At 45.0% G+C, this 72,089-nt stretch overlaps 2 long non-coding RNA genes across 2 annotated transcripts; both read right to left on the minus strand.

Moving 5' to 3' along the window:
• Nucleotides 1-8,404: 8,404 nt before the first annotated feature.
• On the minus strand, nucleotides 8,405-26,464 carry LOC308580253. The gene is made up of 4 exons (XR_014004753.1): nucleotides 26,319-26,464; nucleotides 25,621-25,730; nucleotides 23,175-23,535; nucleotides 8,405-8,681 (listed from the first exon to the last, which is right to left on the minus strand). It is a non-coding gene; the product is annotated as an uncharacterized lncRNA (long non-coding RNA).
• An 8,373-nt stretch (nucleotides 26,465-34,837) lies between these two features.
• Nucleotides 34,838-52,683, minus strand: LOC308580257. The gene is made up of 3 exons (XR_014004757.1): nucleotides 52,284-52,683; nucleotides 38,194-38,352; nucleotides 34,838-36,685 (listed from the first exon to the last, which is right to left on the minus strand). It is a non-coding gene; the product is annotated as an uncharacterized lncRNA (long non-coding RNA).
• Nucleotides 52,684-72,089: the final 19,406 nt, after the last annotated feature.

A 72,089-nucleotide genomic window follows, 5' to 3' on the forward strand; every position in this document is an offset into this window, starting at 1 on the left:
AGCGAACAGTATACTCCAGCAATACCTACGCTGCTACGTCAGCGAGAGGCAGAACGATTGGGTAGAGAAACTAGCGCTGGCTGAATTTGCGTACAATAACGCAGAACATGTGTCCACGGGGATGAGTCCGTTCATGGCCAATTATGGGTGTCACCCCAGGGCCTTCCTGGGGAGTGGGGAGGAAGGGTGGAGCGTACCTGCGGCAGAGCAGTTCGTGGAAGAAATGGAGGCCCTGCACCAGCAACTTAAGATGAACTTAGAACGGGCCAAGGAAATTTACAAGAGACAGGCAGACAGGCACCGTAGGGAAGGGGAGACCATACGGGTGGGGGACCGGGTGTGGTTGTCAACCCAAGGGTTACCCTTTAAGGGGGGGGGTGCAAGAAGTTGCAGCCAAGGCTGCTGGGGCCGTTTGAGATAACACAGCAGATGAACCCCGTGGCGTTCAAGCTCAAGTTGCCTGACAGCATGAAGATACACCCGGTGTTCCATAGGTCCCTACTCTCACCGTACAGGGAAGGGCGGGAATTCCCGGGGCGAGAGGGCGAAGTCACCACGCACCCGCAGATAGAGGAGAGGGAACACCACAACCGGGCCACGGAAATACTCGATTCAAGGTGGCGAGGGTGCCAGGTGGAGTTCTTGGTAGCTTCGGAGGGAGAACCCGGGTCGGAAAACACGTGGGTTCCCGCAGAGGCCATCAATGACGGGTATCTTGTGGAGGAATTCCACAGCCTGTTCCCGGACAAACCCAAACCACTAGCGAGATTCTGGGAGGAGCAATTTGGAACCACAGACGAGGAAGAGGATTTTGTGGGTTTTTCTGCCTCCGAAGAGGAGGGAGGAGAGGCTTCGGAGGAAGAAGAATCAGAATGGGAAGACCACCCAGCGGGGAGAGATCGGAGCGGGTGGGAAGCGGGTTTTGAATCCACAGAGGATGGCGACAGCTCCTTCCGGGGATTCCCCGCATCGTCGGCCGAGGAAAGGGACGAAGTTGGATTGAAAGGTCGGGCCAGGGGTGGAGGGGGTCCTGGGGGGGGGGAGGTGGATGTCAGGGAACTGACATCGGAGCCAGAGGCGGAGGCAAGGCTCTCAAGCGATGCTGGAGAAGGGCCCAGCAGGGAGAGAGGCAGCTCATCAGCTGGAGAAGGAAATCAGCGTAACACCAGGGATAAAGGGGGGCAGATGGGGGAATCGGCGAGGGGGCTCCAAGACTCCTCGCCGGAGACCAGCGGGGAGAGCACGGGTCCTCCACTACCCACACCCTCCCTGCGCAGAAGACTTCCGCGCAGGGAGAGTAGGAGGAGACTTGGGGTCAAACAGCTTTTATGCTTGAAAAGGTTTAAGAAACGCCCACTGACGGATGCTGCTAGCGACTGAGGCAGCCACGAAGTGAAGGGCTGTCCAGACAGAAAAGGTTTAACAAGGCAACATAGCCAGGAGTGGCGGCAACTTACACACGAGCAACCCCTATATTCATTACAGTACATAAAACCATACCATAAACCCTATAAAATTTAAATGAAATCTTTTGTATTTAGAGTCACATAACTTTAGAGTTTGGTCCAGGGACTGCCGGCTCATAAACCCCACCTTGAAAGACACGCATGCCTCCCAGAAGCACTAAAATGATGAGTCCGCAATACAGCACAGCTGAAAGGTTAGCATCTCTTTGGACAGTGGCTGATGAGCCAGATACTATGTCAGGGACATCAGTCATTCATAAGCACACTCACTCAAGGAGTCTGTGTCTGACACCACTGGAACCCTGCACCACAATTGCCTTTATTATCCTTCATGGTGATAATTTGGACAATCAGTCCATGCAGTAAAAAGGTAAAAGGTAAAGGACCCCTGGACGGTTAAGTCCAGTCAAAGGCGACTATGGGGTTGTGGCGCTCATCTCGCTTTCAGGCCGAGGGCTTGCTGATCGGAAGGTTGGTGGTTTGAATCTCTGCGACGGGGTGAGCTTCTGTTACTCGGTCACTGCTCCTGCCAACAGAGCAGTTTGAAAGCACACCGGTGCAAGTAGATAAATAGGTACTGCTGTGGCAGGAATGAAAACAGCATTTCTGTGTGCTCTGGCTTCTGTCACAGTGTTCTGTTGCACCAGAAGCGGTTTAGTCCTGCTGGCCACATGACCCAGAAAGCTGTCTGTGGGCAAACGCTGGCTCCCTCGGCCTGAAAGCAAGATGAGCGCCACAACCCCGTAGTCGCCGTATAGGGGTCCTTTACCTTTACCTTTTTTTTAATGGCAGGTGGTGGCAGCTGCGGAAGCTCAGACTTGATGACCTGGATCTGCACTGCAACAGCCAAAATGCGGTACTCTTGTTGCAGCAACCAATGCTGTAACATTGGGGAAGCATCACAGAACAACTGATTAAGTGGAATGAAGTGTGGACGGTCCAGCATAAACCCACCACTAATGCACTTTTATTGTGTCCATGATGTGGTGCGGAATGCATCTGCGAAAGGATGCTAGCCAATCAGGAGGGGTCCTGGCTCTGCACTTTTGAATTGGCTACGTTCCAGCAAGAGGATGCCCGGTTCTGTCGATTTCCTCAAGCAAATCCAAGCTTTCGCCTAAGAAAGCTTGGATTTTAAGCAGAAAAGACTTTTTATTTATGTGACGACAGTCGCACGGATGTTGCTAGCCCAGAGATGGAAAAAAGGCAAGGTCCCTACCAGAGAAGAATGGCAAACTAAACTGTTGGATTATGCCGAAATAATAATAATAATAATAATAATAATAATAATAATAATAATAATAATAATATAATTTCTTATTTATACCCCGCCCATCTGGCTGGGCTTCCCCAGCCACTCTGGGCGGCTTCCAAAAAAATATTAAAATACTGTAGTACATGGCAAAACATGAAATGGCAAAACTGACCGGAAAGCAGGAACCAAGAGGACCAAAACTTTAACAAAGAATGGGGATTTTTTTTAATTTATCTTGGAAACCAGATGAAAACATTAGCAGGATTGTAGCAAATATTATGGACAAAATGGAGTGATATAAAATATGGACTGTTGAATAATATGCAGTTGAAAAGGTTAACAATAGGACCCATGGAAGGGAATTTCGAAAGTCCAGAGATTCGGAGGAATCTACAAATGTGGATGTGTACGGTTGTATTGCTATAATTTTATACTTGTAAAATCAAATAAAAAATATTTTTAAAAAGAAAGAAAAGAAAGCTTGAATTTTATATTGTCCCCCCTGTCCCCCCCCGAATTCCTCTGCTCCCCCTCCACCCCCTGCTTTTGTAGGCTTTGCTATTTTCTGCTACCTGGAGAGCCTCCCAGAAAAACATGGCATGGAGCCAAGACTCTGAAAAACTGGTATTTTCCAAGTATTTCCAGAATCTGGATAACTCATGCTTCAGAGTTCTCTCAGTTTACATAGAGGGAAGAGAAAGGAAAAAAGAACCGAGCTGAGGTAATGCTTGACACTGGGTGGCTGGCAACCGGGCAGGCTGGGAAACTGAAGGAAAGCTGTGTTATTTCTTAGAGAGGAGGCTTAGTCTCCTCATGTCATTATATAGCAGAGTGTATTGCTCACCATGAGCATTCATAGTTTATGCACCGCTTATTAACCGGCAGGTATTGCAGGTTTCTAGACCTCATGCTTGCAAAAGCAAGTCTGCCTCCAGCCACTCTGGATGGTGTCCAACATATATAAAAACATAAAGGTAAAGGGACCCCTGACCATTAGGTCCAGTCGTGGACGACTCTGGGGTTGCGGCGCTCATCTTGCTTTATGAGCTTCCGGGTCATGTGGCCAGCATGACTAAGCCGCTTCTGGCGAACCAGAGCAGCGCACGGAAACGCCGTTCACCTTCCCGCAGGAGCGGTACCTATTTATCTACTTGCACTTTGACGTGCTTTTGAACTGCTAGGTTGGCAGGAGCAGGGACCGAGCAATGGGAGCTCACCCCGTCTGGTCAGTGTAATATGTTGGTTGTTGGGTTTTTCCCCACTGTCGGCAAAATCACGGGGATTCGAACCGCCGACCTTCTGATCGGCAAGTCCTAGGCTCTGTGGTTTAACCCACAGCGCCACCGGCATCCACTCCGGATGGCGTCCAACATATATAAAAACATAATAAAACAGTAAACATTAAAAGAAAAATTCCCTATACAGGGCTGCCTTCAGATGTCTTCTAAAGGTTGTATAGTTACTTATCTCCTTGGCTCGGCGGTTGCATACCCTCTCCATACCCTCTAATATTTCTCTGATGAAAATAGGGATGTCCTATTCCATACCTTCCAATAGGCTAAGGAAAAGAAGAGATTATTTATGTATGCAACAACGGCAGTGTGGATACTTCTGGCCCAGAGATGGAAAGAAGATAAAGTCCCAACCAGAGAAGAGTGGCTGATAAAGATGATGGACTATGCTGAAATGGCGAAAATGACTGGTAAGATTAGAAAACAGGAACATAGAAATTTTAATGAGGAATAGGGGAAATTTATAAGTTACCTCGGAGAACACCGTAAACAACTAAAAACTTTGGCATAACACTTGTAATGTCACAAGTACTATGGTTAAAAAGGGAATTTTAAGAAAAGATGGAGAATGTTGTAAGATGCAATTGAAAAGGAACTTGGCAATGGAACCCATTGAGGGGTGGAGGGAAATGCAAGGATTCAGGGGATCATATGTGTATGATTATGGCTATTATTTGAATATAAATGTAAATTGTAAAACTGGATTATGTCCTGCTGGATTATGTCCATTTGGATCCCTCCCAATCAGGATTCAGGCCTCATCATAGGACTGAAACTGCCTTGGTCGCACTGGTCGATGATCTCCGGCGGGCTAGGGACAAAGGTGAGAGCTGTTTCCTAGTTCTGCTGGCTCTCAGCGGCTTTTGACACCATCGACCATAACATCCTTCTGGGCCGTCTAGAGGGGCTGGGAGCTGGGGGCACTATTATACAGTGGTTCCGCTCCTTCCTCCTGGGCCGTGTTCCGAAAGTGGTGGTGGGGGATGAGTGTTCAGACCCCTGGGCTCTGTCCACTGCCCCATGCTTTTCAACATCTTCATGCAGCCTCTGGGAGAGATAATCAGGGGGTTTGGGCTGGGTGTTCATCAGTATGCGGATGATAAATCAGAACCAGTGAAGGCGGTGAAGATCCTGTGTCAGTGTCTGGAGGCAGTTGGAGGATGGATGGCGGTTAACAGATTGACGCTGAATCCTGACAAGACAGAAGTACTGTTTTTGGCAGACAGGACACCTGTCCAGGTGTGGAGGACTCCCTGGTCCTGAATGGGGTAACTGTGCCCCTGAAGGACCAGGTGCGCAGCCTGAGAGTCATTTTGGACTCACAGCTGTCCATGGAGGCGCAGGTGTCAATTCTGTGTCCAGGGCAGCTGTCTACCAGCTCCATCTGGTATGCAGGCTGAGACCCTACCAGCCCACGGACTGTCTCGCCAGAGTGGTGCATGCTCTAGTTATCTCTCGCTTGGACTACTGCAATGCACTCTACGTGGGGCTACCTTTGAAGGTGACCCGGAAACTACAACTAATCCAGAATGCGGCCGCTAGACTAGTGTCTGGGAGCAGCAACTGAGACTATATAACACCGGTCCTGAAAGACCTATATTAGCTCCCAGTACGTTTCTGAGCAGAATTCAAGTGTTGGTGCTGACTTTCAAAGCCCTAAACAGCCTCGGTCCAGTATACCTGATGGAGCGTCTCCGCCCCCATCGTTCTGCCCAGACACTGAGGTCCAGCACCGAGGGCCTTCTGGCAGTTCCCTCGGAACCAGGCAGAGGGCCTTCTCAATAGTAGCACCCGCCCTGTGGAATGCCCTCCCACCAGATGTCCAAGAGAAAAACAACTACCAGACTTTTAGAAGACATCTGAAGGCAGCCCTGCTTAGGAAAGCTTTTAATGTTTAATAGACTATTGTATTTTAATATTCTGTTGAAAGTCACCCAGAGTGGCTGAGGAAACCCAGCCAGATGGGCGGGGTATAAATACTTCTTCTTCTTCTTCTTCTTCTTCTTCTTCTTCTTCTCCTCCTCCTCCTCCTCCTCCTCCTCCTCCTCCTCCTCCTCCTCCTCCTCCTCCTTCACAATCCCTGGGTTTATAGTCAGGTTGACGTGGAACTACTATGGGCAGTGGTGCAAGCTGAAAGTGCAGAGCAGCGGCAACAACAAGATCATAATGGAAGATGCCTAGCAGGACTTATGCAGTTCTTCAGAAAGATGCGTTTCCTGGAGGATTTCATATCCAAATTGTTCAGCTGGTGGGTATGGCAATGAGTTATTTAAAGGGTCAAAGCACAGCCATCCCATAAGCATGTGAACCAGAGACAGTCCTTCTGCAGTCCTTTCAGAAAGCAAAGAGTGCGGCAATCAACACCTGCGCAGGTGTAAAGATGGTAGAATCATAGAATCAAGAGTTGGAAGGGATCCCAAGGGTCATTTAGTCCAACCCCCTGCAATGCAGAAAATCTGCCCTCAGCCATCTCTGGGTATACGTTGGATGTTCAGTTATGCTGTGTGTGCTACAACAGAAGCCTGTATATTGGAGCTTTTAAAAGTTAAATGAGCATACCTTTGGCTAGATTGTGCCCATAATAATTTGTATTACATGGTTGTCACTTTCATCCGTTTTGCATGAGCCATCCAGTGTGTCTGGATTGGTGTACAGAAATCATGGGAACAACATCATCAAACGCCTTGGCTCACCATTATCTAAGTGCCTCTGCCTTTTATCTGAAGCTCTGTTTTAAGTAGAAAATAACAGCCATTTAGAAAATATAAATCTTGTGAGCTAGTCTTGTGAAGTTCTCCAGTGCATACAAAGTTCTCTCTGTGCGTGTTTGTGTGGTTGGTTTTTCCCTCTTTCTTTTCAATTAACAACAAAGGAAACCCGCTGACACAGTGAATTTTGATCTGGAAAATGAAACTTGACATAACAGGTAGTTAGCTACATTTTTCTTAATCTCTGGTAGTTGCCCAGAGGCTACTTTTAATAAATCTCCCTCCGTCTGCACCTCCAAAGAAACAATCTGACCGCATTCACATTAATAAAAGAGCATCTATAATAACCCTCCCAAGTCTTATAATGTTGCCAATCCACATTCTGTGGTTTTGAAAAAACAAACCAAAAAACAAAGGCTCAGATATTGAATGAAAACTATATATGTTTTGCCATTGGCTTCGGTGGGATCAGGAGCAGTCTATTTTTGTGCAGCGTTTTCAAACTAGAATCGTGTGACTTCCGGCACTTGGTAGCTGAAAGTAGATCCATTCTTGTTACATCCAGAGCAAAGAGGGCTGCAAGTTTTTAAAGTATCCCCCCACTCTTCTGATAGTCAGTGGGTGTGACCAGGCAGGTAGAGAAGGGCAGCTCTTGGGAGGGTACGTGTTCACTCTGGAGCAGAAACAAGATAGAATTTGGTGGGACCTGGCAAAGAGGGACACTATGAAATTTGGTAGAGCCTAGGGACGCGGGTGGCCCTGTGGGTTAAACCACAGAGCCTAGGACTTGCCGATCAGAAGGTCGGTGGTTCGAATCCCCGCAACGGGGTGAGCGCTCATTGCTCAGTCCCTGCTCCTGCCAACCTAGCAGTTTGAAAGCACATCAAAGTGCAAGTAGATAAATAGGTACCGCTCCGGCGGAAAGGTAAACAGCGTTTCCGTGTGCTGCTCTGGTTCGCCAGAAGAGGCTTAGTCATGCTGGCCACATGACCCGGAAGCTGTACGCCGGCTCCCTCAGCCAATAAAGCGAGATGAGCGCCGCAACCCCAGAGTTGGTCACGACTGGACCTAATTGTCAGGGGTCCCTTTACCTTTACCTTTACCTTTACCTTTACCTTTACCTTTACCTTTACCTTTACCTTTACCTTTACCTAGGGAGACAATAAAACATCATTTCCTACTCTGCACTGCATTGGTTTTTGTGCAGTGCTGTTTCCATTCCATTGCAGTTCATCTTCTGCATTATTGGTCTCCCTGCCCACTGTGGTGAATTCATGCAACTTATGTACTTTACGTAATTAATTATCTAAATCGTGTAACCGCATTGTCATTGTGATGAACCCAGCATCCTGTTCTCACAGTAGCTAACTTATGGGAAGCCCGAAAGTAGGACTTGAGCACATCAGCCCTCTTTCCTCCTATGGCTTCTGGCAACTGTAATTCAGAAGCATACGGCCTCCAACAGTGGAGACAAAACATAGATGCCATGGCTAGGAGTGATTGAGACCTTTATTGTCCACAAATTTGCCCAGTCTTCTTTTAAAACCATCTAGTTGGGTGGCAATCAGCACCTCTTGTGGCAGTGAGTTCCATAATCCAGCAATTTATTATTTGTACCCCGCCCATCTGGCAGCCACTCTGGGTGGCTTCCAACAAAGATTAAAAATACATTAAAAAGTCACACATTAAAAACTTCCCTAAACAGGGCGGGCACCACTACTGAGAAGGCCTTCTGCCTGGTTCCCTTTAGCTTTGCTTCTTGCAGTGAGGGAACTGCCAGAAGGCCCTCGGCGCTGGACCTCAGTGTCCGGGCAGAACGATGGGGGTGGAGATGCTCCTTCAGGTCTACTGGACCGAGGCCATCTTTTTGTCTAAATCTTCCAACATTCAGGTTGATTAGATGCAGATGCTTCTCTCTGGGTACCTAATGTTGGGTTTGTTCTCTCGCACAACCGCTTACCTGAATAAAGCAAATATTGCAAAAACTCAACAACAACAACAATAGCAGCAGCAGCAGCAGTAGCATCCCACCGTGGGTCTCCTTCAGAGGAAACCAGAACCTATAGCATGGTCCCTCGAGGAAGTGGTGAGCACACAGTGCTGCAGCAAAATGAAATACAGTGGTACCTCAGGTTAAGAACTTAATTCATTCTGGAGGTCCGTTCTTAACCTGAAACTGTTCTTAACCTGAATTACCACTTTAGCTAATGAGGCCTCCTGCTGCCGCCGCGCCGCCTGAGCCTGATTTCTGTTCTCATCCTGAAGCAAAGTTCCTAATCTGGGATATTATTTCTGGGTTAGCGGAGTCTGTAACCTGAAGTGTGTGTAACCTGAAGCATCTGTAACCCGAGGTACCACGTTCTGCTCTGGCTCCCACATTCCATTTCTTGAGCAGAAGATAACCATCTTGTGTGAGCGAAGAAAAGGTCGAAGCAAATGGATGAACTCAATCCTTAGAGCTGGACTTTCCACCACAAAAAGGCAAAGCTGAAACAGACACACACACACCCCACCCCCAAGAAGGGGAGTGAGTACAACTTGCTGGAGGCCATGGAAGAGCTAGGGTTGGAACGCAAGTGCTTCCACTGGAAGGTCATATGCAGGAAGAGATAACTAGGCCATTCCTGTCCGTCCATCCACACCCTCGATGGGCGTTTTATAGAGTCACAAACAGATAGGAATTCCTGAGACTCTGCATCTCTAGGTATTTATGATGCTAATCGCTCTAGCATATGACTGCCTCAGGGCAATGATATGCCTGCTTTGAGCAGCATTAAGAGACACAGTGCAAGAGTCTTGCAGCACCTTAAAAAGACTGAGAAATTGGATTGGACAGAAGTTTTCATAGACTAGAATCCATTTTGTGTTTGTTGGGCGTGAGGGAGGAATTGTAAGAGATGGCGCTGCAAGGATAGGCCAATGCAGTGGTACCTCGGGTTACAAACACCTCGGGTTACAAACACTTCGGGTTACAGACTCCGCTAACCCAGAAATACTAACTCGGGTTAAGAACTTTACCTCAGGATGAGAACAGAAATCGTGCGCTGGTGGTGCGGTGGCAGCGGGAGGCCCCATAAGCTAAAGTTGTACCTCAGGTTAAGAACAGTTTCAGATTAAGAACAGACCTCCAGAACAAATTAAGTTCATAACCAGAGGTACCACTGTAATGCCATTCATGACAGTTCAATTGAAGCCTAAGATTGACGTGGATGTTTTATGTTATTAAGGGGAAAGCAACTGGGATTCCTCATATTCACTTTCATATAAGTGTGTGTATCTCTCCATGTGTTTAATGAATAACTGCCTTCAATGTACAAATATATATTCCTAGGGCAGCTTATATAACAAACCCTTGAAGTGTCCCTATTTTCCAGGGACGGTCCTAGATTTACAGAAGCCGTCCCGATTTCTGATTTGATTCCGGAATGTCCCGCTTTTCCTTAGGATGTCCCTATTTTCACCGGAGAAATGTTGGAGGGTGTGGAATTATGCGACCCCTGAGCTGAAGAGATAAGTAACTATACAACCTTTAGAAGACATCTGAAGGCAGCCCTGTATAGGGAAGTTTTTTAATGTTTTATTTATTATGATTTTTTTATATGTTGGAAGCTGCCCAGAGCAACCCAGTAAGGCGGGTGTTATATAAAACAACAACAACAATGGAATAGGATGTTTCCGTTTTCATCAGAGAAATGTTGGAGGGTATGATCTAAATCAAGTTACGACAGGAGAATTCCAGTACACAACCTTTGAAAAAATGCCCAGATTTGGTGAATGCTTGTCATCCCTTGGACTGCTTATTGTTGCTTTTAAAAGGTAAGCGGAAAGGTAAACGGCGTTTCCGTGCGCTGCTCTGGTTTCGGTGTTCCGTTGTTCCAGAAGCGGCTTAGTCATGCTGGCCACATGACCCGGACAAACTGTCTGCGGACAAACGGCGGCTCCCTCGGCCTATAAAGCAAGATGAGCGCCGCAACCCCAGGGTCGTCTGCGACTGGGCTTAACAGTCAGGGGTCATTTACTTTTTTTTTTTAAGGGATCCCTGGACGGTTATGTCTAGTTATGTCTATGGGGTTTCAACGCTCATCTTGCCTTCAGGCCAAGGGATCTGGTGTTCGTCTGCAGACAGCTTTCCGGGTCATGTGGCCAGCATGACTAAACCACTTCTGGTGCAATGGAAACCAGAGCGCACGGAAATGCTGTTTACCTTCCCACTGCAGCAGGACCTATTTATCTGCTTGCACTGGTGTGCTTTTGATCTGCTAGGTTGGCAGGAGCTGGGACCGAGCAACAGGAGCTCACTCCGTTGCGGGGATTCGAACCTCCGGCCTTCTGATCAGCAAGCCCAAGTGGCTCAGAGGTTTAGGCCACAGGCACCTGATGACAGATAAGTGGCAGGGGAGAGATAATGCTTGGGATCGGACCCTTTGGGTCCCTTGGATCGCTACAATTCTCTGATTCTGTGTCATTGGCATGCAATCCTTCCTGCCTGTAGACCTTATTCCTTTCAGTTCCTTCTCTGCCGTAAATCAATACTGTACGACAGGTTTTCTCTACCCCCGCCTTCCCATTCCAGCCATAAGTAATATGCCGTGTCTGTTTTGGAAGAGCCTCCTTTAGAAAGCAGCCATGTATTTTGAAATCTACTGGTGCCATCTTGTCTGTTTGACAGCTTTTGCTTTCCTGGAATTTTTCCTGCGCTCGCCGCCAATTCTGAGACGCAAGTTGAGTCATAATGATGGAATGGCCAGCCAACTCTCCTCCTGCTCCCCACACAGTCCAATTCAAGGTGAATCCTGATAGCTGGTGCATGGGGAGACTGGCCACATGCTGGAAATTCCTTGCTAAATTAAGTTGCTAGTTCATCAAAAACATCCTCCCAAGCATGCACAGGATGTATTAAGTTATGGTGGGGTAAGGGATCAGCTTGTCACACTGACATTTCGGCTCCTTGGCAGAAAGAGCCGAATCTGGTTATCTCTTTCAAGAAACTGGATCTGCAAAGGGTCACGCTGCAATAAATTGGTGTAACTAGAAACCTCTCTCCAGGCCTATGGATGTCTGATGACAACTTTGCTGTATGCTCCCTGCCCAGAAACAGCGACATATAAAATACGGTGGTACCTCCGGTTACAGACGCTTCAGGTTACAGACTCCGCTAACCCAGAAATAATACCTCGGGTTAAGAACTTTGCTTCAGGATGAGAACAGAAATCGTGCGGCGGCGACAGCAGGAGGCCCCATTAGCTAAAGTGGTGCTTCAGGTTAAGAACAGTTTCAGGTTAAGAACGGACCTCCAGAACGAATTAAGTTCTTAACCTGAGGTACCACTGTACGCATTATGTGCTGGCAAGCAGCAACAAGTCTCAGCTTAATTAAATCAATCAGGGGAGGGGGAAAGTGTTGGGTGCTTGTTGGTTTCAGGGAAAGTATCTAAGATGCTGTGTTCTTGGCAGCGACTGGTCATTCACTGTGCACTTTTAAGCGTGTATAATTCACTGGCTCAAGCTGTGGCGTAATTTTAAGCTTGCGTGTGTGTTTGTTGACACTGGCTCTGCCTCCCGCCCCATTAAAACCCCACCCACAGAAGAGGAAGACGCCATCCCTTGAGCGAAATGTACACTATCAAACAGGAAAGCACTTCATCCATTAGAAGCCTTCCTCCTGTGTGGAATTCCTGTGAGAAAGCATACAAATGAGTAGCTATGCAGAAAATGTGTTTGCTTGATGGTTTAAAAAAGGCGTTTTTAGGCTGCCTTTAAGGGTAAAAACCCTTTCAAGGCAGCTTACAAATAAAATAGAATAAAATGCAGCTGCAAAACTTTTTTATGGTCATAGAATCGTAGAGTTGGAAGGGACCGAGAAGATCATTTAGTCCAACCCCTGCAATGCGGGAATCTTTTGCCCAATGTGGGTGTTGCGATCACACAGGGTCCCCGGACGTTTGACGGTCTATTGATCCCTGTGCCACCACTGTGATTGCCTCTTCGCTGCCACCAACCCGTTTCTCTCGGGTACACACGGAGTCCAGACAGTTGTTAACATTAACAAATGAGCAAGTTTATTTTTATAAGCATAATAATAATAATAATAATAATAATAATAATTTATTTATACCCCACCCATCTGGCTGGGTTTCCCCAGCCACTCTGGGCGGCTTCCAAAAGAATATCAAAATACTGTGATACATCAAACATTAAAAGCTTCCCTAAACAGGGCTGCCTTCAGATGTCTTCTAAAAGTCTGGTAGTTGTTGTTCTCTTTGACATCTGGTGGGAGGGCGTTCCACAGGGAGGGCGCCACTACCGAGAAGGCCCTCTGCCTGGTTCCCTGTAACTTGGCTTCTCGCAGTGAGGGAACCGCCAGAAGGCCCTCGGAGCTGGACGTCAATGTCCGGGTAGAACGATGGAGGTGGAGACGCTCCTTCAGGTATACTGGACCGAGGCCATTTAGGGCTTTAAAGGTCAGCACCAACACTTTGAATTGTGCTCGGAAACGTACTGGCATGAACAAGTTTAAGGTTTCAGTTAATTTTTCTTGTCAGTTTCTTAATCTTAGTTCCTTTACTGTCCTATACGTTCCTAACAACTTCAAACTGATTATCCCAACTATCTATCTGACTCCACCTAACAGTTCCTCTCACTCTCTCACCACACAACTCGACCAACCCACAGACGTATCCTCCCTCTTCCTTCTCCAACTCCCCACTGACTTCCAAACAACTCCAACTCTAACTCTAACTCCTCCCCTTGGGTTCCCACTGGCCAATCACTTCACACTCATTTAACCCGTTCCTTATAACCCACCTAGGAGGCAAACGCCACAGTGGGGTTCAAACCCAAGACCCTGAAAATGAGAGTGGAAGGCACGTGGTGGGAATGTAAAAAAGTAAAAAGTTTCTGGGAAATGATATATAATGAGATGAAAAAGATGTTGAAATATACATTTATTAAGAAACCAGAAGCATTCTTACTTGGCATTGTTGGAGATGATATTAATAGACAGGAATGTAAGTTGTTTTTATATGCAGTGACGGCGGCAAGAATATTACTGGTACAAAAATGGAAGCAAGAAGAATTACCGACGAAAGAAGAATGGCGGATGAAATTAATGGAATATGCAGAATTAGATAGATTAACAGGAAGGATTCGAAACCTGCAGGACCAGAGATTCTTAGAAGATTGGAGTAAATATAGGAACTATTTGAAAAGCAATTGTAATTAACAGATTACGCTTATAGGACTGCAAGAATGAGGACTATTTGAAATACTGCAAGAAAGACTATGAAGAGAATTATTAGTTAATGATAATTAAGAGTAATAGAGAAATTAAGAAATGCAGAATAAGTGATAAAGAACGGAAAATCATCAGAGGTTGTTGACGGAAGTCAAAAATATTGTATAAGATAAGAAGTTATGTTAAAGAATTGTTAAAAATGATATGTAAAAAAACCAATAAAAATGTATATATAAAAAAAGAAAAGAAAATGAGAGTGGAAGGCACAATGTTTCACATGGGGTGGAACTGTAAAAATAATAATAAAGGAATTCTGGGAGGTAATTTATAATGAGCTCAAAAAGATGTTTAAGATCTCCTTTGCAAACAACAACAACCACCCTGAAGCCTTTCTTTTGGGCATAATGGGCTCGGATATTCCTAAACAGGTGAGGAAGATATTTTTATATGCTACTGTAGCAGCAAGAATGTCAATAGACAGAAATTGGAAAGGTGATTCAATTCTGACTAAACTGAAATGACAGTCGAAACTGCTAGAGTATGCAGAACTAGCAATGATGATGGGAAAACTAAGAGACCGCACTGAACAAACATTTATTAAAGAAAGGGGCATGTAAAAAAAATATCTTAGGGAGCACTGTAAAAATCTGAAGTCGTTGGCAGGCCCAGAATGACAGTATGGTGTAGTGGTTAAGAGCGGTAGTCACGTAATCTGGGGAACCGGGTTCGCGTCTCCGCTCCTCCACATGCAGTTGCTGGGTGACCTTGGGCCAGTCACACTTCTCTGAAGTCTCTCAGCCCCACTCACCGCACAGAGTGTTTGTTGTGGGGGAGGAAGGGAAAGGAGAATGTTAGCCGCTTTGAGACTCCTTAAAGGGAGTGAAAGGCGGGATATCAAATCCAAACTCCTCCTCCTCCTCCTCCTCTTCTTCTTCTTCTGTGGAACAGTAGAAAATCTTAGGAAAATAAGACAATTGTGATATGTTATGATTGAAAATGAAAAGTGTGTTATATCAAATATGTTGTGGACCCATGATGGGGTGACCGGAAGTCACTATAGAAATTATGTAATTAATTTTTGATAAGGTGTATTATTCTTTTGATGACTGTTTGTTTGCTTTTTAATCTCAATAAAGCATAAATAAAATAAAATAAAATAAAATAAAATGAGAGTTTCATGTTCTACAGACCGAGCTATCCACCAGCTGTCAATTTTTATTTTTTTTAAAAAGATGGAAGACAGCTAGTCAAAAAAACAGTGGTACCTCGGGTTACATACGCTTCAGGTTACATACGCTTTAGGTTACAGACTCCACTAACCCATAAATAGTACCTCAGGTTAAGAACTTTGCTTCAGGATGAGAACAGAAATCGTGCTCCGGCAGCGTGGCAGCAGCAGGAGGCCCCATTAGCTAAAGTGGTGCTTCAAGTTAAGTACAGTTTCAGGTTAAGAACGGACCTCCGGAACGAATTAAGTACTCAACCTGAGGTACCACTGCACAACAAACATCTGGCACAAAAAAATTACGAAAAATACATTTCATGACTTTGAACAAACCCATCAGAACCAAATCAGGAGAAGCAGATAGCAACAACAACAACAAGGCCTTTGCCAACATGGTGACCCCCCAAGATGCTACCAGGCTCCAATGTCCATCAGCTCAAGCCAGCATGATGAATGATCACAGGTGATGGGAGTTGGAATCAAAGCACCCAGAAGGGGGTTTCTGAAAACCACGGGAGGGCTGGGTGACTTTTGTGCTCAGGTTCTGCTTGAGAGTTTCCCACAGGCATCGAGTTGGCTGCTGTGAGAACAGGATGTTGGACTAGATGAGACACAGGAGTGGTCCAACATGCTCTTCTTACATCCTTATGAGGTCATCAGGTTGGCAAAAGCTGCTTTGGGACTTCCGTAAACAACTGGAATCATAGAATCATAGAATCATAGAGTTGGAAGAGACCACAAGGGCCATCGAGTCCAACCCCCTGCCAAGCAGGAAACACCACCAGAGCACTAGCGATAGGGTCGGCTGGAGCTCAGCTGGCAATACAGTGGTACCTCAGGTTACATATGCTTCAGGTTACAGACTCCGCTAACCCAGAAATAGTGCTTCAGGTTAAGAACTTTGCTTCAGGATGAGAACAGAAATCGTGCTCCGGTGGCACAGCGGCAGCAGGAGGCCCCATTAGCTAAAGTGGTGCTTCAGGTTAAGAGCAGTTTCAGGTTAAGTACAGACCTCCGGAATGAATTAATGTCCCATTAAACTTTAATTAGTTTAATGCTAATCATATGTCCAGTGCGCTTCCGATGCCACAATGTCCCATTACAGCAGAGCATTTCGCACAGCGGCTCAAGAAGGGCTGGAGAGTCAGCATCTTTTCAATAAAGGAATCTTGGAGCAAGCGGTTTGGAACTCAAACAAAAGGTTTATTTACACAAAACAAAAACCCTGGTGAAGAATCACACATTTCAGCAAACACGCCCCAAACGAAAAGGGAAGGGGGAAGGGGGCAAACACATGAGTGAGTTGACTATTTATACAAACTCACATACCTGGAAGCCTAACGACCTCCAGCTGCTCAGTGATTAGAGCGTCTTGATTAGAGCTTCTTAACCCTTTAATACCAACACCCCCTCTCGCTCGTAACACTGAGCTGTACCAACCTTAATTCAAATTTAAACCTGAACAGAAACATTTATGAGATTGCGGACTCAAAGCTTTTGTAAAACCGTCTGCGAGATTTTCTTGGCTTGGACAATACTTTAGTTCAATTAAACCTTGTTTTACACTTTGGCATACATTTTGATAACGGATATCCAAATGTTTTGTGTGTGCCTTGAATTGACCTGATTTAGCTAGTTTAATACAAGGTTGATTGTCTTCCCACACTCTGATAGGTAGGGAACATTCTCCAAACAATTCTTGTACCAGTTGCTTATAAAATTCCAGTTCTCTACATACATCTGATAATGCATTGAACTCAGATTCAGTTGAACTTAAAGCTATAAGTGATTGTTTTCTTGATCTCCAACCAATTAGTGCATTTCCAAATTTTATCGCCATTCCTGACACTGATTTTCTATCTGGTCCAGCATCAAGCCAACTGCTGTCGGCCCAACATTCAAGTTGTGTGCTGCCCTCTGCTGATAGTTTTAAGCGAAACCTTTTGGTAGTTTGGAGATACCTTAAAACTCTTTTTACTCCTTGCCAAGCATGCATTGATGGTTTTTCAGCTTGTCTACACAGCATGTTGACAGCATATGTTATATCGGGCCGAGTCCACTGTGCAATGTGGAGTAGACTGCCTATCGCTGACTGATAAACCCCGGGATTACAGAACTCTGCCTGTTGCTCAGTTTGAGCATCCTTTGTGTAACTTAACTCCATTGGGGTTTTAACACCAGCACAGTTGTCCATTTTAAACCTTTCCAGCAACTGCTGGATCTTAGCTTCTTGGCTGAGCCAATAGTTCCCATCTTCATCTTGCTGAATTTTAACTCCTAGATAAACAGATACATTGCCTAGTGATTTTATCTGAAACCTTTCTCCAAGCTTTGTGGCAAATTGATGTGCAAGTTTATCGTCCTTTCCACTGTATACCAAATCGTCAACAAATATCAAGACTGCTTCTTGTTCACATCCCGAGCCTTTTAGATAAAGACACGCATCTGCTGCGCTCTTTCTGAACCCCATGCTCTCTAGAGCAGTGTTTCCCAACCTTTTTTGGGCAAAGGCACACTTGTTTGATGAAAAAAAATCTCGAGGCACACCACCATTACAGCCCCGTGACGTCAGCGCGCAGCGTCACGCCGGGAGGGACGCACGAAAGTGTAAGTTTCAATTTTTCCCCTCCCCCTTGCCGGGGAACCTCCAAGCTTTGGGGGGGGGAGGCAGCAAAGCGAGGCAGGAAGGAGAGCGCGGCTTGGCTGGGTGAGCTTTGGCAGGGGCAGGGAATGAGAGCCGCGAGGCGGGCGCTGCGGACGGAGGCGCTGCCCGCCGAGCTCGCAGGCAGCCAGGCAGGCAGACGGCGAGAGCCCCGCGCTGGGCGGCCTCTCCTCGCCGCCGCCTCCCCGCCTCTCGCCGCCCGACTCGCCCGCCTCCCTCCAGGCAACATCTCGTGGCACACCAGGCAACATCTCACGGCACACTAGTGTGCCGCGGAACAGTGGTTGGGAAACACTGCTCTAGAGCATCGTTTAAGCAGGAATTCCAATTACGGGCGGACTGTTTCAACCCATAAATGGATTTGTGCAGGCGCCAGACCTGGTTTGGCTTGTCTCCTTCAAAACCTGGCGGTGGTGTCATATAGACTTCCTCCTGTAAGTCTGCATTTAAATAAGCCACATTGACATCAAAATGAAACAGCTTATTTCCCTTCTTAGCTGAAGAGGCTAAAAGCATTCTTAATAACTCTGATCTTGAAGTAGGGGCATAGATTTGAGAATAGTGAACTCCTTTGCGCTGCGAAAACCCTTTTGCAACTAGTCGAGCTTTATATTGCAACTCCTCAGTAGTTGTGGGCTTTAAACGATATACCCATCGACAACCTACAGCTTGTTGGCCTTTTGGAAGCTCTGTACTTGTAAACACACCGAGAGACTTCATTGAAGCCATCTCTTTTTCCATTGCTTCCTGCCACTTTGCGGCTTCTGAGCTTGGAAGCTGTTGTACCTCTACATAGCTATCTGGCTCACACTGTGCCATATTTACGTATACACTTGTCACCTTAAACCGCTCTGGCGGCTTGCCCTTTGTGGCACGTTTTGACCTGCGCAATTGCTCCTCTAGTGCCCCCTCTGACCGTTGGCTGTCAGAATCTGTCTCAGACTTTATGTCTGGATGTGCCTCTAGGGATAAAGACCTCCGTTTAGATACCTCCCTTGGGCTTGGTGTTGCAGGCGACCTGCTTCGCTTTTGCTGTCTGCTAGGCCTACTGACTGGCGATGTTGGAACACTCTTAGATTCTGGCTTTTCTACCTTAGGAGAAGAACCTTGTGCCTGGTCAGAATCTGCATCTGAACCATGTGCACCATCCCCTTCTGGCTCATCACCCTCTGGACTTTCTTTCTCAGCATAAATGCCTAAATCATCTCTCAAAATGTCAGGGTTAGCATGTAAGTGAGTCCATCCGGATTGCTCACAAAATTCAGCGCTCCTACTGAGGACCACTCTTGTAGTATCCCCATCTGGGTTCACAAACCTCCAAGATTTGGCATGAGGTTCGTACCCACAAAAGATGAGTTTCCTAGCCCTTGGACTTCCCTTTTTCCTTAACGCTTTTGGGATAAGTACATAGGCTTGAGATCCAAACACCCGAAAGTAATTAACTTTGGGCTTCTTCCCATATAAAGCAAAATATGGCGTAGTATCAATTACCGAATTATATACTCGGTTCAGAACATGAGTAGCCGTCTGCCAGGCTTCCGCCCAGTAACTTTGAGGAAGTTTAGCATCAAACAACATAGAGTTTGCCAACTCTTGCAGAACCCTGTTTTTGCGTTCGGCCACGCCTCCTTCTTGGGGGGAATAAGGTGTAGACAGACGATGCTTAATTCCCTTTTTCTTAAAGAAATTCTGCAACACAGACCCGGTAAATTCTGACCCTCTGTCTGTTTGAAAAGCAAGTACTCTAGTACCGAATTCAAGTTCTACTGCATGAACCCAATTTTTAACTGTTTCTGCAGTATCTGCTTTTGTTTTGAGAGGAAAAAACCATGTAACCTTTGTTTTGTCATCTGAGAGGAACAGTGCATACCTCGAACCTCCCATGCTAGCAACAGGCATTGGGCCACATAGGTCCATATGCACTAGTTGGAATACTTTGTCAGATTTCCTATTTGAACTGGGATAGCTGCATCTATGAACCTTCGCCCTTTTGCATGCAGTACAATCCAAATACTTAGTACATTTTTTTCAATTTGCACCCTTCTGATAATTCAGGTTGTCTTTTAACATACTGAAAATTAATATGTCCCAAACGGCGATGCCATAAATGAACACAAGAATTATGGGTAGGCGAGTTCACACAACCAGCATGAACCTGTTCAACTTCATCTGGACTTGTCTCAAAATAATATAACCCATCTCTGCATTCCACCTGCAAAAGAGATACGTTATTCTTTGAAATAGTACAAACCCCATTTTCAAACACAGTTTTAAACCCATTTCTATCAAGTTCTGACACAGACAAAATACACCCCTTCATTCCCTTTAGCACGTAGGCATCAATTTCTGTTTGCAAACACTTCAAAAACACTGTGCCTACAGTCTCTAAGGAACGTTTAGTTGAATCTGCCATTGTCACAACTTTAAGGGTTTGCAAATGTCTGCAATTCCGCAAACGGACACTAGATGGCGCCACCAGGCGATGAGATGCACCACTGTCGATCAACCAGCGTAGATTGCTGCCTTGGCCACGCCCTTGCATCAACGCCATTGCTGAAGCCATGTGCTGTGTGCTGTGGGAGTAGCCACGCCCTCCTCCTCTTCTTCGACGTCCCCTGGAACTCCTTGTCTGGTAACTAGGGGTAACGGCCTTGGTGCTGTCTTGACCAGGTTCACGTGGACAATTCCTGATTAAATGGGAAGAGGAACCACAGCGAAAACAGTGTCTAGCTGCGAAAGCATTTACTGTGTTCTCAAACTCAGCATCCCCACTCTTAGGCACAGCATAACTCCCCTTTGAAGACAAACCTCTTTCTCTTTGCCTTTTATCCTGTTCATCAGCAAGTCGAGAAGAAATGTATTCAAGGGTTAATTCAGATGAAGGCATATCTTCCAAAGTTAAAGCTAGAGTCTCATAGCTTTTATCAAGAGAAGACAACAAAATGTATGACTGCTGCTCCATAGAGAAAGGAATGCCCAGCTGTCTTAGTTGATTAAAGGCGGACACCATTTTGGCAATATGTTCTTTCACACACGCTCCCGGTTGGAGACGTAAATCAAACAAACATCTTGTAGCATGGATCTTGGCCCCCACAGTGTTTCTGGAATTTAACCGCTGCAGAACCGTCCAGACCTCATGCGTGTTCTTTAACTCAGAAACATAAGGCATTTGCTCTGGTCCCACTGCCAAAACTAGTAGACCTTGGGCTTTCCTGTCACGTTTCTGTGAAGCTGCCGCTGCTGCTTTGTCTTCTGCAGACGCGTCTGCAGCTGCCTGTAAAGGCGGTGCTTCAGTACAACTCCACAACTCTTTTGCTTGCAACCAAACCCTTACTCTAGCCTTCCAATCTTGCCAATTTTTCCCATTGAGTCGCGTAAAGGGGACAGTAAAACTTTCCTGGGACTCTGCCATCCTCCCTGGGGCTTAGGAACGATACTCACAGACCTGTAGACCGTCTCCCAGCTTCTGAGGTGGCTCCTCGAGGAATAAGGCGTCTTCCAGCGAGTACAAACTGCGCAGTGCCTCTTTAAAACTTTTCCTAGGCACGTTGCAGGACTCAAGCTGCTTTGAAGGCTTTCGTTGTCGGCAACCGCTTCTGTCTTCGCTCCAGTCCTTGCATAAATCACTCTTAACTGCACTCCTTGTCTCCTTCTTGACGTACAAACAACCATAACCTGTCCCATTAAACTTTAATTAGTTTAATGCTAATCATATGTCCAGTGCGCTTCCGATGCCACAATGTCCCATTACAGCAGAGCATTTCGCACAGCGGCTCAAGAAGGGCTGGAGAGTCAGCATCTTTTCAATAAAGGAATCTTGGAGCAAGCGGTTTGGAACTCAAACAAAAGGTTTATTTACACAAAACAAAAACCCTGGTGAAGAATCACACATTTCAGCAAACACGCCCCAAACGAAAAGGGAAGGGGGAAGGGGGCAAACACATGAGTGAGTTGACTATTTATACAAACTCACATGCCTGGAAGCCTAACGACCTCCAGCTGCTCAGTGATTAGAGCGTCTTGATTAGAGCTTCTTAACCCTTTAATACCAACAATTAAGTACTTAACCCGAGGTACCACTGTACCTCCTAGAGAACATAGGGACTATCTTTTTCTCCATGAAATCAGATGTAAGTGACTACTGCTACCATTACCTTTGGTGAATGTGTGGACTCCCTACACAACAGATGGGAAGAATCTACTCATATCTTATCCATTTCTGCAGCTCGACAGAAATGCACCCTACATCACTGGATAGCTCAGCTGGTTAGAGTGTGGTGCTGATGATACCAAGGTCGCAGGTTTGATCCCCATATGGGACAGTGGTATTTTCCTGCATTGCAGGAGGTTGGACTCTATGGTTCTTGGGGTCCCTTCCAACTCTATGATTCTATGATCTCCCCTGTAACAGCAGCCATACTCCATGCTGGCATAAATGCTCATTAACTGGGTCCTTTTCTGTGCGTCATCCTGAAAAGCACTGGCAATAATAATAATAATAATAATAATAATAATAATAATAATAATAATAATAATTTATTTATATCCTGCCCATCTGGCTGGGTTTCCCCAGCCACTCTGGGCAGCTTCCAACCGAATATTAAAAATACAGCATCAGACATTAAAAACTTCCCTAAACAGTTGTTTTTTATAGGTAAAATAGTTGTTTATTGCCTTGCCATCTGCTGGGAGGGCGTTCCACAGGGCAGGCACCACTACCAAGAAGGCCCTCTGCCTGGTTCCCTGTAACCTCACTTCTCGCAGCGAGGGAACCGCCAGAAGGCCCTCGGCGCTGGACCTCAGTGTCTGGGCTGAACGATGGGGGTGGAGATGCTCCTTCAGGTATAGAGGACCGAGGCCATTTAGGGCTTTAAATGCCAGCACCAAGACTCTGAATTGTGTCATACAGCCTTCTGACTCGATGAAAGGTTTATTGTGCACACCTGTGGATTATCCCTGAGTTATTACCAGTTTCAGGGATGCGGGTGGCACTGTGGTCTAAACCACTGAGTCTAGGACTTGCCGATCGGAAGGTTGGCGGTTCAAATCCCCGCGACAGGGTGAGCTCCCGTTGCTCGGCCCCAGCTCCTGCCAACCTAGCAGTTTGAATTCACATCAAAGTGCAAGTAGGTAATTAGGTACCACTCCTGTGGGAAGGTAAACGGCGTTTCCGTGTGCTGCTCTGGTTTTGCCAGAGGCAGCTTAGTCATGCTGGCCACATGACCCAGAAAAACTCTGTGGACAAATGTCGGCTCCCTCGGCCAGTAAAGCGAGATGAGCGCCACAACCCCAGAGTCGTTCATGACTGAATTTAACTGTCAGGGGTCCTTTACCTTTTTTATTACCAGTTTCGATGGCTTGTAGCAATCATGGTTCCTCCCCACGGTCGTTCTGTGCACCACAGCAGTTGATTTACCACCAGAGACCTGCTTTATGTTGACATATTGATGCGGCAGGAAGAGCTGTCAATAACGCCTCCCTCCATTTCCAGCAGCTTTGCTGATGCATCATCCATCATCAGTCACGTGTCCCTGAGCCTCACACGAGAAGGCAGGAAAAGCTTCCTTCAAGAGGCTTAATAAGTACCTTTCGGGGGAACATTGGGAACCATTTGCTGGGTGTTTGTTGCATGCTAATTGTCAGAGTGTCCTCTTCCTTAATGTCAGTGGAGAAAGAAGCATGGCTCCTTCAGTCCTGGAGAAAGGAAGAAATACTCCTCTCAGCTCAGCAACTCTTCTGCACAAATATAGGAAAGTGTTCTTAGCTTAAGGTTACCAGATTTTTTTTCAATGAATCCAGGGACACTTTTCAACTTCCTACTAAATTGATGGGACGCGGGTGGCGCTGTGGTCTAAACCACTGAGCCTAGGGCTTGCTGATCAGAAGGTCGGTGGTTCGAATCCCCACGACGGGGTGAGCTCCCGTTGCTCGGTCCCCGCTCCTGCCAACCTAGCAGTTTGAAAGCACGCCAGTGCAAGTAGATAAATAGGTACCACTGTAGTGGGAAGGTAAATGGCATTTCCGTGCGCTGCTCTGGTTCACCAGAAGTGGCTTAGTCATGCTGGCCACATGACCCGGAAGCTGTACGCCGGCTCCCTCGGCCAATAAAGCAAGATGAGTGCCAACAAATATTGTTTAGTAGAGATTATGAGGAAGGGAGGAACAAATGGCAATATGAAAAAAAATGAAATGTGTACTAAAGGGATAACTACGAACGATTGTCAGTGACGTTGAAGGAAGTCTAAAATGGATATGATTTGTTGTATATATGGATAAAATGTATAATGAGTTGGAAATCAATAAAATTATAAATATTCAAAAAAAAAAAAAAAAGATGAGTGCCGCAGCCCCAGAGTCGTCCGCGACTGGACCTAACGGTCAGGGGTCCCTTTACCTTTACTAAATTGATGGATTTTGTCAGGGGACTGATTTGTAAATCTGGGGACTGTCCCCGGGAAACGGGGACGTCTGGTAACCTTATCTTAGCATGCAGCACTCATGGTATCAACCATCTCTGAAGTGAGAGAGAAAGAAGAAAGGGCCCATCTAAACAAATAGCTTTTTGTAGATCATCAACACACTGAATCAGTGTACGGCACACACTCACAGATTATGGTGCTGCTTATCTCCTGCCTTATCTGTGCTAGTTCAGACAGGATATCATGAGCCCCAGTGGAAGGTACAGTGATTTTTTTTCATAGGGGAACAGTTACTTTACAATTCCACCACATATGATAAAATGTACCTTCTTTCTCTTTACACTTCCAGCACTTATTGGAACTTGTTTAACTAGGCTTGATCTGCATGAGAATCTGCTCAGATGCTTGGTGGTTTGTGGGTTTCAGTCTGGAGTACTAATTCAACATGCTGGACACCTTATGCCTGGCTCTCTGGAGGGATGAAGAAGGACTCCTGTAGAACTCAAGAATCCTATTTAATAATAATAATAATAATAATAATAATAATAATAATAATAATAATAATAATAATAATAATTTATTTATACCATGCCCATCTGGCTGAGTTTCCCCAGTCACTCTGGGCAGCTTCCAATCAAGTGTTAAAAACAATACAGTATTAAATATTTAAAACTCCCCTAAACAGGGCTGCCTTCAGGTGTCTTTTAAAGAGAAGATAGCTGCTTATTTCCTTCACATCTGAAGGGAGGGCGTTCCACAGGGCGGGCGCCACTACCGAGAAGGCCTTCTGTCTGGTTCCCTATAACCTCACTTCTCGCAATGAGGGAACCGCCAGAAGCCCCTCAGCGCTGGATCTCAATGTCCAGGCTGAACGATGGGGGTGGAGAGATATTAAAGGGTGTGGGGTTTTTTTTGGGGGGGGGGGTTTGGAGTTGCCTCTCCCATTGTCAACATTTAGTACAGTACTTCAGTCATTAGTAGAATTTGCACAAGGCTGGTTCAAATGTTACATTACAGCTCTCTGTGAAATGAGAACAGGGCATCCATGGTGAGGATGCATTCATGCAGAATACTGCCTAGTATGCAAAAGCTTTCCAGATACAGTGGTACCTTGGTTTTCGAAAGTAATCTGTTTTGGAAGACCATTCGAGTTCTGAAACGTTTGAAAAACCAAATTGAGAAATACATGCTCAGCGGAAGCTGTTCGACTTACAAGGTGTGTTCGAAAATGGAAGCATTTGCGTTCTAAAACTGAGGTACCACTGTATATAGTTATGGTGTTCCTAGTAGCAATATTTGGTATTACAGCGGCACATCTTTAAAGCTACTACTGCATGTGCATGTCATCCTGCCATTTTACCTGTGGAGAGGATGGTTCACTTCTCTCTGTGAACGTGTTTCTAGGGTCAGTCATGTGACATTCTTCTGTGATGTGTGAACTCAGGATAGGAGAAGGAAGCTAGAGTTGACCTTGAACAAAATTTCCCATAAATTTCTTGTCAACAAGAATAGAGCAGTGCATCATAGATTTCCCCTGCTGTGTGTCAGTTTAAGAAATTAAACACACCAAGGCATTTATTTGCCAGAGCAATCAATTCCCAATTATCCGTTCTCATTAGCAGAAGCGACCCTGGTGATAAATTGTTAGGATAAGCCAAACATTTAGAAAACTTGGGTACATAATTCTAATTTGGAGTGCGCTAGGTTTATTAATAGTGTTTAAAAGCTGGATATTATTTAAATTGAAAGGGTTGGTGTGTTTTTTCTTTTTCTTTTTTTCCTACTCATGCATAATAAAACAGTATAGTGATTACATATTTCACCATTAAATTTAATTCCACTTTTTAAAGTGTTTTGTAAGTTGAGCCAAATGATCCAGTCTATAAATTGCAAGGAGAACTCCTAGCCTGGCTTTTAGTTGGTATAATTCGAGTTAGAGAGTGTGCTGGGACTTTGTCACCCTGATTGGTGATAATCTGGCAAAACGAAACCAGCTTTGAGAGTACTGAAGGAGAGGGGGGGGGCGGGAAAAGAAGGAATATTAAAAGGTCTGGTTACTGAGTTATTCCTGGAGTTGCAGGTGGCTGCTGAACATCTACATGAAACCGCTGGGTGGGGTTATCCAGAGTTTTGGAGTATGTTGTCCGCAGGATGCTGATGACGCTCAGCTCTATTTCTCCTTTGCGTCTGCAGGTGAGGCGGTGGCAGTGGCGTAGCGTGGGGGGTGCAGGGGGGGCCGGCCGCACCGGGCGCAACATCTGGGGGTTAGGGTTAGGGGGCGCAAATCCATGGGTTAGGGGGCGCAAATCCACGGGTTAGGGGGCGCAAATTACTTGCCTTGCCCCGGGTGCTGACAACCCACGCTACGCCACTGGGCGGTGGAAGTGCTGGACCAGTGTCTTGGCTCAGTAATGGACTGGATGAGAGCCAACAAACAAACTCAATCCTGTGGAAATGTTCAGGGATGCAGGAGAGGGTATATTGTTTGACTATATCCTTTCCAACTTGTGTTAACAAGTTCTACAATTTAGCAGAGTAACATTCCCCTTTTTAAACTTGCACAGCGGATGCGTTTGCTCAGGCTCGCTAAAGCCTCTACAATAAGTTTCCTTGGTAATTTCTCCTTTAGTCCCTCATAGAAAGATAGACATGACACAGTCTTCTATAAAAGTATAAAAAGAGTTTACTTACACATTCTGTTCACAAACGGATCCCAGAAGGCAGGCTTGAGTTACAAAAGTAATATACACCTGGAAACTATCCCATAAAGCGTGTTCTCCATAACAGAGAGCACGTGTTGCGGTTGGGAAGAACAGGCCACCCTGTAGTGACTAGGCAAATTTGGTGAGGAACCCAAGCCTTTAAGTGGTTAAATTGGGTTGCTGGGGAGTTTGAATTGTGGCAAATTTGTGGGAGGGGTCAGAGTCTTTAAATACAGGGGCCAGACGTTGGACGCTCTCCTGGCCGTTTTGCATCGGATCACCCGCCCTCCCGCCCTTTTATAGGGTGGTTTTTTGTTTTGCTCGCTTGACCTTGCTATTGCCTGTCATGGGGTCGTCCGCCTTGGTGCAGGGGCCTAGTAGGAATTTTGCCATCTGGCTGATTGGCTGGTGCCATTTGGTTTTTGCCTACTACGTAGCAAATCGTCACAACTTGTAAGGTTGGTGGTTAGGCATTGGTTAAATTGGTGCTTGGAGGGGTAAGTGCCTACCCCTCCAAATGATGCGGAAAGGGAATTCCGTTAAAGGAATCCAGGGTCTTGCCATACAATTTGTCCTTGTCCCCGGAGTCGGACCTGCGGCCGTGCAAGCCCCACCGGAACATGAGGGTGAGAAGTGAGGGACTGTCGCCCAGTTTCAGATTTCTCACCCAATACTTGTTTCCCACGCTGGCTTCCGTTGGTGTCCGGAAGGGCCAGCTCTGTCCTTGAGGGCAAGGACAGATAGTCATAACCAATGCCTAAGCAACCACTCACATTTTTTGTATTTAAATAAAGTTGTGGCCAAAATTATGCCAAAAACCTTAAACAAAAATTTACGTGTGAAGTGTGAAATTTTTGGTGGGTGGCACTGTGGGACTCAACACGCAAGGAGATAGCTCCTTTGAGAGCATCTCAGACTAAGCAGATGTTGCTTCTTCGATGAATGTGGTCAGAGAGAGAGAGATGGTGGCCTCCGCTGAGGTGTTTTATTACCTACATAGGTGAGGTCATGCTCACCTCTGGTCACATGTAGAGGAAGTCTGTCCCAGCCTAGGAGGAAACAGGAAGTTCTGACTGGTTGTTCCAGACATCCCCTTTTTATGTCCACTCTAGGGATGTTGTACTTGACTGCTCTGTGTTTTACATCCCACAAATCCAGATGAGGCACTGCTAGTGGGTGGTTCCCTAGATTGGATGGGTGGGAGATTGCCTGGTCTTGATAGGGTTACACTTCCTTTGAAAGACCAGGGTCGTAGCTTGGGGGCACGCCTGTATCTTTTGCTGTCCCAAAGTAGGTGTTCAACATGCTAAGGCAAGTTGCTCCTTCTTCTGCATAGCTTATTTGGTGGGGTTCAGGCTGAGAAAAGCTCATGTGGAATGCAGAGGATTGCCAAATAGCCCTCCAGGAGATGACCAGGTTGTCCCTGCTGTCTGTCTCCATGACATCCCCATCTGTCTCCATGATGCCACCAATTCCTACTAGCCTCTGTTTGGCCTGTTTTAATGCTCTCTAGCTTTTACCGTTTAATTATCTATTCCAGACCCTCCAAGTGTCCCTATTTTCCAGGAATATCCCCAGATTTACAGATGCCGTCCCAGTTTCTGATTTGATCCTGGAATGTCCCACTTTTTCTTAGGATGCCCCTATTTTCATCAGAGAAATGTTGGAGGGTATGGAGTTATGCGACCCCCAAGCCAAGGAGATAAATAACACCTGAAGGCAATCCTGTTTAGCAGGGGTCAACAAACTTTTTCAGCAGGGGGCCAGTCAACTGTCCCTCAGACCTTGTGGGGGCCGGACTATATTTGGAAGGGGAAAAAATGAACAAATTCCTATACCCCACAAATAACCCAGAGATGCATTTTAAATAAAAGCACACATTCTACTCATGTAAAAACATGCTGATTCCTGGACCATCCATGGGCTGGATTTAGAAGGCAATTGGGCTGGATCCAGCCCCCGGGCCTTAGTTTGCCTTAGTTTGCCTACCCATGCTGTGTAGGGAAGGTTTGTAACGTTTTATTATTATTAGTATTTATATATGTTGGAAGCTGCCCAGAGTGGCTGGGGCAACCCAGGCAGGTGGGTGTGGTAATAATAATAATAATAATAATAATAATAATAATAATAATAATAATAATAATAATAGCATTGAACATCCTTAATTTCATCAGAGAAATGTTGGAGGGTATACTATTCTGACCGATTGTTTTAACATTGCAAACCAGCTTTGGTCCTGAATATAGAGTCTGCACGTGGTAAAGAGGGGCAGCTGGATCTTATGAAGATACCAAGTATAGTGTTGTGTTTTACAGCCTTTCTCTGGCAATAATAGTTTCTGGCCAAATGCCCCATTCTGGCAATATTGGGTGCAGCACCATCATATAGATCCATCAGCACATAGATCTGTGCTGGACTCAATTGCAAGTCGAGAGAGGAAGACAGCCTATGATAAGTTATTGTTACGATTACGGGGCTAGCTTTTGACCTGGAGCCTGTTACGGAATGTTGCAAAGTAATACAATAGTTTCTGGTTAACCATAGCACTGTTTTGGGATGTTCAGCTGCTCACACAACACAGCAGATAACCGGACTGCAGAAACCCCAGGTGGTATCTTTGCTTTATAGGCAATCAGCTATTGGCATCTTTCCACATTCAAATGGAAGGAAGAGGCGGGGGGGGGGCGGCGGTTTAAGAACTGCTATGAGATTTTTCTATTCTTCTAACTCAGCATGAAAAGCCTAGAATAGTCAACACACTTAAATCAGTTGGGGGTGGGGGGGGAGGGAGGGATGGATGGAAGGACCAGAATAATGGTTGCCAGATCGTAATTTTTAGAATGTTAGGCTATTGTGCAGCTGGAGATCTTTTTATTTTTATTTTACTTTAATGGAGCGGTGTTCCTCAAATCATATAAGGGGCTATTTGGCAGGCTTAGGAACCTCCAAAGCCTTCTACTCGCTTGAGCAATGGGAAGGCTTCTAAAGGAACTCAGGGATGTTTAAAAACCAAGCTCCTCAATTTACAGATCTCCATTAAAACTGGGGGCAATGGGGATGGAGCGGTCAGGAGCATCTGAGTTAATTTCCCAAGGTTAGACATGAAACAAGGAAGAAATGCTAACCTTGAGTTTTGAGTCTCCTGGCTGAAGAGGATTCGCAAGGCTCCGGGAAAATTGAGAACAGGCTTGCGTTGCTGGAAAAATGTCTGCTACTTTGCAGAAGATTTAATATCTCCTTCACCTCCAGTGTAAATTAGCTCTGGGCACCTCAGGTGCAGCCAAGGAAATGTTTTCTGGCACTGATTTGTTGTATGTTACATCTCTGTCCTGCTTGGAGGAAGACCAGAGCAGACAGATAAATCCATCATTTAAAAGCTTGTGGGAGAGTGAAAAATATGTTTTGCCTTCTCCTGTTTTATTGAGAAGAGTACAGTATTTTCAGGCTATATCTAGTGCCTTCGCCTGTAAATTCACTTGTGGCTCTAACACAGTGCTGGAGAACTTGTTGTTGTTGTTGTTGCTGCTGCTAGAATGCACCTCACATCAGCCCCAGTCAGGATGGCCAGTGGCCAGGGAGAAGAGTTGGAATCCTGCAACATATGGGATCCTCATAACAGAGGGTCCTGGTTGCACTCGGGACCCAAGACCTCACTTGACAGGGTTAAAATGGGGGGGGTAGGAGCAGGAAGTCCTGGCCATTCCCCTGGGATCACGCCAAGGGGTTTTTAGCCAATAGCCAGTAGGTGGCGTGATCCCAGGGGCTTTAAAAACGGCAGTGTGATGCAAGTGGGGCACTTGCTTCGCATCTGCTGAACACCCGCCCACCCTCCCTAGTTTAGATAGAGTCGCTTGGCCTTGCTTTGGTTTGGGTCACCTGTTTTGGAACAGGGGCTGGGTAGGGATTTTTTCCATTTGGCAGATTGGCATTACGCCATTTGGTATTCGCCTACCCCTTAGCAACTTGTCACAACTTGTGAGGTGGTGGTTAGGCATTGGCTCAGTTGGATTGTGGGGAGGGGAGGTGCGGCCATTACCTGCCCCTCCAGGAATCTGGGGGTCCTGGATCTCGTCCGAAGTCCGCTTGAGGGGCCATGCCAGGACCACAGGAACCCCAGGGTGAGCTTTGATTGGTCCTCTTTGACCTTGCTCCCTCGTTTGGTTTACCCCATTGGATGATCACCCTGAGAGGTGGAGTCAGTTATAGTGGGGAGTCAATGCCTAAGCCAATACCACTCACATGATTCTATTTCAATAAAGTTGTGGCCAAAATTTGCCCCAAAACTTAAACTAATATAAGGGTCCCTGTGTATTTTTGGGGGGTGGGTCTTGGGGCCTCAAGACGCAACTGGAAACTGAACGTATACAATCCCTGCTTCAGCAACAGCATAGACTACAGGTGAAACCATCTGGGAATCCATGCATGGTATTAGCCTCACTGGGTAGTGAGGCCTGTGGTGCTCCTAGTAGATTCTCCTGAGTGTTCAATTTTAATTTGAAACAAGCAAACAAGAACACAGTTTGGTGTTATAAAAATTTTAAGGTCTCAAATTTAGAATAAATATTCATAAATGCGCATGTATCTAAATATATGAACCATGTGTCTGAAATAGTACAGGAGAGCAATCCTGACGCCATTTTGACTCTCCGAATGACCTCAAATATTCCTCTGCAGTAAGGGAGGCAAATGGGGAAAGCCTTCCCATTGTCTTTTCGCTTACAAATCCTGTCTTAGGGGCATAATTGTGTATGAATAGGGTGAGCCTGTGACCTGGACTCAGGAACGAAAGTATTAATCATCACAAAAGAATGGCCAGGCTGCCCAGATAATGCAACCAGTGACCATTATTAGGTATCCTGGCAGGCAGGATTTCTGCTGTAGACTGCCTCCTTCTGTGATGTATATATGATATTTGGGGGGGTCTTGGGCTACAGGACGGGCAATTTCAGAAGTCTATATAAGGGCTTGCACACCATTGTTGTGGGTTTCTCCTGTTGCAACAGTTCTCATTGTTGTGGGGACCCTGTTGCAACAGTTTAATAAAGATCAGGCTTACGGATCGCTTTGCTTCTCAATATTCTCTGGTTGGCCTCTGTTATTTTCTCCTACTGATAGGGAACCCACTTAAGGACTCTATGTGGGCTCTGGGATATCCCATAAGGGAAAGGGAGCAGTTTTTTCTTATAACACTGCTTGGAATAAGAGATGAGTGAATCTGTCGGTTTTGTTTCTTGATTTACCAGTCTCAGGTTCAGTTCTGCACATGTGGATGTTAGGGACTGGCTGGGTAGGAGGAGCAGTAGAAGTCTCCTGACCAAGAGGCCTCCAGGGAAAGCACAGAGGGAGAGAATTTGGATCCTGGCTCCTGGTGGTGGGAAACCGGCCACATCCCAGAGGAGGGGAAGAGCTGGGATTTGCTGGAGGCTGAGAGAGCTTAGAGGAAGATGAAGAGGAGGAAACAGGCAGGTGCCCCAGTCCACAGGACTCAGACTTGGCAATGGCATTTGCAGGCCACCGCCGAACATGGCAACTAGTGCATGTTACCAAGCAGAGAGCCAGGAAAAAACAGAGAGGGGCTCTTTGGGCCCACTGTAGACAGAGGGAAGGGCCTGACAAACAGAGGGCTAGAGAGGGAAAGGTGGGTTACAAGCCAGTCTGGGCAACTGCTTTATCTAGACAAATGGAAGTTTCCCATATATTCTCTGTTCTGCTCCCTTAATAATGAAACTATCTGTAAGTTGGGACGTGGGTGGCGCTGTGGGTTAAACCACAGAGCCTAGGACTTGCTGACCAGAAGGTCGGTGGTTTGAATCCCCGCGACGGGGTGAGCTCCCGTTGCTCAGTCCCTGCTCCTGCCAACCTACCAGTTTGAAAGCACATCAAAGTGCAAGTAGATAAATAGGTACCGCTCCGGCGGGAAGGAAAACGGTGTTTCCATGCGCTGCTCTGGTTCGCCAGAAGTGGCTTAGTCATGCTGGCCACATGACCTGGAACTATATGCAGACAAACGCCAGCTCCCTCGGCCTATAGAGTGAGATGAGCGTGCAACCCCAGAGTCGGTCACGACCGGACCTAATGGTCAGGGGTCCCTTTTATCTGTTAAGTTAGTCGGTATTTCCCCGTCTTTCTCTGATCTGCGAATGACCTGTTCTCCTTGGACTCAGCTATACAGCTGGAAATAAAACATTTTAAATGTGTTTTAAGTGCAATATACAATGTGACACTAGATGAACCTTATGGAAAATTCAATGTATTTTTAAAAACACTTTTTTATATAAATCAATTTCAGAATGGTTTTTATATGTGTGTACAGTGGTACCTCAGGTTACATATGCTTCAGGTTACATATGCTTCAGGTTACAGACTCCGCTAACCCAGAAATATTACCTTGGCTTAAGAACTTTGTTTCAGGATGAGAACAGAAATTGTGCGGGGGCAGCTGGAGGCCCCATTAGCTAAAGTAGTGCTTCAGGTTAAGAACAATTTCAGGTTAAGAACAGACCTCCAGAACAAATTAAGTTCTTAACCTGAGGTACCACTGTCGATTCCACCCGGCTCCCTGACAGTGGATTCATTCCACTGCAATTTTTTTTTTTTTTTTTGCAAAGCATTTTCCCTAATTATAACACACACACACACTTGCCAATACAGGAATGCATACACACGCTTTACTCTAGCAGATGCATTTTTGCACATATTACTTGCCTCGAGTGCTGTGCTGCAAAATTCACAGAAGTGTGCATTTCAAAGGATGGCTCTCATAACGTTTGAAAATGTGAGTAAAGCAAGTTTGCTTTTAAATGTGAACTGAAACAAATTTATCCCCTGTCCTACTCAAACGTGTCTTTGTACTGGGTCAAAAGGAACCCTTGCTTCCCTGAGGATATGACCACATCTGGGGGAAAGGAAGCCTTGAAGCTTGAAGCTGGACATGATAGCTTTTTAGGGAGGGAGTTTGTGGTGTGGAGGCCTGCAGCTATGTTCTAAAATAGTCCACCCCGATGAAATCCGTGCCACTCACTTCTTTCTGGCTGTGTGGCTCGACCGTGGGAAAAGCCAGTGTGTTAGACCCCACCTATATGCTTGTGCAAGTCATACACAGTCTCCAGCTGTGTGGGATCACACCACGGGCAGAGGACTTCCATGTGGCTGTGGCTGCGTTCGAAGAGCACTGACATCAGTAGTCCATTGATACATTGCTAAGGCTTCATCATTGCCCTACAACTGTCAAGGCTGCCCCTGCTATCCTAATCGTGTCTCCAAAATGATTGGCATGCTGTTGCCATGTTTCTTCCTCTGCTACCAGATTTTCTCCCGAACGTTTGCTGGAATCTTAAGTTCTCTCTATAAAATTCAAAAGCAGCTTGACCTTTGCGTTTCCTGTTTTTGGCTTGCTCCAGTGAGGGCCCTGTCCAGAATCCACTGAAATGAGCGAAAAAGAAAAATAATAAAGCTCCCAGTGGGTTTCGTCGGATTCGAGCCAGGCTTTATATAATTTGAGGATGGATGTAAATTAAACCAAAGTGGTGATTGTTTGCATATGTGCGCATGGTACTTATTCTGAGAAGCTGTTTGAATAGAGTTGGGAAACGTCACTGCAACGCTGCCTTAGTGTCAGGGTCGCACGCACGGGTTCCCTGATTTAAGTGCCCTAGGTGTGCTGAGATCTGCCTACAAATCTCTTGCTTTTGTGCAGGGATGTCTGCATGGATCGTGTCATCCTGCAGCTTAGTCACTCCGTAGTATGCGGCGGAGCCATGTTGCTGGTCTGTTCTCGACAATGAAACAATAACAACAATTTATTTATTTATACCCCGCCCATCTGGCTGGGTTTCCCCAGCCACTCTGGGTGGCTTACAACAAAATACAGTAAAAATACAGTTAAACATCAAACGTTAAAAACTTCCCTAAACAGGGCTGTCTTCAAATGTCTGCTAAAAGTCAGATAGTTGTTTATTTCCTTGACATCTGATGGGAGGGCGTTCCACAGGGCGGGCGCCACTACCGAGAAGGCCCTTTGCCTGGTTCCCTGCAACCTCACTTCTCGCAGGGAGGGAACCGCCAGAAGGCCCTCGTAGCTGGACCTCAGAGTCTGGGCTGAACGATGGGGGTGGAGACACTGGGCCGAGGCTGTTCAGGGCTTTAAAAGTCAGCATCAACACTTTTAATTGTGCTTGGAAACGTACTGGGAAACTCTTGCTTCTTGACTGATGTGTCCTTTAAGCCTTCCATGACATTGCCCATTAATTTCAATTGAAGGAGCTGCTCTGTGCACGCAGAGGGATGTTCATGCACTGCGACTTCTCTTCATTGAAACAAATAGGTGGCCAGTCCAAGAAAGGGAGCTTGGGAGCTCCTACGCATACAACAAATCATTGGGAAGTGGTGGTGGTGGATGATGGTGTATGCAACATTTCAGAACAATTGCCCAAGTTTTTAAAAGACATCCCAGTGTATAAAGGCATTGGGCATCCAAATTCCAGAGATTTTCCTACTGCCTCTACCAGAGTTACTTTGTTTCCAGCTTATAATTCATTGCAGTTTGTTGTATACAATACAATCTAGAAATGGGAAAATCTCTCGCTTTCAGTTTCTCTTAGTTCATTTTTCCAGGCAATCTGATTTCGATATCAGTTTGCATTCCTCCCCCCCAAGTTCTCATGGATATTAATATGCATTTTCTTGCACTGTTTCCCCAATATTTGCACGCAATTTTGCCTAACACGTGGATTTTATTTACAATAAATTTGGGGAGCACAGCACTCAAAAAGGTGACGCAGCTTCAAGTATTCCTGGAGCAAGCTAGTCCTCTTTTAATCCCCTGGGAGTGGCCCGCTCCCAAGCCCGGTCGTGATTGGTCAATTGTGTGAGAGGGCTGAATCCACTCGCCGAGCGACAAGCTTAGTCCTAGCACATCCTTTGCTGCCCAGGAAGTGGCCGAAGAGGCGGGGCTTCTGCCACCAAAATTGTGACGGGCGCCCACAACGGCATCCACCACAGAGGGTCAGCAAATATATGAGCACTTTATTTGCATTTTCATACATATTCTTGGCTGGAGAACTGCTTTGCCTTGGTGCTCCTATTGTTCTGGAAAATGCGAATTGGCATACTGTTCACTCTCAGTGTGAACTGAACTGCTTTGAGTTTTTGTTTTAACAAGTTGTGTATGAATTTTATGAAATAAACAAATACAGTTGTACCTCGGCTCCTGAATGCCTTGCAAGTTGAACGTTCCGGCTCCCGAATGATCAAAAACCAGAAGTGAGTGTTCCGGTTTTTGAACGTTCTTTCGGAACCCGGACATCCGGAGGGACTTCCGATTGGCTGCAGGAGCTTTCTGCAGCCAATCACAAGCCACGCTTTGGAAATCAAAACGTTTCGGAAGTCACACTGAAGAGCCAGCGTGGTGTAGTAGTTAAGAGCGGTGGACTCGCAATCTGGTGAACCGGGTTCGATTCCCCGCTCCTCCACATGCAGCTGCTGGGTGACCTTGGGCCAGTCACACTTCTCTGAAGTCTCTCAGCCCCACTCCCCTCACAGAGTGTTTGTTGTGGGGGAGGAAGGGAAAGGAGAATGTTAGCCACTTTGAGACTGCTTAGGGTAGTGATAAAATGGGATATCAAATCCAAACTCTTCTCTTCTTCTTCTTCAAATGGACTTCCAGAATGGATTATGTTCGACTTCCGAGGTACAACTGTACTCAAATTTCTCCCCCATGCCTAGCTATAGGACAAAAAGAGAGAGTTCTGTAAAGTGGCGCTTCTGGCAGAACAAAATATACTCTTTCCTTCCTTTTTTTCTCACACACTTCTCCCCAAACTATCCACACACCTGCACTCCCCAGCCATATCCTCACTATTGCCACACAATTCACTGGGGGGAGAGAAGTGCCCCTCTTATTCAAGTCATTCATCACAATTCGCTCATTCCTAGCATGTTTGGGAAACTTGAACATGGTTTAGATGCTTAACCTGGAGGCACTTGTGCGCTCTTGTAAAGGAAACAAAGCAAAGACATTTCAGACTAAGGTTCGGAGTGCTCTGAAAGTTCTTGGCTATAATGCTATCTTGTCATCTGCCGCTATCTGAGCCCTGCAAGAATACAGAGCCCTTGTGAAGTCAAAGAGAGTGGTAAACCCTTTTGGCACAGGCCAAAGGTTCATGCACTGTGGACTTTGCTTAATGCACCCAGTGTCAGCCTTTAAATGATACCTGTCAACTGAGCACATCTCAAAGGGCAGAGTATGCTCTTCTCTTTGAACTGCTTTTCACCCTCTCGAGCAGCTCATGTGAAATGTGAAGTGCCAAAGGGGCTCCAAAAAGCTTTTTCAAAAATTGCAGGAAAGTTGTTATTTCTTTTTTAAAGGGTCGAGATCCCAAGGGAAGGAATGTAGCGCTGTTGACATCAATGCAAGCATGCCACTGGAGAAGACTCATAATACTTGGCAGTCCTTTGTATGATGCTGGATCAATTATTTTTGTCTATGTGAAAGTTTGCTTGGTCTCCGGTACACACATGTCTCGAAAGGATCTTTCCCCTTTTGACCTTTCAAGGGGAGATTCACACTGGAGCCTTCTGGGTGGGCAAGTGATTGCTGAATCGTCACTCTATTGTGTGCCCTGATTGATCTTCAAGGCATGATGTGCGGAGTGAAGAAATTCACCAGCTTAATGGCGATATGTAACCACCTTTCCCTTTGCATATATATCCCGTTACTCTTCCCTGATCACATCTAGACTTCGTTATCTCTCGCCGCTTCAATTTCTAAAGTTCATTGTCATCTCTTTGTGGCAGAGGCCTGCCTTTTCCTGATGTTACTCTATAAAGCACCAGGAACATGGATGGCACAAGACAACCTACTTCGTCAACATTGTCATTTGCAACTGAGCGGTCAAATGAGTCTCTATAGCCAGGGCTTCTTTTTTCATCCAGAACTCGACTGAACTCAAGTTCTAGCACCTCTCAGTAGGGTGCCATTGTCGAGGGAGGTGTTCATGGTTTCCGGCACCTCTTTTTCTAGAAAAATAGCCTTGGTCATACCCATAAACCGACTTAGAAAACATGTCTAGTTTCCCTGAAGTCAACATCTACCCACTGACTGCTGCAATTTGGCTGTGAACCACCACTTAATCAAAATAAAAACAACAACCCAATAACCCCCCCCCAAAAAAAAACACATTTTAAAAGGGCATGGGATCCTCACAACATTTAAAGTAAGACAATTAGCAAACCTGGACAGAAGCCGCTTGTTGGAAAGACCATGATCTCAGAAATGTCTGTGGCAACCTTTATTGGCATCCAAATTGGCCGGGTGGAATATTACTTAATTATCCTCGAAGTTCTACCTTCACTTTTCGCCAAGACCTGCAACTTGTGAACTGCCTTGAGACCTGTGGGTTTAGGGTGGTATATAAATTAAATAAACTGGTCAGTGAGGTCATTCATAATTCTTTTTTTTTTTAAAAAAAACAACCCAACTCTCCCCCCACCACCACAGATGGAGGTCTGGGCTTGAAGGATAGGAAGACACAGTTAGATCTGTCCACTGAGCTGAAGTCCAGATTGGTGTACATCTAATTTCTGTGAGTGCACCCAGTTTCTGCCATCCAATTCCTGTTCAGATCAGAAGGTGCCTCCCAAAATCTGCAAAGAGCAGATGAAAAAAGCAGTTGGGGGATTTGCCACAAGAACATTTCAAATGTTTAGAGAATCTGCTGCTGGGTCTTACCTGATTATCTCTCCTCACCCAATATTTCACTTTAACCTACTCTCATGCCAAATCCCCCCAGTCGCTTTTTGAACTTGGAGGTGAGTGAAGAGAAATTTGAGGGAATCTTGAGCAGAGCAACTTCCAAAGAGAAAAAACGGGGAGATAAATATATATGTTCACAGAACGTGTGCTTTTATACCCCTTTGGATCCTAGCTTTTGGATATTCTGCAGATCACACTGGTATGTGGGGCTACCTTTGAAGGTGACCCGGAAACTACTACTAATCCAGAATGTGGCAGCTAGACTGGTGACTGGGAGCGGCCACTGAGACCACATAACACTGGTCTTGAAATACCTACATTGGCTCCCAGTACGTTTCCAAGCACAATTCAAAGTGTTGGTGCTGACCTTTAAAGCCCTAAATGGCCTCGGTCCAGTATATATGAAGGAGCGTCTCCACCCCCATCATTCTACCCGGACACTGAGGTCCAGCGCCAAGGGCCTTCTAGCGGTTCCTTCACTGCAAGAAGCCAAGTTACAGGCAACCAGGCAGAGGGCCTTCTCGGTAGTGGCACTCGCCCTGTGGAACGCCCTCCCACCAGATGTCAAAGAGAACAACTACCAGACTTTTAGAAGACATCTGAAGGCAGCCCTGTTTAGGGAAGCTTTTAATGTTTGATGCATTACTGTATTTTAATATTTTGTCGGAAGGCGCCCAGAGTGGCTGGGGATGCCCAGCCAGATGGGCGGGGCATAAATAATAAATTATTGTTATTATTGTTATTAGTAATATGTTGGTAAATAAATGTTGATATGTTTATAAAGTATGCTTTCGTACCAGGCCAAGCAAAGCTCTAGTCTAGCTTGGGTGAGGGCCATTTAATGAATGAATAGCACATCATTTCCTGTAGTAATAAGAATAGGAATGTAATTAAAATTGTGTGTTCTAAATATTTGCTTGTGGTTGGTGAAAAATATGTAATTTTACTGCCTGGGAAACTGTTGGAATAGCTGTTTCACTCCGGATAATGTTCAGTCCCCAAGGGGGAAAAAATAACTAGGCACAGACCTGAAAAGTTTACATATGCACCTTTGATTAGACCTATTGGTTTTACAGGGATCACAATGCATGCAATTTTGGTTCATTCTGGCGCAACACGCCAAGGAGAACTTCCTAGCAGATTTGTCCTCTCAGCATGCACAAAGCAAGACACTTTGTTCTTTGCCAGATCAGGGACGAAACTGGCGTGCTATGGAAAGGATTGATTATCACTTTAAAGCAATTAGATGTCACAAGAGAACAGAAAAGTATGAAACATTTATATGCAGGAATCTGCCCTGGAACGGAGATGAAACGCTCCCTTCAAACACAGCCTTTGCCCAATGTGTCAAATGTGCAAGACTGCGGCTTGGTTTTCATCATCGCAGAGAGTGACTCTTTAACAACCTTCTTAATGAGAGAGTGGAATAGATTGTGGCTGGCATGGTTTAGGAAAGACTTGAGGGGTGGTGTACTGTACTTAGATCCAGCCTTCTGAATATCAAGAGAGAGATGGGGAGGGGGTACTTTTTGTCTGAGCATGAGCAAAGATGTAGCCCAGAAGGGAGGGAGGAGCAGATTGTAGAAGTGTACTGGGCATTTAGGGGCATCCCTGTGCCCCATTCTCACAGCAATTTCTGAGCTGGTGAAATATCGCTGCTGAGACATGAAGCTACGATTTACTGAAATCCAAATTCGGATGACAATTTTCTGTTTCACATGACTCAGTTGGCAGAACATGAGATGGGGTATGAGCCCTGTGTTGGCCAAAAGTGTCCTGCATTGCAGTTGTTTCCACTAGATGAACCTTGTGGTCCCTTCCAACTTTACAATTCTATGGTTCCCTTCCTTCAATCCCTCTACTGTGTGAGTGTCTGGAGGCGGTTGGAGGATGGATGGCAACTAACAGATTTAGGCTGAATTCTGACAAGACAGAAGTACTGTTTTTTGGGGACAGGGGTGGGTGGGGGTGGAGGTCTCCCTGGTCCTGGATTGGGTAACCGTGCCCCTGAAGGACCAGGTGCGCAGCCTGGGAGTCATTTTGGACCAGCAGCTGTCCATGGAGGTGCAGGTCAATTCTGTGTCCAGGGCAGCTGTTTACCAGCTCCATCTGGTACGCAGGCTGAGACCCTACCTGCCCGCAGACTGTCTCGCCAGAGTGGTGCACGCTCTAGTTATCTCTCGCTTGGACTACTGCAATGTGTTCTAGGTGGGGCTACCTTTGAAGGTGACCCAGAAACTGCAACTAATCCAAAACACAGCAGCTATACTGGTGACTGGGAGAGGCCGCCAAGACCATATAACACCGGTCCTGAAAGATCTACATTGGCTCCCAGTACGTTTCCGAGCACAGTTCAAAGTGTTGGTGCTGACCTTTAAAGCCCTAAACAGCCTCAGCCCAGTATACCTGAAGGAGCGTCTCTACCCCCATCGTTCAGCCCAGACACATAGATCCAGCTCCGAGGGCCTTCTGGTGGTTCCCTCCTGCGAGAAGTGAGGTTACAGGGAACCAGGCAGAGGGCCTTCTCAGTAGTGGCACCCGCCCTGCGACATCCCATCAGATGTCAAGGAAATACAACAACTATCTGATTTTTAGAACACAATCCTGTTTAGGGAATTTTAAAAAATGTTTAATGTTTTATAGTGTTTTTAATATTCTGTTGGGAGCCACCCAGAGTGGCTGGGGAATCCCAGCCAGATGAGTGGGCTATAAATAAATTACTACTACTACTACTACTACTACACTACCTTCAAGTGAAACCATAAGTCCAGCTAGCTCAGTATCATTTACAGAGGTCTTCCAGTATTTCACTCAAGTGTCACTCAGCAATTGAACTGAACACACCATTTGTGCTTATATTCATAATACTGACGATATCTTGCCATCAGTCTTTTAAGTTTGCCTACTCTGCTTTCATTTAGGATGGCCGACTTTCCGATGAGCCCCAGCTCCTGAGATGTTGATACCGGCTGGATTTCGAGAAGACAGTATAAGATTGCACTGTTAGATAAATAATGAAAGATTGCACTGTTGAAATCATGAAATTAAGGGATGTGCCTGTTACATACTTTCAAGTTAAAGATCTGGAAGTAGGGGTGAGGGAGGAATTTGATTCAGCTTGTATTTAAATCTGAATCTTTCAAATTTGCTCATTCCAAATAGATGAACCAAAGCATATCTTTCTGTTGAAATTCACACTCAACCGAATTTTGTAATGCAATTCGCCAACCAACCAATGTTTACAGAAGTGAATGTATTACGTAAAAGTGTACATAACTATAAAGATATCCATGGAAAGAAGATACCAAAATGCATATGACAGAAATTGCTTGTAAACATGTGTACGTTAGTCAAAAATGTGTTTATTAGCATAAATTTGCACTAAAATGCTGCTGATTTTTTTTAAAAAAATCACAAATTGCTGCAGAAAATGGATCACTGAAATTTAGATTGGCAAAATGGGCAGATCTTTCCATCTCCTTCTGGAAGTGATCAAAAATTACTCTCTGTGTTCGTAGCTACAGTATTTGGGCGCATTAATTTATCTGCAAAGCAACCGAGATCATGACACTTTCGTGAAAATAAAATTAAAAGACAGAGGAAACTGCTAGGATTATGACAGAACTGCTTGAATGGTTCAGGAACAGAAAGCATAAGATGGCCTTTACTGTAGGGTTAACCAGAGCGCCTAACGCTTTTGTTTGTGTGCGTATACTGAGAGGGAGTGGTGAGTTATATTAAAAGGTTTTTATGTTTAATCAAAGCAGACAGTTGGGTAATTAAAGCTATTAAAATTGATAGGGCACTAGGCCTAGATAAATTACATCCTAGCGTTCAGGCAGTTAGGAGGGCCTCTGGCAATTATTTGGGTGGGAAGAGGAAAGTGTAGAACAGAATTCGAAGCGCAGATAAGCGCCAAAGTACATGTTCAGATATATCACACAAAGCACTTAATTTATAGTTGCTGTTTTTTTAAAAAAAAGTAGCGGTGGAGGACGATGGTATATCCCCCAAAGGAAGGAGCATAAAAAACTGAAAGCCTTTCCCCACCCCACAGTTTATTATCGAAATTACATAGCACCCTCAGCGGAGATGATGCTTGAAACTAGCATAAGGGTGGGGAAGACATATTGCTGCCCTGAGGTCTTACAATCCCAAGGTTTTTTTTTAAAAAAGAAATCAAAAGAAGAAGAGAAGGAAGGAGAGATGATAGGGACAAAGGAGGAAGATAAACAGGTTTAGGCTTTGGGCCAAACCATGTAGCGTATTTTTCGTCCCATAGGACGCTCCGTCCCATAGGACGCACCTAGTTTTTTGGGGGGGAAATAAAGGAAAAAAATTTCCCCTTTATTTACCCCCCGAAAGCAGGTCGGGGAAACCGAACCAGGTCAAGGAACAGCGGGATGGCGGCGCTGCGTCTCCCTGCTGTCCCCCGAGCTTGTGGGGCTGGCCGATGTTTGCCCGGCGCGAGGGGCGCTCTGCTTCAGGGCGTCCCGCCCGCCGGGCAGCAGGCTGCTATCCGCAGCCTAGACATCCCTGCGGGACCTCCTACAGGGCTGCCTAGGCTGCGGATGTCTTCCTGAAGCCTGGAGAGCGAGAGGGGTCGGTGCGCACCGACACCTCTCGCTCTCCAAGCTTCAGCGAAAGCCTGCATTCGCCCCATAGGACACACCCAGATTTCCCCTTCATTTTTGGAGGGGAAAAGTGCGTCCTATAGGGCGAAAAATAGGGTACATGTTTGGTTATAAAGTGGGTCATGTTTTTCTTCTTTCTTTCTTTCTTTCTTTCTTTCTTTCTTTCTTTCTTTCTTTCTTTCTTTTATTGGAGCAGGTTGGGAATAGTTGCGAAACCCTCCACAGACTTACAGTAGTACCTCGGGTTACATACGCTTCAGGTTACATACGCTTCAGGTTACAGACTCTGCTAACCCAGAAATAGTGCTTCAGATTAAGAACTTTGCTTCAGGATGAGAACAGAAATCGTGCTCCCGCGGCGCGGCGGCAGCAGGAGGCCCCATTAGCTAAAGTGGTGCTTCAGGTTAAGAACAGTTTCAAATTAAGTACGGACCTCCGGAACAAATTAAGTACTTGACCCGAGGTACCACTGTACTTCACTGTGCTCAACTGCTTTTATGTGTGTTTTCCCCAGCCCAGTTCACTGAGCTGGGCTGCCTCTCTGTGTGGGTGAATGTCTTTCAGCAATCAAGTTTGGACAGGCAGGGCAGGAAAGGGCTTCACTCTCATGCCTTCTGCGCTTCTTCTAGTATGAAAAATTCACCCCACCCCTGCTGAATAGCTGAAAAAGCTGTGTAATAAACACATTCACCTGTCTGGCTTGGGCCTCGGTGAGAGCTATGGGGACAGCAATTTTGTAAGGTACGTTCTGGTTACAATCCCCGTACTGCAAGTAACTGGAATGGGAATCAAAATGGAAGTTCCGCATGAGCATAGGAGCAAACTCCTTGGCCCCAGGGGTCTTTGGCCCCCCAATAAAATATCTGAAGGGGCCAGACCCGCCTCCCAAATTGATGGGCATTGCCATTCAAATGGTGTGCATGCGCCGTATCATGTGATTGATTATGTGGGGCGAGGCTTACCTGAACCCCCCCATATTTTATTCATGTTGGCACCCCTACGCACAAGAAGTATACTGCTATATTATCCAGCAGTGACTCACAGATAAGTCACACTAAGCAGAGGCCCGCAACAATGTTAATTAAAGGTTTCCCACTTGAAAAGATAGCTTGTTCTGCTGCTTTCTGATGAATGTGGATGTGAAATTAATGAAGACTAGTTTATTAGTTGCCTCTTTAATAGCCTTGGGACAACGGGTGGCGCTGTCATCTAAACCGCAGAGCCTAGGGCTTGCCAATCAGAAGGTCAGCGGTTTGAATCCCCGCAGTGGGGTGAGCTTCCGTTGCTTGGTCCCTGCTCCTGCCAACCTAGCAGTTCGAAAGCATGTCAAGTGCAATTAGATAAATAGATACCACTCCAGCGGGAAGGTAAACGGTATTTCCGTGCGCTGCTCTGGTTTGCCAGAAGCAGCTTAGTCATGATGGCCACATGACCCGGAAGCTGTCTGCGGTAAAGAGAGATGAGCGCCGCAACCCCAGAGTCATCTGCGACTGGACTTAACAGTCAGGTCCCTTTAACAGCCTATATTATCCTGTGAACTGCCCTGAGATGATGATGATGATATTGTAATTGCCTTTGGGTCAGTCTTTTTTCTGGGCGGAGGTGCTAATTATTGATTTCCTCTCACCCACCACTGCTTTTAACTAGGGACATGGTGGCTGCAGTGAAGTAGCAACCATTTTTTTAAAAAGTCTGTGTGCCTCCTTCGATGCAACTGGTCCTGAGAAATAGAAGATGCTAAAACATGCTTTAGCATTAGCCAGGCCATATTCATTGCTGCTCTCAATTAATCCAGTCATAAAAGGTAAAGGTACCCCTGCCCGTATGGGCCAGTCGTGTCTGACTCTAGGGTTGTGCGCTCATCTCACTTAAGAGGCCGGGAGCCAGCGCTGTCCGAAGACACTTCTGGGTCACGTGGCCAGAGTGACGAAGCTGCTCTGACGAGCCAGCACCAGCGCAGCACACGGAAACACCGTTTACCTTCCCGCTATAAAGCGGTACCTATTTATCTACTTGCACTTAAGGGTGCTTTCGAACTGCTAGGTGGGCAGGAGCTGGGACTGAAAGACGTGAGCTCACCCCGCCACGGGGATTCGAACCGCCGACCATGCGATCGGCAAGTCCTAGGCACTGAGGTTTTACCCACAGCGCTACCCGCGTCCCTAATCCAGTCATATTAAAAAGCAAATTGGCACCCAAAGTAACTCAACACAAACAGCCAAATGGCAAGGACTCTTTCCCCCAAGCTTCTGTTCTCCGGTAAACACTGAGATCTACGTAGAAACCAGGAATGGCTCCCTGGACTTCAGGCTGTGGCCAGAAGGTATTTTTAGATACAATTATTCAGAAGTGGTGGCTCAAGTTCATGTTGAGGCAAGTCACGGAGGAACCACGCGGAGGCTGACAAGCCCAGTTGACTTGGCGTGGGATGCAAACTCCGTCAGGTGCTAAATGCTAGCAACCTTTTATGAACCACCATGAGCTGTGAGAGTGTAAACAGACTGCTGACAGACACAGATGTAATTTTTGAGATTATTCCTGTTTTAAATTTCCTAAAGCAGTGTTCATGCCACAGTAGGACTTTTAGGTCTTATGAGAGAAAGATCTCCCTGAGATACGGTTACATTCTGCAACATTCCTTTTAAACTTAATGGATTCCCCACCCCCAGAAAGTGCAATTCTGGATTAAATGGGAGGGGTGTGGGTTGGCATGGCAATGACATCATGTAGATGCTGAAAGAAAACATGAATGCATAAGGAAGAATGGCTGAATCTGTCGATTTCAGTTTCCCAGTGTCAGGGAACTGCCATCAGAGGGAAGAGGAGAGGAAAGTTGATCCAGTGATGCAGGGGAGGGAACTAGCAAGGAGAGAGAGAGGGTTCCCACAGGGGAAAGAAATCCAGGGGACACCAGGGAGAAAGGGGAAGCCGGGAGCAAGGCGGAGGGAAGGCTCAGAGACTCTTCCAGTGAAATCAGCGGAGAGAGCACAGGACCTCCGCTTGGCATGCCCACGCTGCGCAGAAGGCTTCCACGCAGGGAATCTAGGCGGAGACTTGGAGTCAAACAACTCCTATGTTGGCGCAAATTTAGGTCCCGCCCACTGACGGATTCTGCCAGTGACTAAGACAGTCGCGTTTCAAAGGCTGTCAACCGGGGAAAGTTTTAGCTACACGGCTAGCTTGGAGCAGTTTGCAGTTTACGCACAAGCAACCCCAATTCCCATTACAGCCAGTTTCCCAATCCAAAATTCATTTTTCTAGCTTTCCACATTAGTTCATGGATTTCTTTAAAAAGAAGTTCCAATTGAAATTTATCAGGTTAGTCTTAATTTATCCTAATATAGACATTTCTGTATGCAATTTTGCCTAATAGATACAGTTTTGCCAAGCAATTTCCCTGAATATGATGCTTTGCTTGGTATGTTATTTTCACTGATGTATGCATGCCTATGCACACTTTATTTCAGTTTATCCTGCCCCCTTTTTACACAATAGTTGGCTGGAGCACTGGATTGCAAATAAATAAATAAATGAATGAAAACAACAACAACAACAACAACAACAACAACAACAACAACAACAACAACAACAACAACAACAACAATATATTTATACCCCGCCCATCTGGCTGAGTTACCCCAACCACTCTGGGTGGCTCCCAACAGAATATTAAAAATGCAATAAAGCATCAAACATTAAAACTTCCCTAAACAGGACTGCCTTCAGATGTCTTCTAAAAGTCACATAGTTGTTTATTTCCATTACATCTGATGGGAGGGTGTTCCACAGGGCAGGTGCCACTACCGAAAAGGCCCTCTGCCTGGTTCCCTGTAACCTCACTTCTCTCAGTGAGGAAACCGCCAGAAGGCCCTCAGAGCTGGACCTCAGTGTCTGGGCTGAACGATGGGGGTGGAAACACTCCTTCAGGTTTACTGGGCCGAGGCTGTTTAGGGCTTTAAAGGCCAGCGCCAACACTTTGAATTGTGCTCGGAAATGTACTGGGAGCCAATGTAGGTCTTTCAGGACCGGTGTTATGTGGTCTCGACGGCCGCTCCCAGCCACCAGTCTAGCTGCCGCAAAATTCAGAGACGTGCGGATTTTAAAGACTGGCTGAGTTTTGATTCATTTAATTGTTTTCAGAAAGTATGAATTTGGGGTGTTTGCCTTTCAGTTGAACTGAACTGAATTCCTCCCCCGGCCCTATTGCATGAGGAGCACTGAGCCTACAATAAGCAGCCCTCTGGAGTGCTCTCAGTTGCAAATCCCACTCTCCCCATAGCTCCTCACTTCTCTCTCTCTCTCTCTGCTTTTGCTGGAGTTTCTATACAGCAGCAGAAGCTGCCAGTGTGCATGGCCTCCTCGTGTAGCTCACTCATATGACGGTGCCAGCTGGAGAGCCCTGCTGACTTTTTGCTGACACACCAGAAATATATATGTTAGGAGGCTTTCACTATTATTATCACATTATAGCTCTCTCTGGCTTTCTTGCAGAATGGTAAACAATAGCAGGGCTTCTTGGAGGTCATGAATCCATAAATACACACACCTCTGTGTGTGGTCTTTGCCAACAACCCTTGAGAGAGAGAAAGAAAGAAAGAAAGAAAGAAAGAAAGAAAGAAAGAAAGAAAGAAAGAAAGAAAGAAAGAAAGATGAGTAAATGCGAATCCAAGCAACATGTGGACATGTTTTGACACCATGACCTGTCGATATCCTGTTTACCATAATTTCCTAGAGTCGCACATTGGAATTCTGCTACTGACTGCGTTAAGAGAACATCCATTGTGCGGTGTAGGGTGTTTTTGGAGACATTTGAGTCAGTTTGGCATAACTTTCTCTCTTTTTTTTCTCCACTGAGGAATGCATGTGGAAAATGTTAGTCTGGAATGCAAAAATCCATACGTATTTTGCAGGAACACTCGAGAACTGGGGACTTGCTTTCTGCCGACTCCTGTTCATGGATATTCTCTGAGCGAGGGGGAAAAAAACCCCATCTACAAATGAAATTCTTTCTTTATTCTGACATAATGCTTTGTAAGCAGATTCCTCGACATGCTTTCTTGTGCGGAGGAAAACTGCTCCATATAGGAACCGGCTCTTTGGGAGAAAGCAGATGTAAGAGTTTAACAGCCGTTGCTGCAGGTTTATTTCTGGAGAGGGGATGTAGTTCTGTAGCAAGGCACATACTTTGGCAGTGCAGCTGCCAGTCAGTGTAAACACTACTAAGCTAGATGGGCCAAGAGTTGGATATGGCAGGAGGCAACTTCCTGTGCTCCGTTTGTGTTATAAGCCTGGTTTTTCATTGCACTGACCTGATTGCAGCAAGTGGGATGTTTGATCAGCTCCTGTCACTCCTTCCCTTCTTTCTGTGCAGGCTTCACCAACCTGGTCTCTCCAGATGTTGTGGACTACAAAGCCCATGCTGTCTGAGGCTGATGGGAGTATTCCATAACTCCCCCTGTATTTTATTTTTTTAAGCTTTAGGAAATATGGTTTATTCACCTACCGTATTTTTCGCCCTATAGGGCGCACCGGCCCATAGGGCACACCTAGGTTTTTTTTGGGGGGGGGGAAATAAAGGGGAAAAAATTATTCCCCCCCCAGGCACGGGGCTGGGGCGGGGAAAGCCTGAGCTTCCCCCGACCCCAGCCCCCAGAACAGGCTGCTATCCGCAAGCCTGGGGAGCCCGGCGGGAACTCCCGTGGGCTCCCAAGGCTTGCGGAGAGTTGTCCGAAGCCCGGGGTGCGCTCCGCTGCGCTCCCCGGGTTTCGGGCTGTAGGCTGCTGTCCGCAAACCTTGGGAGCCCAGTGGGAACTCCCGCTGGGCTCCCCAGACTTGCGGATATCTGCCCGAAGCCCGGGGCGCACTGCTCATTGCGCCCCAGGCTTTGGGATGCAGGCTGCTATCCGCAAGCCTTGGGAGCCTAGGCGGTCAAATATCACCACAGGGGAAAGGGCTGGATTTAACCTTGGGTCTTCCAGATGTGGACCCCTGGCATAGAAAAGCAATGCTATGTGGTGTTTCTTGTACAGTGGTACCTCGGGTTACATATGCTTCAGTTTACATACGCTTCAGGTTACAGACTCTGCTAACCCAGAAATAGTACAGTGGTGCCCCGCGAGACAAATGCCTCGCAAGACGGAAAACTCGCTAGACGAAAGAGTTTTCCGTTTTGGAGGTGCTTCGCAAAACGAATTTCCTATGGGCTTGCTTCGCAGGACGACAATGTCTTGCGAGTTCCTGCTGGTTTTTTCCCCCCTCCCCCCTTTTTCTAAGCCGCTAAGCCGCTTATCAGCTGATCCGATCAGCAGATAAGCCGCTAAAAGCCGCTAATAGTGCTAATAGCGCTAATCCGCTAATCCTTCAATGGGCTTGCTTCGCAAGACGAAAAAACTGCTAGACAAAGAGAATCACAGAACGGATTCTTTTCGTCTTGCGAGGCACCACTGTACTTCGGGTTAAGAATTTTGCTTCAGGATGAGAACAGAAATTGTGCTTTGGCAGCGCGGCAGCAGCGGGAGGCCCCATTAGCTAAAGTGGTGCTTCAGGTTAAGAACAGTTTCAGGTTAAGAACAGACCCCCAGAACGAATTAAATACTTAACCCGAGGTACCACTGTACTAGGTAAAAGGTAAAGGACCCCTGGACAGTTAAGTCCAGTCAAAGGCGACTAGGAGGTTGAGACACTCATCTCACTTTTCAGGCCGAGGGAGCCGGTCTTTGTCCACAGACTGCTTTCTGGGTCATGTGGCCAGCATGACTAAACCGCTTCTGGCGCAACAGAACACCATGACGGAAACCAGAGCGCACGGAAACGCCATTTACTGCAGTGGTACCTATTTATTCACTTGCACTGGTGTGCTTTTGAACTGCTAGGTTGGCAGGAACTGGGACAGAGCAACGGGAGCTCACTCTGTCGTGGGGATTCAAACTGCCAATCTTCTGATTGGCGAGCCCAAGAGGCTCAGTGGTTTAGACCACAGCGCAACCCGCATACTAGAAAATGATAGGTATGGTGTTTCTAAGACAGGTGTGGGGAAACTGTGACCCTCCTACAGCTCCCATCATCCCTCACCATTGACTTTGCTGGCTGGGACTGATGGGAGTTGGAGTCCAAGAACAACTAGAGACTCATAGGTTCCCCACCTCAGCCACAGTCTAAGTCAGGGGTCTGCAACCCGCGGCTCCGGAGCCGCATGTGGCTCTTTTACACCTTTGCCGCGGCTCCGGGGCGGATACTAGCAAGGGGAGGAGGCGCATTGTGTGCCCCGACACTCCCCACTGTGGCGGGCGCTGTACTGGCTGTGACGTCGCATGGGGGCGATACGTGCAGGACGCACCGTCCCGACATCACCTTCCCGCCCGCTGTCAGATCGCGGCTCCGGAGATATATTTGTTTTAAATGTCGCAATGGTTTTGCGGCTCCCAGTTTTTTTTCTTCGGAAATGGGTCCAAGTGGCTCTTTTTGTCTTAAAGGTTGCAGACCCCTGGTCTAAGTGAATGAAAACACTAACACCAGAACGTGTGTAATGATTTGATCATTGTAGTGACAAGAAAGCACTCGAGTCTCTCTTTTTTACAGCACTCTGGTTTGGGACTCCTGGCTAAACCTGAGCTCAGCAGCTGTCTTTATATATATCACACATTTTGGCTGCATCATCTCTGTTTGTTTGTTTGTTTCTGTGCTTTGCGGCTGCTGCCCTGTCCGTAATTCTAATGCAATTTCTAGCATTTCGTATGTTTTTATGGCTGGCTCTAAGAACAACAACAGCTTCATCTCCAGACCCAAGCTAAACAAACCGGGCTGGAAAAGTTCAAAACCAAACACTTTGCTCCTGTTGATGAACTGGAGGCTTAAAAAATAAAATAAAATCCTACTTAAGCTTGTAAATCAAAAAAGGCATTCGCCTGCTTCTTAGAAGAAAGCAAAACAAACCACACTTCAGATCCTTAGAGGGCCACCAATGGCTCGGATGCCGAAACAGCTACAGATCGAAAGGACTGTTACCGATACAAGAAAGGAAAAGAAGTTTTGCTGCGGCAGCTCTTAACGCAGAGGTGTAAGAGGAGGTGCGGCTGTAAACAGCTGCTCTGGTGGCATGTAAGCTCCACATTCCCTCTGCCAGGAGACAGAAGCCTGGTTTGGTTTCTCCCAACGCAGGCTGTTAACTTCTCATCCTTCTCCATCAGTTTCAACCTTAAGGATGGGCTTTCAGTTTCAAGCTTTCAATTTCCATTGCTTTCTCTTTTTTCCAGCCTTAGATTCACTTCTCCACACTTCCGGGCAAACACAACACTTCTCCCCACCCTTGGGAAGACAACATTGTTGTTCAGTTAGCTGCTGCTTTTTAAAAGTCCTCACAAACATCCACCAGCACGTTAGTGTGAATTTCACACAATACACGCATGCTTGCATGTAATTTTGCCTAACGCACACACACTCTTGCCAAGCAATTGTTCCTAATAAAATGCATTGGTTTTCACTGATAATAGATGGATTTTTAGGCACACTTTACCTCAGGATATGCATTTTTGTATACGTTCTTTGGCTGCAGAACTGCACTGCAAAATCTGGAGGTGTGCACATTGCGAAGGATGGCCAGGTTTTGGTTCAAATTTGACAAATTCTCCTTTAAAGGTAAACTGAATCCAATTCTTCCCCATCCAAAGCAAGAGAAGGCATGAATTACCCCACACAGAAATTGTTTTCTTTCTCTTTCACCCCTCTCTCCTCACTTCTCACCGAGTTTTAAAGCCTATGGTTTCCTCACAACTTCACCACTACTTGGACTGACACTGGTGTGTGGAGAAGCCTTGTATATGGGACTGTTTATTATTAGGGGTGTTAATAGTTGCTGCGCTGAGGAGATGTGCTTGGAGGTCTAGCCTCAGTGCCCAAGAGCTTACAGAAGTTGGGCCAATGGAAGGTATCAGCTTACCTGTTTTGTGGCTCTCATTCTCCTGGATCAACGTCATCAACAGGTGGAGTGGGCAACTGGTTCAGCACTGAAGGTCATGTCAGAAGTATATCACTGAGTTTTGGATGGCCCATCACAGCTGATTGATGTAATTTAGATGCCTGTGGGCTGGCACAGTCCTCCTCAGTTTGTGTACCAGAGTGCTGTAGTGAGAACAGCTGTTGTAATAAGCAAGCAAGCAAGCAAAATAAACTGAGGTTCCTTTAAGTCCAAGCACAAACACCCAGAGGAGGATGCCTGCTGCAGCTCTGTATGATTTATCTTTCGGGTCTCGCCTCCTCCTCTCCCTCCTCAGCAACCTCCGCTGCATGGGATCGATTCTTCTGCATGTCTGGCTCATTCAATTGCTCACGATGTCAGCAGGGTAGAATCACAGAATCATAGAGTTGGAAGAGACCACAAGGGCCATCGAGTCCAACCCCCTGCCAAGCAGGAAACGCCATCAGAGCACTCCTGACATATGGTTGTCAAGCCTCTGCTTAAAGACCTCCAAAGTAGGAGACTCCACCACACTCCTTGGCAGCAAATTCCACTGTCGAACAGCTCTTACTGTCAGGAAGTTCTTCCTAATGTTTAGGTGGAATCTTCTTTCTTGTAGTTTGGATCCATTGCTCCGTGTCCGCTTCTCTGGAGCAGCAGAAAACAACCTTTCTCCCTCCTCTATGTGACATCCTTTTATATATTTGAACATGGCTATCATATCACCCCTTAACCTCCTCTTCTCCAGGCTAAACATGCCCAGCTCCCTTAGCCGTTCCTCATAAGGCATCGTTTCCAGGCCTTTGACCATTTTGGTTGCCCTCCTCTGGACACATTCCAGTTTGTCAGTGTCCTTCTTGAATTGTGGTGCCCAGAACTGGACACAGTACTCCAGGTGAGGTCTGACCAGAGCAGAATACAGTGGCCCTCGGAAGATAATGCCTGTTATTCTTTCTTTTGGGGCCAATAGAAACACAATTAGAAAAGGATTATGGAAGATTGCTCCAATATATGATTAAAGCGGTGAGATTGCTCGATGCACTAAGATGGAAAGACACAACCCTACCCCACTGTAGAAGAATGGCTGATAAAACTATTGAACTTGGCTGAGGTGGCAGAGTTAACATGTTTAATTAGAGAACATTCACAACTGACATTTGTTAAGGGTTGGGAATTTCTTACCAACTTTTTTGCATGAAAGAGAAAATGATCTTGTAATATCTGGATTTGAAGACTGAAAAAATACTGGGTTCTAGAATGGTTGGATCTTATGGAGTGAATGTCATATGTAGCAGCAGGACAGAGACCCAGAAGTCCTTTTATTATTTTCTTCTTTATCTTTATTTCATTTCTTTCTTTTCCTTTTTTCTCACTTTCTCTTTCTTTAGGTTTCTCTTTTCCTGGCATCTCCTTCCTTCTGACATTGTTCTCTTATAGACTAAGTCACTGGTTTATCTCAGTATATCATAAAAAGATACTTTGTAATGGATGTGTGGTTTTGTATATCTTTAAATAAATCCCCTTTCTAAAAAATAGGTAGTGCCTGTTGCATATCTGTATGAGTCACTGCTGTGGTCCGGCCCCCTTAAACCCAGGAGATGCTGAGAATGTTGAACACAGGGACTGAGAACACTGATGCATCGCTCTAAATGTAAAACTTATGGAAGCGGAAGCGCGCATTGTGCCTGAAATTCTCATACAGAAAAAGGTGTGCATCTGGCGCCAGATGTTTGGGAAATGTATGTTACAACAGAGATGTGGAACTGCTAGCCTGTTGATTTCATTTGGCCTTCTGGGTCTTTTCCTGCCCATTGGCTGTTTGTGGGGAGCAGCAACGACAGAAAGTTTTTGTGAGGGCTTCCACTAGTGAGATTAATCAGTTGAATTTGGCCCCTAAACTTCTGTACATACTGATGAAATGTCCATAAGAAAATTATAATCACCAGTTAGATTATTGCAATGCGTTACACATAGGGCTGCTTTTGAAGACGGTTTGGAAACTTCAGCTGGTGCAGAATTCAGCATCCAAGCTGATCACCAGAGCAAGATGGTTTGAGCATATTACACCAATCCTGGTCCAACTGTACTGGCTACCAATGAGTTTCTGGGCCCAATTCACCTATAAAGCCTTAAATGGCTCAGGACCACAATACCTCAAGGACTGCCTCTTTCCATATGAACCTACCTGGACCCCGAGATCACCTTCTGTGGCCCTCCTTCATGTGCATCCTCCTTGAGAGGTCCAGAGGGTGGCAACACGAGAACGGTCCTTCTCTGCAGTGGCTCCCTGTCTGTGGAATGCTCTCCCCAGGGAAGCTCGCCTGGCGCCTTCACTATACACCTTGAAATTTTTCTTTTCAACTAGGCCTTTGCCTGACTTGGTCTAACTATACCCTTTTAAAAAATGCTGGCTGTTATGGGTTTGTTTTTTATTGGGTTGTTGGTTTTGTTTTGATTTTATGTATTTGATATTTGATGTGAACCGCCCTGATACCTTCAGGTATAGAAATTTAATAATAATAATGATGATGATGATGATGATGATGATGATCTGCAGAAGAGCTACACCCCTAAGCTTTCTAATAATGTTCAATCATCCATCTGCTTTTTGGTTTCTCACTTCCACCCATCCCTCCATTTTCTTTTGGTCATTGTTTTCTTTCCAACAGCAGTGACAATTTTAAAAAAGGAATTAATTTGTTTTGATTAGAATGCAGGCACCTTGTACAAAACCATCCTAAGCAGGAAGTGTGCAATTAGTAGCCATTTTGCTCTGGTAATTTTGCGGCTGGCAGTGTAATCCTACGCACCGCCACACAAAATCCCCTCTAAATCTAGTAGGGTTTACCCCTAGATAAGTGTGTGGTTGAAGACGACGTTTTCATGCAATCCGACAATTCTGATCCACGCAAGCAGACCTTGCTGCATTGCACCGGACAGTTCAGACAATGGCTCTGTAATTATTCTAAGCAGGGCATAAAATCCGTTCTGTTTGTTAAAGTGCCAACTTAAATCAACTTTTAGCACAGTACTTACCACTGGAAAATGTTCCTTTGAGGGGTAAATACCATGTTAAATCTGCAGAAAGGGCTCGTGTAAACGACATCCGTGATCCTCAGCATGCTCCAGTAGATGTGGAAGTATATTTACCCAGCATGTTAACGAAGTTCATCTCCAACAAATTACCTGCCAGGCATGTGGAAGCTTTCATTGCTAATTGATTTTTACAATGTGGTTTAAAGGACATCGTTAACATACAGCACCTCATCCTGGAGTGAGAGAAAAAGATGAAAGCGGTATTTAAAAATTCCACTTCACTTCCACCTGTTGCTATGGGCCTCCGCTGCTTCAATAATATTTAGTTTAGCCTTTTCCTCGTCCTAAAGATCAAGGTTATACAAAACATTGATCTAAAAGATGTGTTTGTATTCAGGTGGATTTGATTCCGATTCCATTAATACTAGCGAAAAGCCAAAACAGTCTAGTAAATTAAGAGGGAGCTGAATTGGACTGATGGGAAATGGTGATGGGAGGCGGGGGGGGGGGGCAGATCTGAATGATTAAGATGCTGACAGAAACTTGAAATGAGAACTGTCTATTGTAGACAACCAATTTTCACTAATGGACTGCTCTCCATTTCATTATCATTACAATGACTGCATTTTGGTGCATGAATTAAATGTGGCATTATGGTTCATCCTCAAGAAATGGGTAGGGAGAGATAAGGTTGCGCATCACTCTCCAGCAAAAGGAACTCTGCCCTGAGCCATTTCTCCCAGTAGTCGAGACGTTTTTACAGCTGAAACATACAAATCCCGTAACATTAAATGGGTAGGATTTAGGTTTGGCAGCACTTACAAAAACAACACAACAAGACCCGGGACTGTTGACAGAATAGTTGGGTGTGTTAAAGCCAGAAATGTGAACCTCCTGCCAGAACTGAGGAAAGCCAGACTTTGGTATGTTAAAAAAAACCCAAAAAACAGCAGCAGGATTTTCACTTGGTGTGCATGTGTTAAAACATGCAAGCTACACATGCATGCTGAAGTCCCAGGTTGCTGAGCTTGTTGTATGCCACATCTACTTTTACTTCACGCTTAGGCTGAACAAGTCCAGACCCTCAAAGTCTCCCTACTTTCCAGGAACGTCCCTGATTTAGAGAAGCCGTCCCAGTTTCTGATTTGATCCCAGAATGTGCCACTTTTCCTTATGATGTCCTTATTTTCATTGGAGAAATGTTGGAGGGTATGGAGTTATTTGACCCCTGAGACACCTGAAGGCAATCCTATACAGTATAGGGAAGTTTCATGTTTTATTATGTTTTTATATATGTTGGAAGCTGCCCAGAGTGGCTGGGGAAACCCAGTATGATGTGTGGGGTATAAATAGTAAAATGGTCATTCTGGAATGGGACGTCCCTATTTTCATTGGAGAAATGTTGGAGGGTATGCAAGTCTCCCAGAGCAACTAATAGGACAGTTTTTGTTCTCAAGACACAACACAAAAGCAAAAAGTTTTTGGATGTAGGGGGCCAGAAAGCAAACAAACACACTAGATTTTAGTTACACACTTCAGAGATATGGCAATGGTTTCTTGTTTGAAAACCCCCAAATCCTGAAGCATGCCCAAAACCAAGTGGACATTTAAAAACTTCAATTGCAACATATTTAAATCTTTCCTAATACATAAACTATGCTTGGAACAGAAATCTGAAAAGCAGGGGAGACAAACCATTCCTTAAACACTCCCTAGTAGGGCTGAGTAAAAATGGACTCCTAATAGACTCCACACTGTTTGTTGTTGGAAAATGGAGAAGGCATTAAAAAAAAAAAAATGGATGTGAAATTCTCCAGCAGTTTTTCCTCAGAAAATGTTCATGTGAGAAATTTCAGCTCATTTAATGTTGACTGAAGGAAGCAACAAGCTAAGTGATTATATTATAAAGTACTTGTGTTATATGTTTTACATGAAGCACTGCTAGGAGTTGTTTCTTTTTGTTTTCCAATGTATTTCTTAGTGATAAAAAATTTGGTGTGGCGCAAGCAATCCCCCCCCCCCCTGCAAGTGTGGCCCAGAAGAAGAAAAAATGAGAACCACTGGTGTTAGACCAGTATTTTCCAAACTTGGGCCTCCAGCTGCTTTTGGACTACAATTCCCATCATCTCTGACCACTGGTCTTGCTAGCAAGGGATGATGGGAGTTGTAGTCCAAAAACATCTGGCGACCCAGGTTTGGGAAACCCTGGTGGAGACAATGCTAAGCTAGATGGGCCAGTTGTCTAACTATTTGCCCTATGTTCCTATGGAAGGAACAGAGGCAAAGACCATTGCTTTTTTCAACAATCTTAAAATGCTATTAAATAATATGAAACCTGGATCCACATTTGGGCCCCAAATTCATGGGTGGTGAAACTCTGTGTGTAGTGGGGGGTTTCACCAAATATTTTCCATGGGAAGATTGATATTCTTCATCGGTTCAGAAAATGTTTCAAAAATGGGTTAGAAAAGCATTTCTGGGAATTTGTTGTTGTTGTTTAGTCGTTTAGTCGTGTCCTACTCTTCGTGACCCCCATGGACCAGAGCACGCCAGGCACTCCTGTCTTCCACTGCCTCCCGCAGTTTGGTCAAGCTCATGTTTGTAGCTTCGAGAACACTGTCCAACCATCTCATCCTCTGTTGTCCCCTTCTCCTTGTGCCCTCGATTTTTCCCAACATCAGTATCTTTTCCAGGGAGTCTTCTCTTCTCATGAGGTGGCCAAAGTATTGGAGCCTCAGCTTCAGGACCTGTCCTTCCAGTGAGCACTCAGGGCTGATTTCCTTCAGAATGGATACGTTTGATCTTCTTGCAGTCCATGGGACTCTCAAGAGTCTCCTCCAGCACCATAATTCAAAAGGGAAAATTTTTACCTCAGCCCTAATCTAGTTGTAAGGCCTTCAGTAGCACAGGGGAACATTTTCCACACGCACGGTCGCCTGCAGGGATATATCTCTCTCATCATTCTAGTTAAAAATTCCTTCCCTTTCCTCACTGTGGTGACACAAGCACAGTCAATTGATGCTGTTGCAAATGCAGCCCCTGGTTGCAAACACTGGCAAAACGATAAGCCGTTTCACATTTGTAGCTGCGTTTCCCCCATGTGGAGCGTTGCACAAGCCTGTGACTGCCTCTGGCTGCTTTGCGCAACTTCTGAGATTTTGGTCTTGCATCTCCATTTGACTTCTGCAGCCTTGCTCTCAGCTGCCTCTCTGTGTGTCTTTGCAATTCTGTGCACACAGGGCTGGGTTGGCCTTCCCGATTTCTCACTCTGAAACACATGCCTTCAGAGTTTTGGCAAACGGCCTCTTCCAGCGTGAGCTCACAATCATCCAAACCGTCTTTCCCCCTAACTTTGGTGCTCTCTGACAGCAAGCAAAATTTGCTGTTGAATCATAGACTCTCTCTGATTTCCATAATCACAAGGCTTGTCTAATTGCCTTTTTTTTTGGAAGAATGTGAGCCGGTGTGGCATGGCAGCAAAGAGACTCGACTGTGAATCAGGAGTTCAAATGTTGCCTCGGCGGTGTGAATTCACTAAATGACCACAGAGGGAATCCTCAATTCCGGTCCCCTTCATCTGTAAAATGGGGGGATAATAATACTGACCTAGCTTGTTATAAGGATTATTATTCATGTGAAACACTTTTAACACAGTTCTTTAGAACTGTCCAATTCCAGAAGAATAAACAAGAGCACTGTACAACATGTCTCCATCTCTTAACCATTGTCAGGAAAGCGGGAAATTTGTTGTGTGTTGCTTTCTCCCTGCTGCCCCTCCCCTTGTTTACTTAAATAAGCTTATTTTTTTTCCATTTATTATAGTAGTTTAGTTGAGTCTCTGTTTTAAAGACTTATCCAGAGCAACAAATTCATGCAGCACTTAAAGAAAACAAGAATGCAGGGTGACAGGCAAGATCGCGCAGAAAACCAGCAGTTTCAGAGATGACTGAAACCACAAAAATCCCCAGAGTTCTGTTCAATCACAAATTGCAATATTTTCACCCAGCATTGGAATAAGTAAAAAGCAAAACAGCCTGGTCTGCATCCACAACATACATTTAAAGCACCCACCCAAAAATAAACACAGGATCCTGGGAATTGTACCCCCGTGAGTGGTCAACAAAGCTTCCAGGGTTCTTGGGGATGTGTGCGAAACATACCAAAGTATTCCCCAATCCGTCTTTCCCCCAGATGTGGTTGGGCTCCAGCTTTCCTAAGCTCTAGGCAGGATGGCCAGTGGTTGGGACTGATGGGGGTTGCTGTCTGACAATGTCTTGAGGGCACTGTAATAAACAAAAATCTGCCCTTATTCCCTTATGGGGAACACAAGAGCCCTTATAGAGTCCTTTGTAGGTTCTCCATCAGTCGGAGAAAATAACAGAGGCCAACCAGTGAATATTCAGAAGCAAAGAAGCTCATAAGCCTGATCTTTATTGAACTGTTGCAACAGGGTGCTGCCCTCACATGCCGGAGAAAGGAGGAGGACCCAGAACAAAGGTGTGCCTGCCCTTATATAGACATTTTAAATTGCCCGCCCTGGAGTCCAAGACCACCCCCAGAAACATCATACATACATCACAGAAGGGGTGTAGCTCAAGACCACCCCCCAGATACATCATACCTACATCACAGAAAGGGTGGTCTACAACAGAAATCTGAGTTCGTTGTTTATCTCCTGTCTGGCAGGTTACCTGTTAATGGTCACTGGATTGGATACCCTGGGGAGCCTGGCCAGTCTTTTGTAATGATAAAGTTCCTGAGCCAGATCACAGGCTCATCCTATTCATACACAGACATACCCTTAAGACAGGATTTGTGAATGAAAAGACAATCGGGAGGCTTTTCCATTTTCCTTTGACCTTGCAGAGAAATATTTGAGGTCAATTTGGGAGGGACAAAATGGTTTCAGGACTTTTTCTGTGGGGTTTCAGACATGTGATTTATATATGCAGTTATGAACACTTATCTTATATATATATATATCTCTAAGACCTTAAATTTTTTATTTCAGCACCAAAGTTTGTTGGGGGAGGAGGAAAGGGAGAAAGGTCGTTTCTCAAAGCCAGGCATTGCTCCATGAACTGAACACTGGCCTTTTAAGTGGTGGTGTGCTATGAAGTAAACAAACAGGCCCGTGTGGCAGTAAAGCCCTGGACACCTGGGAGACAGGGCTTGCTTTGTGCTTCCTGCAGCAGGGGCGACTTGTCACTCATGCAGAGATTTCTCATTTGGGAAAATGTGACAGCCCAAGGTCAAGAGATGGTCTAGTGAGAATCATGCAAGCCAACAAGCCGTGGAAAAAGAGCTTAATAAACACACACACACTTTAATATTTTCAAGCATTTCGCAGGATGTGACGGGAAAAAGAGCCAAACTTGCCCTTCCATATTTTTTTTTACATCGCCCCTGTCTTAATTCACTTTGGGTTCAGAGTGTGTCTTCCCCTGCTCGCTGTCCTCTTCCTGGCTGGCAGCGGAAAACCTGCCAAAATTCGACACAGTTCAATGCTGCGAATAATATTCCAGCTGCCAATGAACACAGCATTCATTCCCAAAGCTCCACAGATTCCCTTCTCGTGACACCACAAACCAACAAACCAGACTTCATTTCCGCAGAAAATGTTAAAATGGCTTTTGAAATGCGAAGTAATGGGCCTGTTCCATCTTCCCACGCATGAGGGAAGGTGGCGTCGCCATAGGGCTTAATGGAGCCCCTTCTCCATTGACCCTTAGCTGGATGTATATACATCACCGTATATTTGCACATGACTTGCTGTGGGCCCTTATATACCGTATTTTTTGCTCTATAAGACTCACTTTTCCCCTCCTAAAAAGTAAGGGGAAATGTGTGTGCGTCTTATGGAGCGAATGCAGGCTGCGCAGCTATCCCAGAAGCCAGAACAGCAAGAGGGATCGCTGCTTTCACTGCGCAGCGATCCCTCTTGTTGTTCTGGCTTCTGAGATTCAGAATATTTTTTTTCTTGTTCTCCTCCTCCAAAAACTAGGTGCGTCTTGTGGTCTGGTGCGTCTTATAGAGCGAAAAATACGGTGCCTCCCATATCCACTGGCTTGATCTTCAGGACCAGGCAAACCAAACTAGCCATAGTAGTTATGGGCTCCGTGATGGCTGGTATGTTGGCGTACAGAGGCATCTCTCTACCTGATCACTAATAATAATAATAATAATAATAATAATAATAATAATAATAATAAAATTTATTTATACCCCGCCCTCCCCAGCCAAGACTGGCCTCGGGGGGGGGGGTCAGGGCTATGTGAAACAGTTGGGTATGCCCTGTGTTGTTGTTTTTTTCTGGTGGGAAGCAGGGATACATATACCCCTAAACATTTTGTGAATCTAAATTTGGCCTCATTGAGGGGCAGTCTTTCAATATGAGAATGAGAGTACCCCTAAACTTTTTTTTATATATATAGAAAAATAGCACTGGGTGTGCCCAATATATTCAGAGAAAAGAGAGCACTTTTGGCCAGTCTCCATGAAATGTTCACCTTGAGAATGTTCCAGAGACTCTAGAAAAAATAATTGATTATTTCGGCAAAAATAAACTACCAATAACACCTAAGGAAAAAACTGAAATCTTGAACTCACCAATAACGGCTATGGAGGTGCAACAAGCTATACAGAGATCAAAATTAGGAAAGACACCGGGTTCAGATGGTCTTCCAGCTAATTACTATAAAAAGTTAGAACAAGCATTATTTCTTCCCATGAAAGACCTAATGAATAATATTCTGGCAAATGGAAAGCTTCCGAAAACCTGGAAGGACAGCTTTATTACTCTTATCCATAAACAGGGATCAGATGCCTCAAACATGGCCAATTACAGACCCATTGCACTGCTAAATAACGGTTACAAGATATTCACAGACATTCTTGCAAATAGATTAAAAATGGTGCTGAACAAGATAATTCATAAAGATCAAACTGGATTTCTTCCCGGACGATTTATGCAATCCAATATTAGATGTGTGATTGATGTATTAGAATATTTGGATATTAAAATTGACAAACCAGCAGCTATTATGTTGGTGGACGCTGAAAAAGCTTTTGATAACGTGTCCTGGAAGTTTATGAAAAAATTAATGGAAGAAATCGGACTGGGAGAAAATATTTGTAAAGGAATAAATGCCATCTACTCGGAACAATATGCAAAATTGATCATCAACAGAAGAATTACTGAGGAGTGCAAAATAAACAAGGGAACAAGACAGGGCTGCCCACTGTCACCACTGATATTTATCTTGGTGATGGAAGTCTTGAACAATCAGATAAGAAAGGATGAGCTTGTTAAAGGCATCACTCTGGGAAACAAAACATATAAAATTAAAGCTTTTGCGGACGATGTTATACTGAACATACTTGTTATGACTGAAAACCCTAAAGAAAGTCTGGAAAGAGTGCTGTGATTGATTAAAGAATTTGGAGATGTGGCAGGCTTTAAACTGAATATAACAAAAATGCTTGTTAAAAATGTAACCATAGAAGAAAAGGACGACTTAGACAAAAAAATTTGGGCCTGAAAATCTCTTCAAAAGCGAAATACTTGGGTATTTGGATTACCCCCTAGAACATAAACTTATTTCAGGATAATTACACCAAAACTTGGTGAGAGATTAGAAAAAACTTGGTAATCTGGAGCAAATTAAATTAACATTTCTGGGTAGGATTTCCATTATAAAGATGAATGTGCTTCCAAAATTAATCTTTTTATTTCAAATGATTCCGATACTGGGTGAAGCAAGTTGTCTCAAGATATGGCAAAGAGAAATTTCCAAATTCTTGTGGGAAGGGAAGAAACCTAGGATTAAACACCTGATCTTAATAGACATAAAAGAGAGAGGAGGCTTTTTCCTACCCGATCTAAAACTTTACTACGAGGCTGCCTGTTTCACCTGGCTAAAAGATTGGTGCACGTTGACCTCCTGGACCTGGAAGGTTTTGACAACCGTTGAGGATGGCACACCTAACTAATATATGGAAAAGCGAAAATTCATAAAAAATTTACCAACCATATAATAAGAAAGTCACTCTTTGCTGTATGGGAAAAATATAAAGACCTGATGGAGCCTAAAGTCCCGTGGTGGACTTCTCCAGTGGAAGCCATAGCAGTAAAACGGAAAAATACTCAGGAAAGCTGGCCAACATATAAAATACTTCTAAAAAATGAGGATAACCAAATAAAATTAAAAAACTTTGAGGAGATAAGAGAACACATTTCAGACTGGTTCCAATACCATCAGTTATTTGAAAAATTTAAATCTGACAAACAAAAGGGGTTCTCAGCAGAAATTTCCTGATTCGAATCTGATCTTGTAAACTCTAAAAGAAAAACTCTTTCCAAAACTTACCGACTCCTCCTTGACTGGACAGTCAAGTAGGAGGAGGTAACAGTGGCAATGGTGAGGTGGTCCCAGGATTTTGGCCATTCAATAACCATGGCCCAATGGGAAAATGTATGGAAGATCAATTGGAAATTCACAAACTGTTATACAATTAGAGAGAACTTTCAAAAAATGCAACATCGATGGTATCTAACACCATGGAAACTTTCAAAAATATATAAAAATGTGTCAAGTAATTGTTGGAGATGCGGAGACTCAGGAACATTCTACCATATGTGGTGGATATGTAGGAAAATACAGGTATTCTGGGAGAGTATACATGCAGAACTGCAAAAAATGCTAAAGATCTCTTTCAATAAAAAACCAGAGGCCTACCTCCTGGGAATAACCGATTTGGATATTCCACAAAAGAGGAAGGGTATCTTTTTATATGCGATGGCGGCAGCAAGAGTTTTGATCGCAGCAAAATGGAAGAGTAATGAAATCCCCTCTATACAAGATTGGATCCAAAAGCTGACAGAATATGCCGAATTAGATGGTTTATCAGAAAAAAATAAAGAATAAATCAAAACAGGAATTTGTTTCTAAATGGGAGGTTTTCAAAGAATTTCTGAAAAATAAATATAGTAGTTTAAATTCTGTTGCAGCATTCGAGGAACTTCAGTGATAGTTGCTAGGTAGCTAGAAGAAATTAGATTTATTGAGAATAAGTTTAATTATGAAAAAAAAATGTGTACTGGCAATACGTAATATGAATTTGAAATATGGAATAGACGGGAAGTTGGGTCTTTAGTGTTAAGACCAATAGATGTTTTATTGTTTGCCAAGAAAATTATGTGTCTATGGTTATTTTTGTAACTTGTGTGTAATTTGGTATTTGTGTTTTTGTGTGTGTGTGTGTTTTTCTTGCTGTATAAATAAATAAATAAAATTAATAATAATAAAAAAGAGAATGTTTGCATTTTAAGGATGCCCCGTTTTGAAAAAAATAACGGAATTCCAGTAAAATGAGAATGACTTGAACAATGGTCAGAGAACATTTTTTAAAAAAAGTTTTATTACTTCTGGAGCATTTGAAAAGCTGCAGACCCTCTCTGTGTCCCTATTTTCCAGGGACAGTCCTGGATTTGCAGAAGTCGTCCTGGTTTCTGATTTGATCCCGGAATGTCCTGCTTTTCTTTAGGACATCCCTATTTTCATCAGAGAAATGTTGGAGGGTGTGGAGTTATGCGACCCCTGAGCCAAGGAAATAAGTAACCATACAGCCTTTGGAAGACATCTGAAGGCAGCCCTGTATAGGGAAGTTGTTTAAGGCTTAAGGTTTTATTATGTTTCTTATATATGTTGGAAGCTGCCCAGAATGGCTGGGGCAACCCAGTCAGATATGCAGGGTATGAAAATTATTAATAATAATAATGATTTATTTATACGCTGCCCTCCCCGGCCAGAACCGGGCTCAGGGCGGCTAACACCAATAAAATAACAATAAAACATACAGTAATAGGAAGGAAAAAACAAAAACCAGTTAATTAAAATACAGGTTAAAATGCAGTTTAAAATGCAGCCTCATTTTAGTAGTAGCCCATAAATCAAAACCATAAGGAGATGGAAACATAAGGGTCAGACTGAGTCCAAACCAAAGGCCAGGCAGAACAGCTCCATCCTGCAGGCCCTGCGGAAAGATGTCAAATCCCACAGGGCCCTGGTCTCTTGTGACAGAGTGTTCCACCAAGTCGGGGCCAGTGCTGGAAAGGCCCTGGCCCTAGCTGAGACCAATCTAACCACCTTGCGGCTCGGGACCTCCAAAGTGTTGTTATTTGTGGACCTTAAGGTCCTCCGCAGGGCATACCAGGAGAGGCGGTCCTGTAGGTACAAGGGTCCTAGGCCACATAGGGCCTAGGATAATAATAATAATAATAATGGAAATGTAAAGAAACTGAAGGTACTTTTTTCACCTTTGGTGGACATGCCCAAAGATTAAGGCTTTCTGGGAAATGATATATAATGAAATGAAAAAGGTATTTAAATATACCTTCCTTAAGAAACCAGAGGCCTTTCTCCTGGGCATTGTCGGCCAATTGGTGTCAAAGAAAGACAGAACATTCTTTATGTATGCCACAACAGCAGCAAGAATACTCATCGCAAAGTATTGGAAGACACAAGATCTACCCATCTTGGAAGAATGGCAGATGAAGGTGATAGACTATATGGGATTGGCAGAAATGACTGGCAGAATCCGAGACCAGGGAAAGGAGACGGCGGAAGAAGATTGGAAGAAATTCAAGAACTATCTTAAGAAACATTGTAAAATCAATGAGTGTTAGAATGATGTGGTTTTAGAAATTAAATGGATTACAGCTGTAAAGATTAAGTTAAAAGAAAAGAAAGGCTAATAATTACATAAAAGTAAGGGTGAGGATTTGCTGAACTGAATATTTGAAACTGGAATGCAGAAAGGGAAGGTATGAGGAGGTCGGGGAAGTAAGTTTTAAGAAAATAAGGATTTGAAATTATGCTTGTTTTTTCTTGTATGTGTGTTTGTTTGAATTGTTGTGTTTGTTTATATAATTTGTGAAAATTTAATAAATATTTTATAAAAAAAGATAATAATAATAATAATAATAATAATAATAATAATAATAATAATAGAACATCCCTATTTTCATCAAAGAAATGTTGGAGGATATGAAGGTGTGGGTCATTTGCGTAAACTTATAAAAGCATTTAATGATGAGGAAAGTCCTGCTGGCAGCCGGGCCTCTCACTGATATCACAGCCCTAGGAAAGTTGGGGCCATGTCGAACGTGACATGTAAACAGCCCTCTCCTGCAGTGGGTTGGGTATTCGCCACTTTGGTCACCATAGATGGAGTTTTAAATTAATGGTCCCCAGCTGCAACTCTTAAGCAGAGCTGGGTGTGTGCTGCTCTTGGCAAGAGAACAGGAACCCCATTCAGAAGTCTCCTATTATAAAATCCAAGGGCAGGGCCATGTCCAAGCGAGACAGGTTGGGCATTAACAGCGCCAGCTGCATTTGACAGATGAGCCCTGAAAAACCGAGTCTTTATGAGATGGGCCACCCAATCCTCTGCTTGTTGATTCAGAAGGAAGTCCTATTGTATCCAATGAGGTTGACTCCCTGGTTGGTGTGCTTAGGGCTGCAACAACAGAGTCACTACTTTCCCCAGTTAACGCTTAAAAAAAGAAGGAGGTTACTATTTACTCTCTATCGGAGGCCGACATTAGGGTGACTTAGAAACACAGAATTACAGAGCTGGAAAGGAACCCAGAAATTATCTTGAGGCAAAGGAACAGGGTAGAAGAAGGAATTTCAAAGGGCGTGTCTCTCTTTATCGTTCGACACCCTATTCTCTTCACTGTAATTTGTCCTCATCTGATTTTAATATTGTGTTTTTAAATTGCTGTAACCTAACCTGGGACCTTATAGTGAAGGGTGGGCGAGTAGTCAAAATAATGATAATGATATGCAGATGGCAAGGGGAGAGAGGGAAGCAGTCCCCCAATGAAATCCCTTCCTCTGCACATCTATTTGTTTGACAAGTGATTATAATAGCTCTCAAGAGTTATTTGCAAATTTCACTACATTGCATTACATTGGGGGCGGGTGGATTCTAAACTCATTGGCTGGGATAGGGGGCAGGCACGCCTCTGCTCAACTTTCCCACAATTCCATCCACCCTCCGAATAAACCCCTTGCTTCACATCCCACACACCCCAAACATTTGGCTTAGAGAATAAACCCCTTGCTTCACATCCCACACACCCCAAACATTTGGCTTAGAGCCAACTGGAGACAATAGGAGCCAAGCCAAATTGGTGAGAGTGGAGAATTTGGGGAGGGGAGGGGAGGGCATCACAACAGAAAGCCCCTTCCCTACAGGGGTTAACTTCCACCTCCTCATATGCTGTGACCCAGTGGTGTAGCTTAGGGTGCCGGCACCCCGGAGCCGCCACCTGCCTGCCCACACAAGGGGGAACCTGATTGGTCAATGCGGCTCTTGACAGGCAAATTCCTCCGACATCCATGGAGAGGAGAACTGGGCTGGGCCATGTTGGGGTCGCCCCTTGCCCACCTCCCTCTGTCTGTGCCTGCTCACCATATAGCTCCAGCAGCCTGGCACCTAAGCTCCATGCAAGACACTCCACAGTTTGTGGATTCAGGAAGCAAAATGGTTCTGAGAGGGATCTACAGGCTGGATTAATCATGGATGGAAAGCACAGAATCCTATTGGTCCTTTTGCTGCCTTTGCCTATAAATAGCTAAATGCAACTCTTTCGTCCCAGTGAGTAATTCTCACACCCTCCTTTTTGCCTTGCTGAGTCACAGTAGTTCCGTGCTGTGTTACTTACACGGTCATTGGTCTCAAAGGAAACTTTAACACATCCAGTGAATTGTCGGGGATTGGCTGAAGTTGAAAGCTATTCCACTGGCATTTCCCTTTCGCGGCAGCACATTGTGCCAACCCGTTTTTTTAAAAAAGAGGCTCTGAAAATAGGTTGAGGAAATAGCTGTTTGACATAGGTAGTGGCTAAAATATAAAGTATATAAAAGGTCCTTTGAGATATCGTTGGGTAAAGGAGAGAGCCTTCAATGACCTTTGTCGTATTTTAGAACCCGTGCTAAGGCTGATTTTGCTCTTTTTCTGTTCCTCTATTAAAGACTTTATCATGAGAAAAATAGTAATAATAATATCAGTTTCTAGTCTTTTGCCACAGACTTGAGCATGCCATCGATTCCATGCCAAGACATTATTTGCACAAAGCTTCAGCTAGAAAGGCCCACTCTCACACATTCCTTTTCCTCCCCAGTAGGATAAATCTAAGACATCCGATAAAAGCCACAGCAGCAAGATGTGCAAAACATGATGCAGCGTTCGCCTGCTTTGTACTGAAATATTACCGTCTGGATGAGCGCTTTGCCATCCAAGATAGCTACACTTTCCCAAAAGCCGAAATACTCTGATTAATCCAGAGATGCTTCAGTGCTTGTAATCAAAACAGTTTTGTTCCGCTAGAAAACATCTGGAAGATGAGGAGGAATTGGGGAACTTGGGGTAGCTATGGGTTTCTACAGATCTGTCTGTTTCTGTGCCACATCACTGGTGCTTGTTTTTTACCCAGCATTCTGTTCTGTTTCTACTTAATTCTGCAAATGAATATAATTTAAACAAAGAGTTTGGGATGTGAGTTTAAATAGGCGCTCTCTCAAAATACCTCGCTGAAATGTGTGTTGTGATGCATTCATACAGCTGAGCAATGTCCTACAGAGAAGTGCAAAATGGGATGGACGGCAAAGCTCAACCCCTCCAAGTGTCCCTATTTTCCAGGGACAGACTTGGATTCACAGAAGCCGTCCCTGTTTCTGGTTTGATCCTGGAATGTGGTGGTGTAGTGATTAAGAGTGGTAGATTTGTAATCTGGTGAACCGGGTTCGCTTCCCTGCTCCTCCACATGCAGCTGCTGGATAACCTTGGGCTAGTCACACTTCTCTGAAGTCTCTCAGCCCCACTCACCTCACAGAGTGTTTGTTGTGGGGGAGGAAGGGAAAGGAGATTGTTAGCCGCTTTGAGACTCCTTCGGGTAGTGATAAAGCGGGATATCAAATCCAAACTCCTCCTCCTCCTCTTCTTCTTTCACTTAGGATGTCCTTATTTTCATTAGAGAAATGTTGGAGAGGCTGGAGTTATGCCAAGGAGATAAGTAACCATACAACCTTTAGAAGAAGGCAGCCCTGTATAGGGGAAGGGTTTTTTTAATGTTTAATGTTTTATTATGTTCATATATTGGAAGCTGCCCAGAGTATATGATGATGATGATGATAATAATAATAATAATAATAACAATAACAATAACAACAATAACAACAATAACAACAACAACAACAACAACAACAACAACAACAACAACAACAATAATAATAATAATAATAATAATAATAATAATAATAATAATAATATACCATATTTACTCAAATCTAATGCTCACCTTTTTCGGCCAAATTATTTGAAAATTAAGGTACACATTAGATTCGATGGCACATTTACAATTGCCAGCAAATCCTTTTTTTTTTTTTTTTGCTTCAAGATTCTGAAAATGGAGGTGCGCATTAGATTTGATGCCGCCTTAGACTCGTGAAAATACGGTAATAATAATTAAAATAGGATGTCCCTGTTTTCATAGGAGAAATGTTGGAGGGTATGAAAGCTCTGTTCTGCACGTTCGTCCAAGAGGTGTAGGTCAGATGATTTCCAGCAGGAATTTGCAAAGTTTCGGTTCCTTATGCACCCACTGCTATCCTTTAACGGATAGCAGACTCTCTTTTCCTTTAACAGAACTCTCTGTGGTTTTCCCATTGTGACACGTGAGCCCAGCTAACCTCAGCTTCACAATGCACTTCGATGTCATTATCAGTGATGTGGTTTGAACACTGATCTCCGCTGTCTGTCTTGCTGCTCCAATCTTCAAGCACGCTGTCCCCTTTTCAGGAAAATTGTTCTGGCGATTGGCAGAGATTATGGTTCATTCAAATATTTACACCTTCAGCCTAAATGGAGGGAGTCCAGATCTTACAGCACAGTCATTTCAAGAGGGGCTTGTCCCCCACCACAGCAGTGCAGACCTGGAGTCCTAGGCTAGCCTGCAGCCAGCCTGTCCAAGATGGATTTCAATCATCCTTCCTTCTTTTTCTTCCCAGCAACCCTTGCTCAAGATTCTCTTTTCCTATCATGTCACACCCAATTACCCTGGCAACCTTCCAACCCCCCCTCCCCAGTCTCTGTTCACACCCCAGGGCAAGGAGGGGAAGACAATTCTCTCACATTGCCAATGGCCCTCAATGGCCCTGTATTGTTTCTTAATGGCCCTAACTTGGCCAGGTCGTTTTGCCTAGGCTTAGCCCAGGAATTTCTCTGCAGCTTGTATTTCTCCCTTCACATCCCAAATAACCAAAATCCTACCATTTATTAATTTATAATGGGGTTTTTGTGGGGGTTCACCCTCCCAAATTTATAACAGTACAGTCATACCTCGGAAGTCAAACAGAATCCATTCTGGAAGTCTATTCGACTTCTGAAATGTTTAGAAACCAAGGCGTGGCTTCTGATTGGTTTCTGATTGCGTGCCGGACGTTCACCTTCCACAAAAAGTTCAAAAATCAGAACACTCACTTCCGGTTTTCGATCATTCGGGAGCCGGAACATTTGACTCCCAAGCATTGGGGAGCTGAGGTACAACTGTATACAAACGCCTTAGCATTGTCAATGCAAAGAAATCCATGGGAAAGGGGCATTTTTAAGGTGAAGATGCCTTGGGGCAAATGTAGAGATGCTTTAAGACTTAGGTGTTAAAAAACCCCCACATTTGATTTGATATTTGTTAGGTATGCATGCATCAGATACCTAATCAAAAGTGGCCTGGAGTGACCCCACTCTCACACTTCCAGCCCCATCTAATGATACTTAACTTTTTGAGTGAGGTTTGGGAATTCGCACAAGAAAAAAGGGAAGACAAAACGGTCTGCTCATATATCAGGGCCATCACGACAGATCCTCCGGATTAGAGTTTAAAGGAAAGATTTTGGCCATCGGCCCTGTGTGGACATGGATACATACTTAAATATTAATCTCTCTTTTCAGTAGCAATGTGCGCTTGGCACCACTGGGAGTGTCATATTTGCAGAACAAAGACTTAAGCTTGGTGACAGATGAGCACACACCACGCACTGATCAATTGTCAGCACCTCCGAATATATTTAGGGGTTGTTAGCAAAGAGGAAACAGTATCATCACATTGCAATGACATGTTGCACATCTCTGAAGGACAGAGCTCTTGGGAAGGCAAGGCTTTCTTTGAGCCAGGGATCACCTTAACTCATCGCTGGACCTGTATGCAGCATCAGCATCCAGATTTCCCATCACTCGAGTTTCTGTGCAATCTCCTGAATGTGGGAATGTTGTGGATGGTAGGCGAGGATATATTGATTAAATATCATCCTTCCTAACTCACGCTAGTGAGTTCCATATAGCAGAGCTTATTCCCCTTTTACACAGCAAGAAGCTAGTTGTGGATTCGTTTGAATATCTTTAGTTAAGCAATTCAATCTGGTATGCCCAGATTGCAGTATATTCCTGGTAAAGGTAAATGGACCCCTGACCATTAGGTCCAGTCGTGGCCGACTCTGGGGTTGCGGCGCTCATCTCGCTTTATTGGCCGAGGGAGCCGGCGTACAGCTTCCAGCACACGGAAACGCCGTTTACCTTCCCGCTGGAGCGGTACCTATTTATCTGCTTGCACTTTGATGTGCTTTCGAACTGCTAAGTTGGCAGGAGCAGGGACCGAGCAACGGGAGCTCACCCCGTTGCAGGGATTCA

Source organism: Podarcis bocagei (genome assembly GCF_964188305.1).
Source record: "Podarcis bocagei genome assembly, chromosome: 2".
NCBI classification, from domain to species: Eukaryota; Metazoa; Chordata; class Lepidosauria; order Squamata; family Lacertidae; genus Podarcis; species Podarcis bocagei.